This window comes from Ptiloglossa arizonensis, chromosome 3, assembly GCF_051014685.1.
Source record: "Ptiloglossa arizonensis isolate GNS036 chromosome 3, iyPtiAriz1_principal, whole genome shotgun sequence".
NCBI classification, from domain to species: Eukaryota; Metazoa; Arthropoda; class Insecta; order Hymenoptera; family Colletidae; genus Ptiloglossa; species Ptiloglossa arizonensis.
In genome coordinates, this window is record NC_135050.1 from 27,216,204 (window position 1) to 27,288,292 (window position 72,089).

At 48.1% G+C, this 72,089-nt stretch overlaps 1 protein-coding gene across 3 annotated transcripts; it reads right to left on the minus strand.

Annotated features, from left to right (window-relative positions):
• Positions 1 to 2,296: 2,296 nt before the first annotated feature.
• On the minus strand, positions 2,297 to 42,942 carry Antp (homeotic protein antennapedia). 3 transcript variants are annotated; one of them, XM_076305922.1, is made up of 5 exons: positions 41,424 to 42,942; positions 21,642 to 23,737; positions 11,312 to 11,599; positions 10,993 to 11,239; positions 2,297 to 3,025 (listed from the first exon to the last, which is right to left on the minus strand). In XM_076305922.1, exons 1-2 carry the CDS (start codon positions 42,226 to 42,228, stop codon positions 23,484 to 23,486), a joined length of 1,059 nt encoding a protein of 352 aa, XP_076162037.1. In that variant the 5' UTR covers positions 42,229 to 42,942; the 3' UTR covers positions 2,297 to 3,025; positions 10,993 to 11,239; positions 11,312 to 11,599; positions 21,642 to 23,483. The 3 variants fall into 3 exon arrangements, with proteins under 3 accessions (XP_076162037.1, XP_076162038.1, XP_076162039.1); XM_076305923.1 differs by lacking the exon at positions 11,312 to 11,599; XM_076305924.1 differs by lacking the exons at positions 10,993 to 11,239; positions 11,312 to 11,599.
• Positions 42,943 to 72,089: the final 29,147 nt, after the last annotated feature.

Sequence of the window (72,089 nt, forward strand, 5' to 3'; positions counted from 1 at the left end):
TATCGGGGAGGTTTCGAGCCGGCTCGACGTTCCACTTGCCGTTTAAAGCAACTTCGTCGTGGTGAAACGGTCGTTCGATGAATTTCTCGAATCGCAGCCGCGGAAACTCCACGCTCGTTCCCCTGTCGTCGCTCGGACGCGAATCGCTAACGTTCGAACACGCGAACGATCCGGTGTCTCCGGACACGAAGAGGACAACGACACAAAATTGCATGCGATGCAGATGGTATTTTACTCACCAATTTCTACGTGGAGCGGGGTCGTACAGGGCGGAAATTCCGGCCGCGTCACGGCACGCTGCTTCCTCGTCCGACGTGTAGACGTAAACTGACTCGCAGACCGCACGGAGACCCGTGTTCCTAAAGGTGCTCTGGAAAAAGTTTATTGCACGAACGCGATATGAACGTTCACGCGGCACGTCGGGACGACCGCCACCTTCGTGTCACTGTTTTAAATGGCGGAGGAACATCGAAACGATCGCACGGTTTCGCGCAGACAATTCGAAACGCCACGAAAAACCAAGCTCTAGAGGATTTCATCATTTTTTTTCATTCTCAATGATCATCGCGGAATCTGGATGATTCTTTTATCAGATAATTCTTCGTCTTCTATCCGTTTTATCTCGAGGCTAGGTTAGAGATTACTCGCGATTCTTTATTGTACAGTCGATGGAATTCGAGACACTTTGGTCCAAAAACTGAGTACAGTTTAGCTCTCGAGGACTTTGTAAATTTGATCGAGTTTCAATTGTCGATGAAGATTCTGGACATCTCTCCATTGTTAGATACGAAAGTACACCGAGTAAGCAGAAGCTGTTTTGTAGAATAATCCTAAACTCGGAGTCAGATTTTCTATGCTTGCGCAGATCAGAGTATTGGGATTTTAGAGACATTCTGAACGTTTGAGACACTTAGGTATACACTGGATCGAAGACGTTCTTTAGTAAATTTCAACTAACAACGCGATTAGTTCGACACTGGATATACCGATCGCAGTGATTTCAACGATCATCTTGCTAGAATCTTTTTAGAAACTAGTTATCCAAACTTCCAATCGCTAATTTTACATCCGTGAATATAAGAACGATCGAGAACATCCTTGAAAACTTCTCTGAACTCTATCAAGGATTTCTAGACCTTACGAAACACACTTCTCCCCGTTAAAAGATTACCCTAGACCAACCTAAAGTTACCCAAACCTGTAGAGTACCTATGTCGTATAAAAACTGAAACTTAAAAACGCATTGCAACGTCCACTCGGCGTGACCGGTTCCAGGACACCTGTTCAATCGAGAACCAAGCTCACGCTGCTCCTGCGTGCTCCAAAAAACTTACCAAAATCCTGCCACTTTTTCAAGGGGGCACATAGCAGCAATCGTCCTCGAGTCGGTTCAACGGTACCCTTTTCATCCGCTCGAACTCGGTGTTGTCCTCTTCCCGATTCGACAACTAGGAAATCCACTCTCGCGTCGAGTAGCCCCCGAGAAAAGAAACGGGGGGCCCCTAGTCCCTGGAAATGGTCTCGACGATACCGCGGGAAATGTTTCCAGGTAACGTTCCGCGAAAAAAGGTAAAAAACGTGTAAAAAAGGAGAAGATCGATCGGGCGCGTTCGCGGTTCGGCCGCGAAGGTGGCAGCACCTCGCCGCGCGATTTCGCGCCGGGGCGGGGGTAACCGTCGATGGCCGCATTTTTGTTCCTTTTTTTTTTCTACCCGCGTCCGTGTGCGTGTGTTTTTCCCGTCCCTCTATTCCTCTCGTAGTTGGCAGATTAGGCTAATGCGATGGACCAGATGAGATATGGGCCAGCGAATCGGAGTACGGTGCCGGCACGGCAGGGGCGTGACTGTACCCTGGAAACGGCCGTGCCCCGGGCCACAGTCACGACGTGAACTAAGTGCTGGGTGGAGCCCCGTCTAGGCACTACCTACTCGATGGAACCATCATCCTCTCCCTCGAATGTCACGGGGGCAACCGAATGGCTGCCAGCCACCTCGAAAACCGCGCCAATTTCGAAAGGAGACCCGCGACTTGCATCGAGGCTCCCACCGCCTCGCTTCGAGTACCGTTTACCTAAGGCCACGTGCTTCGATAACTCGCAGCAGACGAGAACACGCACTCCGAAACAGTATACGTATATATACGTATATATAACGAAAATATACGTCGCGATCGTTTGTTCACCAGTAATAACATTTCAGACAAAGTCGAAGTAAACGTCGAATGGAGCAAGTGGTCGTCGAAGAACGCGAGGTGATCCTTGGAGTTGCGTTGAAGTTTTGAATGGTACGGATAAAAATAGAATTGTGACGATTTAATAATTGTAGAATAAATTTACATCCCTGTAGATATGGTTCTATAAATAATAATTCGTAAAGGGAACCGGAGTTTACCAAAAGGAGCAGTCGTGACGTATTGCACACTTCTTAACGAAATTGGAACGTATCGCACAATTTAGTCTTCCGGAAGCTTTTCGAATGTAAATAGAATCCACACCAAGTGGATTTTAGTTTCGAAGCTTCCGGGAGAATCTTGAAATCGAAAGAAAAAAAATTGTGTTAGCGCTTCAAAACACGTAGCATCCGGTGGAGATGGAATCGAAACATAATGGGGCAGGTTAAGGGTCTTTAGGGGCACTCGAAGATGGCAGCGATGTTAAAGTCTGTAACAGAAGTGTGTCCATGTGTCACGCGTGTTGCCCTTCGTGATCCGTTTAAGATTGAACGAGACTCGTCGCTTTCGAGATACTCGTCGTACGGTCCGTTTAAAGTACTGTACTGTTATTTCCATGGGTTCGTTTTCCAATGTTTATCAACTTTGGTATTGTCCTTGTTCGAGTTAAGGAACTCAGCTTCAGAATTCTTCGACTGGACGAATTCATTTCGAATGATTCGATACTCGTGTCCAGGTTTCGATCGATCTTCGTCAACTTCGGGAACGATGCTTCAGTGTCCAATCGGATTAAATCCAAAATGCACGTTTAATTTAACTCCAGTTTCTTATCGTATCGGCATCAGGGCTCCGTCACCTGAAACAAGCGAGATGTTTATTATTAATTATCCGTGAGCTCTACGATACTCTATCGCGAAAATAATTTCAACCTTCGTCGACCCTACTAATTTTCACTTTCGAATTCTCCTAAGTCCGTCGGTGGACGTACTCGTAATCTCACCTTCAGGGTTCATCCTTAACCTGTTCAACCTTTGAGTATTCCGCAGTTCGCGCGAACTGTGGTATTGAATTGATAATTTTTTAAATTTTACTTCCATGTTCGCAAGGTGGAAATAATATTGAAGTTGTAACCGTAATATTTTCCGATAGATATAAATAGAAACGAGCTAAAATTGTCCGAAATCGACGGCTATGTACCTGATGAGAATCAAACAACTAAGTAAAAATTTTTTGCAATGTTTTACTTCGATGTTCACAAGAAGAGAGTTACAATTGTAATATTTCCTGATATATATATAAATAGAAACAACGACCTAAAGATGTCCGAGATCAACAACTGCGAGTTTTATAATAACTAAACAACCTAAAAAAAATTGTTGGTAATGTTTTACTTCGATGTTCACAAGCTGAGAGTTGCAATTCTACTTCCCGATACACATAAATAGAAACAACGACCTAAAGTTGTCCGAGACCAACAACTACGAGTCTGGTAGGAATCAAATAACTTAAAAAAAATGTTTGGCAATGTTTTATTTCCATATTCACAAGCTGAGAGTTGCAATTCTAATATTTCCCGATACACATAAATAGAAACAACAACCCAAAGTTGTCCGAGATCAACAACTACGAGTCTGATAGTAACCAAACAACTTAAAAAAAAATGTTTGGCAATGTTTTACTTCGATGTTCACAAGCTGAGAGTTGCAATTCTACTTCCCGATACACATAAATAGAAACAACGACCTAAAATTGTCCGAGATCGACAACTACCCGTAGCAAAGCGTTCCGGTCCTTGTCGAGCACCAACAAGTTCGACTCGTAGTTCAAACCGAATGGGTTAACGCGAACTACAGTGCCCCACATAATCCAATGGTAGGGAGGGGGGGTGGGGGGCAACGGAATAGGGCGCGTTGCAATTGTCCCGTTCCGCGAGTCGCGAAAAAATTTATCGCCAGATCAAGAGATTACAGCCCCGAAAACTCGGTAAGTTAAATAAATTCATCCTCGAGGAAGGACGTCCCTGTCCAGTTTCCGATCGAGCTTCGTCAAACACGAAAAAAATCCGGTAGTCGCCCGGTCCCGCGACAACCCCCCGATCGCTCACCCCCTCGGTAAACGAAAAATCAACAAAGCGCTGCGCGTTTCGGACCGTGTGTTCCAGACGTAATTCATACCCAATAACTTCTCCCTTAAAACGGAGAACGACTGAAACGAAAACAAACCCGGCCGGTCGTCGGTCCTCTCCGACCCTGTGGAAACAGGAGAAAGAAAACGCGTTGTCGGTGCCCCCCTCCGTAATGCGAGCACTTTTCAGTCGATCGGGCTTCGGCCGGGTATTTTTTTTTCCCCCGTCCGTTTGTCCGTTTCGATCCAGCCCCACCCCACCCCTCGTCCATCTGCCTACCGATATTCGTCCGGGGGCATATCTCCCGGCCACTTTTCAATTTCGTCCGACGAATTTCCATTCCCCACCCGCGCGACCATCCCCGTGGTACGCGCGACGCGACGCCCAATCTACACGTCCAATTCTCCGGAACATAAATCCGACCAGTTTTTATTATTTAACGTTTTTTCTCGGGATCCTTGCACCGACGCCTCGCCGAGCCTCCAGGATATCCCGTCGAACGTCCGATGGGTCAAGGAGAAAGGGGTGGAGAGGCCGTGGTTCGAGTCTCCCCGTTGCCTTCCCACCACCCCCAAGGGGATGGGGTGGACACTACGGTGTCATCGGGATATACGGCTAATTGTAAGGATGTTTTGTTGGGCTGTCGGAACTCGAGACCATCTCCCCTTACAAGGTTTTGCATTTAGCCCTACCGTATCGACGACACGTACAGCAGGAAACTCCGCGGGACCGAGACGAAGTTTCCCACCCTCGACCAGCTCCGCCTGGACAACTTCGGAGCGCGTTAACGGACGACACTCTGTGTACCACCGAGAAGGTTGCTTTTCCAGCCGAGTTTCGGGTGACGGGGCGAACAGGCGCTGGTTAGGGAGATCGCTATCGCGTCCGGAGAGAAGAGTCTCGGACGATGTGCAACGGTGTTCTCCAAAGAGGTTTAACGCGAGACGGGTGGCTGAGGGGCCGTGGGGGAGAGAAAATTTCTCGCGAGGGGAAAACCTGGACGAATGGAACACCTCTTTCCACGAAGAGAACGAAAGAATCTCTTTATTCTTCGGAGGGAGGGTTGTTCGGAGCGGGTGCCAATTGGTGGCAATCTGACCATTTCTTTAATGTTGATGTAATTCACTGTAAGGTGTTGGGTACGAAGGAGGATAGATTTTGTCGATTTACCAGTACCAATGGTGTTTTATAATCTATTCTGTGTAGCTTTGGGGTAGTCGAGTCTCCCCTCCAGAGAGAAGGTTATTCGGAGTGAGTGCCAATTGGTGGCAATCTGACCATTTCTTTAATGTTGATGTAATTCACTGTAAGGTGTTGGATACGAAGGAAGGTAAATTTTGTCGATTTTACAGTACCGATGGTGTTTTGTAATCTATTCTGTGTAGCTTTGGGGTAGTCGAGTTTCCCCTCCAGAGAGAAGGTTATTCGAAGTGGGTGCCAATTGATGTTGTAATTTACCGTAAAGTGTTGGATACGAAGGAAAATAAATTTTGTCGATTTTACAGTACCAATGGTGTTTTATAATCTATTCTATGTAACTTTGGGGTAGTGGGGTTTCCCTTTTCCTTCCTTGACTTCGAGATTAGATTCTCCGAGGTAATATTTTTCTTTTCTTTCTTTGTCAAATGTTTGCTTTTCTAGTTAGTTTCTGTTCTGTGATCTTTGTGCCTCTGGACACTATACACATTCTATAGATACAAGTAGGATAATTCAAAGATATATCGTACTATAGGTGTCTAGCTATTTTCGACAAAATAACTTATTAAAATTCCATCGTTATTCAAGGGAGAAGTATGAGGAGGTTGTAAGAAAACTGTAACCAATTTTCGACTAAACGCGGAACAACTAAATCGTTGCGAGTTACATGTTTCGTGTGTACAGTGTACGTTCAACGTGTCCCTCTTTCAATCGCGATACACAGTCCCGTATATTTCATCGACAAAAGTTACACTCGTTCCAAGAATATTTAGAGAGAGAGAAGAAATGTTACGTTTCTTCTTCTCCGGAAAGAAATGTTACATTTCGACATTTTCACGTTGAAAATGTAAACATTTTTAAGTAAATTACACTTCTCTTACCCACCCCAACGATCGACCCTCTCGACCCGTTAAACACAGACACACAATCTCGAAACAGGGCCAGAAATCCATCGAATTTGAATCCAACGAACCGATCGGTCTTCAATATCGTCTCTCGACTGAAAAACGAACGAGTCGCAAATCCTCGATCCCTTTTTTGTCGCTCCCGATGAGTATTGCGCACCCCGAAAGCGCAGCAACATCCATCATCGGTTCTTCCTATCGGTTTCTTGTCCCTTTCGACGATTACCCGTTCCGAAACGGTTAATAGTAACCGCTAATTCGATCGCGTTAATTACCAAAGTAGTCGGTATCGATGTTCTAGCCCTAACGCGAACCCAAAGACTGCATCGTTCCCCGGATTCGAGTTCCAGATCCGGTGTACCCGTAACGAGGCTCCATAAAACAACCCGGAGCGTATAAAACGAGCATAAACGCGTCACCTAACCCCCGGACCTGAGCCAGACGTTTCATAGGCGTCGCGAGCGAAGCTATCCGATAATTTTGATGCATCGGACACGCTTCGAGCGCGATCTTATCGGCGACCGATCGTCGAATAATTCCGCGCCGCGTAACGCGGCGTTCTCGCGGTACCGGTGCGCCGATTGATTTGTTAATTAAGTCGTGGAAATACTTTTGCACGCACGCGACAGGACGTATTAATCGGCGAACGCCGGAGGTCATATATTGTTTGTGACGCTTTAGACGCGAACATTGATTACGAGAGAGACGCCGGCGTCGGTCGGTGGTTTGCGGAGGAGAGACGGTGTGCTCGGGGCGAACGGGGGAGGGAACCGGGGGCGGTATGGGGGTGTCGCGGGGGTAGGAAGGGTAGGAGAGGGGGCGGCGATATTATTGATTTATGTCCCGTTCTACGTTATGTATTCTAGCTCCTCCACAACGGTGCCGAATGATCCCACCGAAGTGCAACGTTCTCCTCGGTTTAAGCTTCGACTCTGAATATTTCGACGTCCGCCACCCCCGATTTCCTCGCCTCGCATGCGAACTTCGTCGCGAGGACGCGACGACGAGACACCTGCTAGCACGACCGCGTTATTTATTTACGTAGCCAGAAATTGAACGGGTGCCCTGCATCACCTGATCGCGTCCCACACGTTCAACGCGCTGCTTGCGGGATTATTCGAGAAACGTCACCGCGAGGGAAGGAAACATTTTCTCGCGCACGGGGAGAACGAATTTTCATCGTTTCTTTTCGATTTTTAATCGTTTCGGAGATCTCGGAACGAAACGAAACATTTCCGAGACCTTTGCGCTAATTAGGAAATTATACGTACACTGTGGACAGATTTGTGCAATTGTAGCTAAATTTGTTACCAATGTCCTCCCACGGTGGTTAAAAGACAATCGTTGTATTGGTACGAAGAAAAGCGTATTGGTTCGTGCGAGTCATGTGCGTCCGCGTTAAAAATTTTCAATCGCTCCTTTTGGTACGCGGAGCATATCTACTTTCGAAAATTCTGCACGAATCCTACCTAGCTCAGACACGGTACTTTTAAGGCTTATTAAGTTGTTCGATAAATTTTTTACTTTTTTCCATTGTGAAAATATACTACTTCAAGTTTGAACAACTGTAAATATACGAACGAGTCGACAGATCTACCCGAAACTTTACACATGTTCAACGAACAGTTCGTGCCGTCTTTAGAAAAATAAAACGGCGAACCTAATAGTACCATTTCTTATAGAGCAACCTATTAATTCCAAATTCTCCACCGATCAACGATTTCGTTAACCTGCGAACAAAGATACAGAGTACCGCCCTTTTGGCTCTTCAATTTTTCCCCGCTGAACCTCTCCAGCCAACGAACCATTGTGTGTTGTATTCTCTTCGATGCACCGTGCAACAACGAAAAATCGCAGGTGATTCGATTTTTCATCGAACTTTCTAAGAACGAGGTTCCACGCGAATCGACCGAACGCTAACTAATTCGTGATTCCGCGTCGCGTGAACACGCATCGGAGCGAAACGGGCGCAGGTTTGGCACGAAACAACCGCGAATCCGCGACAATTGTCTCGATTACGGCTCGGGGGCCGTTCGTGCGCGGCAAATCGAAACCGATCATCGCCGGACAGGCGTCACGGAAGCCGCGCCGATCATCGAGCTCCCTCCCACGGCCTCGTCCCGCTCCCGCGAGAGGGAAGCCGCGATATCAATTATCTTCGATACGAATTACGGTTACACGAAGCTCTGTTCACCGACGGTGGGGCTTGCTGGAAGTTGTGCGTGCCGGAAGTTAGGCCAGGGATGAGCACGGGTGGGTGGGATCGGACCGCGAAAATAGGAGTAGCAAGAGTAAGAGAGAGCGAGGGAGTGTGTGTTTGTGTGAGAGAGAGAACGAGCGAGTGTGTGTGTATGAGAGAGAGAGAGAGGGGGGGAGAGAACGAGCGAGTGTGTGTGTGTGTGAGAGATAGAGAGAGAGAGGGGGAGAAAATGAGAGAGCGAGAGAGAACAAGTGAGTGTGTAAGAGAGAGAGAGAGGGGTAGAAAATGAGAGAGCGAGAGAGAACGAGCGAGTGTGTGAGAGAGAGAGTGGGAGAAAATTAGAGAGCGAGAGAGAACGAGCGAGTGTGTATGTGATAGAGAGAGAGAGAGAGAGAGAGAGAGAGAGAGAGAGAGAGAGAGAACGAGCGAGTGTGTATATGATAGAGAGAGAGAGAGAGAGAGAGAGAGAGAGAGAGAGAGAGAGAGAGAGAGGGAACAAATGAGAGAGCGAGAGAGAACGAGAGAGAGAGAGAGAGAGAGAGAGAGAGAGAGAGAGAGAGAGAGAGAGAGAGAGAGAGATGCAAGCGGGAAGCGCCGAAAATTGATGTATTCCCTATGCAAAACAGCAGAAGCACGGCGCTAGTAGTAGCTGGACAGCACGCAACCGGGAATCCTCTATGGCCACCGACTCTCTCTCGCGCTCTCTCTTCGTCTCGCCTTCTACCACCATCAGCGGCTCCGTCACCTGAACAGAATCGAGAGCGGTATAGGAGCAATTAACACTCTATTAACACTAACGACGCTCATACATAACAACGGTGCCGCGGGGATTGAATTTATGGTCTGTTAATGGGGGTTACTTTATGCGTTATGCAGTCGTACGCGTCACGACGTCGGCCAGCGTCGCGTAAATTTTGCGAGAGCCCCGCGCGGATTCTTCGTACGCGAGAGGAAGAGGACGAGACGAGAAGGAGGAGACGCGTGGAATTCGCGATTCAACGACGAACGTTTCGGTCACGGGGTTAGACCGTGTAGGTCCTGGTGAAGGAGCACGATCTCTCGCAGGTGTCTTTCCCGCTGCTTCGCAAGCTGACTTAAAGGTGACTGAGACCAACGTGGATGATAGACGATCGATGCACTCGGTAGATTTTCTTAACGCCATTGCTCTAGTCGCTGGAGTTGGACTATGTGGATCTTGGTAGTGGTGCTAGGGACATTGAGACATTTTAAGAATCCAAAAACTGAAATGGATAGACGATGGATGCACTCGGTAGATTTGCTTAACACCATTGCTCTAGTCGCTGTAGTTGGACTATCTGGATCTTGGTAGTGGTGCTAGGGACATTGAGACATTTTAAGAATCCAAAAACTGAAATGGATAGACGAACGATGCACTCGATAGATTTGCTTAACACCTCTACTCTATTCGTTCAAGTTGGAGTATCTAGATCTTGGTAGTGGTGCTAGAGACATCGAGACATTTTAAGAATCCAAAAATTAAAATGGATACCTGATCGATGCACTGAATATATTTGCTTAACGCCATTGCTCTATTTGCTGTAGTTGGACTATGTAGATCTTGGTAATGGTTCTAGGGACATCGAGACATTTTAAGAATCCAAAAACTGAAGTGGAATGCTCAGTGCACCCCATAGATTCGTTTAACGCTACACTGTTCGTGCGAGTGCTCCTGGCAATGCTCTTAAAAATACCGAGACATTGTCGAAAGATTTTATCCGTTCGCTAATGCTTCCTAAAGTAACACCGAGTCGAGTCCAAAAACAGAAATGGAACGGTCGGTGCATCCCGTAGATTCGTTCGACGCTACTCTGTTCGTGGGAGTGCTTCTGGTGGTGGTCTCAAAGACACCGAGACATCGTTGGAAGATTTTATCCGTTCGTGATGCTTCGTACAGTAACGCATAGTCGAGTCCAAAAGCAAGAATGGAACAGTCGATCGATGAACCCGTTAGATTTCTTCGACTTTACTCCGTTCGTGCGAGATAGACCAGGTAGATGCTAGTTGCGCGAGAACACCGGTACATTGTTGTGGTATTTCGTTCTCACGATCGTTTGCACGTGTCTCTCGGCTCTGGCGATCCCCGGTAACGCGTTAACGATACCAAAAGCAGCGACCGATAGCCGATCGACGATAGACATTTCCACCTAGCTCGTTGGCAGAGTTGTTCGATGCACGGGCCACGGCGTTACGCGTTATTTTACACGGTGTTGACGACTCTGTTCGACTCGGCGGCCTAATTCGACCTAATTCCCGTTCCCAGGCCAGGGCGTCTCGTTCAGCGTCGAAAGCCCGGGAAAAACGAGAAAGAGGAAACAGGTGTACGCGTAATCTCTCTCCGGCGAAACGCGAGTAAACAAGAAAGTTAGGGGGCTCACCGTTCGTCGAGTGCAACGGAGTCGAGTGCCAAAGTTCATCGTGAGATCCTGCCCTCCTCACGGAGACGCGGCAAGGCCGGTAAAGTGATAAAGCGGCCATAAATTCTGACCGCCATCCTCCCGCCGAGCCCCTCTATCTTCCCGGCTCTTCGCTCCCGCCCGCCTCTTCCTTCCCTTCCTCGTGCTCCCTCCTTCCTTTCCCGTTTACCGTCTTCCTCTGACGGCCGCCTTCGCAACCTGGATGCACCTGCAACAACGGAATTGGCAAAGGTCAGCGCACGTTTCGTTGCTTTAAATCGTGGCTGCTCTTGATACTCACTCGATGACGTATCTACTCGGCGATCGAGACCCTGGACGAGATAATCGTTTCCTCGAACGACCGTTCGAGGGAACAAGGTCTCGGTAAAGGTTACCCCCCGAACTTCGTCCGTATCGTCCAACGAAGAAGGTGTACCTCCCAGTTTCGAGAATACCGTGGAACGAAACGTACACCGATCCAGCTAATCCCCTTTTCCACTCTCGACCCTACTTACCTGTTCGAAATTCGACCGGACGACGACGACGCGATCGATCGAATCGATCACGAACGATCCAACGACGATAAGAGCTAAAACGAGAACATTCTCCGGTTTAGTCGCGCAGCTGTCCCCCTGATCGTCAGTTAAAATCAATTCAGCCGACGGAACGTCCTTGGCCGTGAATGACCTCCAGAGGGAGACGTCAATTGAACCAACAGACGTCCCGGTTCGATGCATAAAATTGATCTTCACCCAGTTCGCGACCGCGTTTCGTAGCTCCGTGGATCTCGCTACTGGTGTACATTCAACCGGCATAATGGGAACGAACACTCCTCGAGCACCCGATACTTTGCAAATTGTCGCGTGGACATCGCTCTGGAAAATCCTGGGACCCCGAAAGATCTCAGTGGACGACTTTAGCTCCTAAGAAAGCTACTTTCTTCGAACCTGCGACTCGAAAGTCTACCATTCAAGGGCTCGAGAGTTCTTGGACTCGAGCCAAAGAATCCAAGGCTGGTCGATCTTTGGATCCCAGGACCCGCTGTCTTTTCCCAAGGAAACGACTCGGAGGCCCTGTACGCGAGACGGAGGTCCCTCGAGGAGGAATCTCGGCCCTCGAATTCCCAGCGCGGAAAGCGGCACGGTAAAACGGTTCGAGGGCTCGTTCGGTTTCTAACAAAGAGACGAGTAGACGAGTAGGCGAAACGTAACGGAAATTAGGCCGGCGTGTGACGCGTGGAATTCCACGTGGACACGGTGAATGGAGACGTCTCGGACGCGAAGAAACCGTTGGCAGCTGCAGTTTGCCGAAACGTCGAAATCCAATAACGCCGGTGTTCCAGGCATACCGGCCGCCTAGAAGCTAGGCACACGGTATGCTCGTTGCAGCGCAGGGGCGAACAGACAGAAATCCCAATAAATCATCCCGTCACGAGCCGTGAGCCAAGGCGGAGCCTCTTGCCTCGTATTAGCCAATAATAATCCTCTCCGAGGTGGAGGCCATCTTGGATTATACAATGGTTCCTTCCGCCACAATTCGTATAAATGCAACCTTCGGGTTACCGGGCAACCTTTTCGAAGGGTCCCAGTGGCGTACTCCCGCCGATATTTTCGTTCGAGCGTGAAAGACATCGTTGATCGCCACGGATCGATCCCGTTCTCGCAACACGTAACCGAACGAACATCGCGCGCAGCAAATTGGAGCAACGTACACGATCGACCATAAGTTGAAGAACGGTGCGCGACGAGAGGGGAGAATTTTTTTTTTTTTTTTTCTTTTTTTTTCGCAAATTCGATTACTCGGAAAGGAACATTTTTTCGGGTTTCTTCGGTACGGAACCAAGCGATCGAGTTTTCGAAGCGGGCGAATCTCTCGGATTACATTTTTTCCTCGATCTTCGGTTTTTCGAAAGTTCAAAGTGTCTCCCGCTGAGACGATATTTTATAAGAAGCTTGCAATCGCGTTCACCGCCCGAGAACTATAATTAATGGGTTTAACGTCCATTTGCTTTGGCCCAAGTAGTCCCAAACTTATGGCCCATGGTGCATCGTTAACGTCGAAATCACCGAACGAGTCCTCGCGAATTACCAATTAATTAATCGATCGAAGGAGAGGAAGCAACACGGTAGAGGCTCGATCGATCTCGCGAATCGAGGTCGAACGAACCCGACCGGTCCACGTGACCGGTTTCAGCCGCGTATCCCCGGTGTATTCGCGTTGTACACGAATCGATAAAGTTTCGGGCCGACGCCGCGAGAGACGCGAATCGAAGGAGAAGCGTGACATCCGGTTACAGCCCGGTACCCCGCGGCACGTTGTGACAACCTGGTTCTGATTTTCATATTCAACCACAATTTATTTCTCGTTTTCAAACACAGCTATTATAATTAATATAATTATTATTAATATGGACAGACTCTTATATAATATAATACAATACGGTTTAGACTTGTCGACATGATAGCGTATAATACTATTATCGTTTCTCATCGTCATCGTCGTCGTCGTTACTCATAATACATAGCTCATCCGCGTGCATATCGTTCGTCATTGCAATCGTATCGTTATTATCGTATTCGTCATCACCATCACCCGCCATCATCATCGTCATCGTCCGCGTCATCATCAACATCGTATCGCTGACATACTTCTTTTTTTTTTTTGTTCTTTTTGTTTCCATGTGTACATTTAGTTTACATAATGCGGGACACTACAAAATAATTATATACGTTTATCATAATTCGTAATACTATTATATTTGTATTTATATTTATATTTATATTCATATTTATATTTAAATATATATAATTTATATATTTATATATATATATATATAGATTTATTTATTTATATCATCTTTTCCTCTTATATTTCGGTAAAGTGGTGCGGCCCACAATATTTTTCGGCCTGTAGGCACACACCCCTAACTAATGTTTCATTTTTTTTCATTTTGTTTCGTTTCTTCCGCATCGCGTAACCGTTTCGAACGAATGCGTTGTACCCGGTCCTCTCGTGTGGCAGGGCATGTATTGCTGCGCGCGCGCCTGCGCCCGTGCGCGGCTGTGTACGTGTACGTGTACGTGTACGTGTGAATGTTCCATGTGTATAATATAACGTGTACATAGATGTTCCACCGGTTCGCTCGGGGCAATGTGTCCATGTAACGCCGGACGACTCGAGTGTGCGGCCGATATTGGAAAAAGAAATTAATCCCTCGACTTTTCCGGCTTCACCGGCTCCTACGTTTGATAAATCGAGAAAAACACTGCCCTTTCGAGATTACGCGCGTCGATGTACCGAAAAACTTTACGATCGTTTAGGTAGCTTGTAACCGGCTACGAAACACGGGTAACCGTACACATAAATTCCCGCAAACGTGTACATACGTGGCTGCGAACACTTGTGGGCACTTACGTTTCAACGGATGTTACGTTACGCGAGGACCAAATAAATAAAAGAAACTCGGGAACCTTTCGACCCGATCGAATGAGAATCACTGCTCGACGACATAGCGTTCAAGATGTCCGACGGAGAATAAATTTCGCTCATTTAAATTCGTATCTTTCGAATTTCACTCGAAACGTAAAATTAGGGTTTTTTTTCTTTTTGTTTTATTTTTTTCTTTCCACGAGTTCGTAAAGAACGGTGCACACTGGAGCGATCGCGTGTACATCGGGGGACGTAAACGTGGCGGCTCTTAATAATATTGTCATCCTTTTACTCTATTTTCCCTCGTCACGGTTACAAACCAAGGGACCGTGGAAATCGGTCGAATCGTCCGTAATCCACGACGGTGTTCGTATATCGTTACAGTACCGTATCAATAAATAGTAATTAATTAGTCCTCTGCTACCGTTACTTTGTAATTCTTTTAGTCTATTAAACAGGTACCTACTTTACCTACGCGGTATCGTATACAGTGGTCGCGGCTCGCGATTCGATGCCGCGACGTCAGACGTCGCCCTTCACATTGCCCCGCCGATAAAAAAAAAGAAGAAACGGAGGAAAAAATCGAAAAAGAAAAGGAAAAAAAAGGAAGAAGAATAGAAAAGAAAAACGTATCGTCGATGCGCCCGCTTGTTTCGGGATTATTTACAGTGTCTCTCCTGTTAATAGTGTTAAGTCTGTGGCACGTGACCTTCGCGCCACGTGTCGAAGTAAATCGGAACACTCGCGATAAGTAAGTACTTGTTGTTCGTTCACGATTCGTGACTTCTATAAAGTAAAAAGTTTTACGGCCGGAATCACCGATTCTCTAAACGACGTTCTCGCGAACTACGAATACTTTTTCTCATTATTTTTTTTTTTTTCTTCGTTTTATTTCTCTTTAACCGTTTACCGTGTATACGCTGTATTCCGTCACGTGTTACCGGGGGGTTGTCTATCAGTCTTCACGGTGCGGAACCTCTATCGACGAGACCGCGCGCGTTCTAGGAAACATTCGTCGAATTGGCTAGAATCTCTCTGTAACAATAACGACGTCCGTTTTGACCCACGGTCGAGAAAAGCAATTTTACGCGCTACTATGTGTTTTCGGTTACTTGTATTATTTACAAATGCATCGGATGGTACAGCGACCGAATCGTCGATCGGACGACTCAACAACGTTCGGGGACGCTTACGATTCAGATAAGCGTCTCGGATATTTAGTTCCTTCTTTTTTTCTTTTTTTCTTTTTTATTTCTTTAGGCGATACGACGCTACGCGAAAGCCGTTCGTCGAAAAATAAAGCCAATAGAGAACGCTGAACGCGATCGCGTTGTCTTTCCTTTCGTTCGTTCGTTTTTTTTTTTTTTTGACGAGAAATTTGGGGAATATTTACGGCACGTGTGATATATATATTTTTTTCTTTTTTCATCGAGTGAAGCGAATTTTCTCTCCATTTTACCGATATGAAATCGCAGATCGTTCGATCGACGCGTGTTCTCGTTTTCTTACAGGTTTTCGGCTCGCATCGTAAAAAAGACAGTCGAGTTGTTCGGTGGATGATGAATGCGTTCGAGTTAACGGCACTCGGAGCGATGGTTTTCGCGTTGCCCGAAGTGCAGAGGCGATGGACTCTACCGTTCCCTTTATCTTTTTACGTATTTAGATAGATATACAGTTACCTAGAAAGGTATACGAAACTAGCGACACCTGTCTGGAGTGTGACAGGCGGTCAGGAACTCTTCGGCGCATGGGCGTGCGAGGACGTGGCTTTCGTTGCCTGCCGATCGCGAAACGAAAACATCTCTCGGAACGATGACTCGATTCGTTCGTAGAGATCGACTCGATGCTCCTTAAGGACACTGTAGCACTAGTTAGTAGAAAACGTAAAGAGGCCTTCACACGATACGATGCCGCGTGCGTGACAGTTTCGAACGCGACGCATTCGATATCGATATCGGACAAGGCAACGATAACGTTCGAACAGTGGTAAGAAAGATTCACCGTGTACAGGCCATCTTTGAAAATTAGTACCGAATCCGCTGCAATTTTATGCAATCACGCTGGAAGGTTGTTTCTGGTGTGCAGATAAACATCTCCGACCACACGGTTCACGTTGTAAAAAATATTTATTGGACAATTAATGAAAACAGAAGGAAAAAGTTTCGCCGTGGTGCGCGCAACATGGCGTCAATAAATATTACGCGGAACTACATTAATATAAGGGGGCCGAAAGCTGCTTATTCTTGTCAAGCAATTTTTTTTTTTTTTGTTAATCCTCTTCCGTTCTCTGCTCTATATCTCGTAGGTGGCGTCTGCGAGCTCCCCGAATAGACGCATCGATTTATGTACACGATCGCAAACCCCACGAATTGCCTAATCGGTTAATTGCGCATTTGCCCATGGTACACAGAATCGGCGATCGAACGAAAAAAAAAAAAAAATGTTTCTTTTCCCTTTGTTTCTCACTCGATCCGACGTTTGTTTCCTTGCATCCATGACCACCGCCCCCGCTCGCTGCAACCGACATGCCCGTTTCCTTAATTCTATTTAATTATCATCTTAAGACTTAGGCTTTAGACGTTGTTAACCTTACCGATTAAGCGCTAGCTTAGTGACTCACTTCGTACGTACACACACTGTTGTTACCATTATCCCCGTTTCCTTTCTCTTTTCGCAACTTTTTTTCCCCACCCAATCCGCTCTGCCTCTTCGCTTCAAACTCTACGCACAATCAATCACGGCACTCGCTTCGCTTCTCCCATTTCTTTTTCTTTTTTCTTTTTCTCTCTCTCTCTCTCATTCTTCTTCGTCTTCTTACTCCCTCGTTTAAATTACGTATATCGGTAATTTTACGCGACTATATAAGAGTAAAGATAAAATATATAATTTGCATTTTACACGTTCCGGTTAACGCTAGGAATTCTATGTCTGTGTGTACGTGTTGTCGCGTGTGTTTACGCGTGTGTGTCTGCTCGTGTATTCATTTTTCCCCCCGTTTCTTCGCGCCGCACTTTTATATATATATATATTTACTCTATATATAAGTAGTAGTTCGCTATCCAATGGATACAAAAATGTTCACTTTAAGCTAAAACTGGGGTTCGCGACGATCGCTCGCCGATGATGATCCCTTCCGCGGCTCGTCGACTCGCGAACGTTTGCCTCCCGATTCCAAAAATTGCAATTCCGTGTCAGGGACGCGCGATCGACTAAACCGAGTTATCGAGTTGGAACGCGAGGTTTGTCGCGAGCAACGCCGCGCGAGCGCGCGCGATTATTGCACAATTCAGTTTTTCCACGTGTCACGAACGATTGCCGGCGAGAGAAATACCGGCGATAAATTCACCAATAAAGACCCGAACGATCTTTCCATTCCCGTAGATAAAGAACCCTTAAAAGAGTATTTCCAATCGTCGATTTCACCCGTGCACTTACGAATTGAGACACAACGACGCGGCGTACCTTCGGCCAATCGGCTAAAACATTCGACGAGGATTAATGTTGCCAACCTAGCGGCCGCGAGAAGTCACAGAAAACGGTTTGTCAGGCAGGCATTTATGCGTGAAATTTTGCCTGCACTGTTGACCACTGTGTCGTAACAGTTGATACCGTGACGCAAGGGCAATAAATACTTCCTTTGTCTCGAAAGCCGCACCCTACGCTTCAATGCCGGCCATTACCTGGCCTACATAGATGGTATCGCTGATTAATGTACCCAGAATTAACGCGTGTCTCACTTACCTACCGCGAAATGCGCAAAAATGGGGCCCGAATCGTGTGAGGTTAATCGATTTATCGCGAGGGTTATAAATCGTAATCGATACACCGTCCCGTGGTCCCGCGAGTTCTCGGCCAAACGGGAGAAAATTTGCTAATCGACGTGATATACGATCGAAAACACGTTTACGCTTTGTCGTCCGATCTGGCGAAGGATCGAGCGAAAGAGCAACGACCAATGGGACGTCGATTCTCGCGTTGACGGACAGAGCCGCTGACGGGAGGACAGCGAAGCGAAACGTGTCCCTCGCTCTCGGAGAATATTCCGAAAGAAATTCAACTCGGAACGGGATCAACGAAATAGATCGTTCGTTGCAACTTTCCTCGTCGAGGTCTACGAGACAACGAAAGTTGCGCGATGCGTCGCTCGAAATATCCTCCGGTGGCAATCGGGACGTAAACATAACCTATATCGTACGCGCAAACGTCGTAGCTATCCGAGCGGTATCATCGCGGAAGTAATTTAGTAGGAAAACTGTGAACGTACATCGTTTATCGCCTGTGTTTCTCTTTCCTTGAAACTTTTACGAAAACCCATATACACCGACGACGATACGCGAAGCTCCTCGATGGGCTATCGAGTTTAATTGGCGCCAATTTGCCCGAGCAATTTAGGATCGCGACCCCTGACCGTAAACGTACATTTCGACGTCCCCTCGTCCCCCCGGTTTCCCCTCCCCCTTGAAAAAAAAAGCGAGCCGCTCGCAGGAGACAGCGAGCGATCGTCGAAGATCTTCCGTTTTTCACAGTTCGTTGCTCCTCAAGGACAAAAAGTTATACATAAATAAATCTCTCGAGAAAGAAAGGCCGGCCGGTGCTCAATCGATGCGCGTGCGCGAGCTGGACCATGTATTACGTATATCAGTTCCATGTATCTACCTTTTCCCCACGATCGCTTTTCCTCTTTTTCCTTTCCCTCGTTAACGCGAGAAACGGGACGAAAGTTCGCGGGAGGACACCCGTTGCGTCCCTCGACGTTACTCGCCAGCCATGATCCAAGCGCGTAACAACATATCCGCGTAGATCGCCGAGTTTTTTTCCTTCGAATATTTTTCCACAATTTCTTCCGCCCGGTTTTTTTTCTTTTTTCTTTTTTTTCAACTCTTTTCTTTCCTTTTAAATACCGTCGTTCTTTTCGTCGTCATCGTCGTCTATACATATTACGTATTCGTTAATTATCGTTTATTACGTGTATCGTAAATTACGTGTATACAAGGTATAAACTAAATTATGTCGATCTAAGTTTACAACACAGCACAAGAATTCGCCGCGGCGGAGTTCTCCGACGTGTCGGCCCGCGTGACGCCGCGACGCCGCGATCGTACGCGGCGTCCACGGCGTCGTCGATCGCGAGTTTCGGTGACCGGGCCGACAGATGGTGTTTGGTACTGCTTGGCACGCTTAACGCGTTCGACGGCCGCTCGCGTCCGAACAGAATGTTTTTTACGGGCAGCGAGCAAACGGGGAAACAAAACGGATCGCGGTCGATACCGAATCAAGTCGGGGACTGGTCGTCGAATGTTTCCCTATTCCAATATTTTCTGCACCGATCGAGTAGCACGATATTCGTAATATGTATTCGAACAGCACGATTCGACGAATAGTCCCAACTCCTGGTGCAAGTACACGAGTACTTTCCCGTTCGGACAACAACGTTCGAATACCCGTAAAATATTCGTCTGTTGAATTATTCGAACAGTCCCAGCCCTACACCGAACATGTGACTAGCGATTGAAATGGAGGGAGCAGTTAGTTGCACCCTATCGGTCCGTTCGAGTTCCTCGAGTAATTTTCGTTCTTGTTTCGCGACCTCGTCCTTCGATTAACCCCTTCGATGCTATCTCGGTCGCTTGGTGAAATTAATTATGAAATACTAGAGTTAAATCGAAATCAATTGGTTGCTCGAGGTCGCGTCTCGGACTGTGAATTTAACCTGAAACGACTCCAATTTTCACGCGGCGTTAACTCGCGTCTCCCCGCTCGAAAGAAAGTACGCGGCGGTGTGGTGGGGATGGCTCCTCGGCGACCTTGAGCGACCAGTTCATTTTACTTCGACCGTTTCCCCATATAAAGGTACGCGACGAGATCACCGACGATATTCGCGACTCGATTCAAGAAGTTAAACTTTCTTCTCGCAATGATATCAACCGAACGAAAAAGACTATTTTCTTTGCAACGACGAGATAAATATTTCGACCAATTTCTCCGCAACGAGTCAAACATCTTTACGCGTAGAAAAGTTACAAATTTATTTTCGGAAGCGTATCGTTGCGTTTACACGATAAACGATCGTGGTTTCGAGCCAATCGAAACTACGAAACTCGAACGAGACGACAGGGTTGGCGATTCGGGGTGGCCAATGCAACGTATCCGATTCAATTACGGTTTCTTTTGCAGGGACGATCCAATGGTTACGAGAAACGAACATTTTCGAAAGGTTAACGATCATTCTTTTTTTGTTTTTCTTTCACGGTGAATTCTAACGCCAGTTTCTCCAAGCGGGCGAACAGCTACTCTGAATCGTTTCACGGCGGACGACGAAATAGAGTTTTCTGTCGGCGGCTTTGCTCTCTAGAGTCGCTATTAAGGTGCCAAGCGGTTTCATGCCGAAAGCATCCTATTCCGAAAATACGCTACGAATTACATCACTTGGTAACTTGGCCTCGTGTCGCGCGGAGCAGCGGTAAATTTTCAGCGGAGCGCTCGCTCGCGAGGACCTCTCGAGTTTTGGTCGTATCGAGGATCCCTCTCGTCGAGGTCGCGCATCCTTTTTCCTTCGGTCATTGTTTTCGAATATTTACAAAGAGAAAACGAAAACGCAATACGGTTGCGCGAGTACTCGAAAGCAACGTTTCGAAGTACATCGCGGCGCGACCTGCGTCGAAAAATGGCGTCCGCAACGAAACCCGACCCGGAAGACGCGACGGTTGCACGAGCTGTGAACAAGTGGAGAAACGTACCTCGAATCGCGAAAAAAAAAAAGAAAAGAAAATTAAGCGCACCGAGAGCGATCGTACGGAGAACGTTTTCGTCGAATATTTGAACGTTTCGATCCCGTCGAGTACTTTTTGAAAAGAACGAAAGTGTTGTACTCGACAACGTTGGAAACACCTTTTTTCGAGCAGGGACCGATACTTTCGGCCAGCAACGCAATAGCTATATTCGCGCGATCGTAATTACAGTACGCGGCTACGTGTTACCCGTAATTTTCGAATTGTACGCTCGACGAGAATAAATTAACGATTCGGATCTCTTAATTAAGGTCCCTTTTCGACGTGTTCTTCGAGCGGTATGCCGATCGGGTGAGAAATTAAGAAAACGGTTGCCGGTGGCGGGATAATTTCGCGAAAGAAAATTAAAGGTGCGGTGCATCGGGCATACGCGCGTCGAAGAACAGGTGAATATCAATTTTTTTTGGAACTGACCTTGCGACGACACCGATGGAGAAATGTCAAGTCGGTTCGATTCTGCTCCGCCGGAGGCCCCCTCCGCTCACCTCAACACTGTTTTCGTTCTTTCAGCACTAAACGGGAACATTCCCCGCGTCGCGTAACGCGATCGGGCCAAAAATACTGGCGTCGACGGATCCGATCGATCGATCACCAAAAAATCACTAGAATTTAACCAATTACAGCACACAGACGGACACTGATCTTCACTGGTTTCACGATTCTTCTTCCTCGTTCCCCTCCTTTTAGCTCCTCCGCTGCCGTTCTTCCGTTCTCCTCTAAATAGGTGTGCAGACGTTTTCTTTTCCTTCTAATTTCCTTTATTCTTTTTTTTGTTTTTTCTTCGTTTCGCCTCTTTTCTCTCGTTTGTTTTCCACGTCGAATCCTCCCGGCACTGGAGAAACACATTCGAAGATCACACTTGGCACGTTCGCGATTCCTTAAATACCCTCGCTGAGCCACCGCGGTATTGTAGAGAAAAACCTATCTAAACGATCCTCTAAGAACACTAAACCGTTCATCTACTCGCTAAACAGAGACACGACGGACGACCGTCCTCTTTTTCCGCTATTTTAACTAACCGCTCTACGACACTACGCGTGTACGACGTAAGAGAATAAATAATAAAACGCTTTCCTAAGGTATATTCGCGCGGTATTTTTCCACAACAGACTCTCTCATCGCTCGTTCCGCGACGCACACATTCGTTTCTGAACCTTTCTCACGTCGTGGTGGCGCGTCATCATTCGTCGTTTCTCTTCGTATTTCAAATATACGTATACACCAACGCGTACAGACGTACACACATTATATGCATGTATGTATACACGTATATACTTATATACATATATTTGTATGTATATCACTTTACACGCTTCCACGGGCACATTCATACTCTACTTACAATTACATAGATCCGAGCATTCGCGCGCGCAATTCCCCACGACTCTCTCTCTTTCTCTCTCTCTCTCTCTCTCTCTCTTTCTCTCTATCTATCTCTGTCTCTCTTTCTTTCTCTCTCTCCCTTTCTCTCAATCTTTCTTTCTCGCGACATTAAAGTACGTATATTTCGTTTCTCTCCGTTATCCCTATCATTATTATAATTATCATAGACTTTAGTACAATTACATTCGGTTAAATGTAATAGAGGTTAACGCGGTTCTGATTAGCATGTGATCCAGTTTTTCTTCCGATCCGATCATCCCTCTTCTTCGGTTTCCTCGACGTTCCGCTACATTGTTATTAGAAGATCGCGCGTCCCTATAAATCTTCATCCGACTCGTTCGTGTGTCCCGTTCCGTTTCCTCTCTCCTTTCTGTATTCCCTCGTGTCTCTCGTCCTACCACTCGGCTTATCTCGCATTCCCTTCCCGTTCTGTCTCCCTCTCGCTCCGTCTCGTTCACCGTTTCTCGTTCCCTCTTCCGTCTCTTTGTCATCGTCCCGTTCACGTCTTCACTTCCATATCTCCGCACTGTCTGTCGGCCACGTTCGTTTCTCGTTCTACGGTTCGTCCCCTATATCCGTTATCCCTTCTCTCATCTCCTTTTTTTTGGTACGAGCAACTTGATTAACACGACAAAATAAGCGTCATTGCTGTTTTTTGGGGGAGGTTGGTTGGGTGGGTGGGGTTTTTACGGTTGGGGTTGGGGTTACGCAGGAGTTTGGGGTGTACGTATTTGGAGGTCATCGGGTATTCGCAGGGCTGGCGGGCTGGTGGCGCGGGGCTGTGGGTGGGGGAGGAGGTAGTGCTGGAAACAAGGTATCAACGACCCTGAGAGAGATGAGACCTCTTTGGAAGTTCCACTCCTCGGGGCTCTCTCAACCCTGTGGCGACGTCTGAGGCGAGATCTCGGTGTCGCCATCGCCCGAGCCTGGCTCGCCCTTCGTCTTGTTCTCCTTCTTCCACTTCATCCGTCTGTTTTGGAACCAGATTTTGATTTGCCGTTCCGTCAGGCAGAGCGCGTGCGCGATCTCGATGCGCCGCCGCCTGGTCAGGTATCGGTTGAAGTGGAACTCCTTCTCCAGCTCCAGGGTTTGGTATCGGGTGTACGTTTGCCGTCCTCGTTTCCTCTCTGCAACACGGAAATAACGTACCTCGTTAGCGTTTCCAGGACATTTTCGCGCGGGTTAACGGGTGAACGCGCCGCGAATCGGGGTTACGGCTTCCTCTCGACGCGGCCGCGAGCTCGACGGAAAATTCGCGACGCGCTGGAATCTCGATGGAGCCTAACGTCGCCCCGTGACCTTGATCGTGGTCGACCTCCGCTGGAATAAATGCGCGCGCCATTTGCGGGACCGAGTCTCGTGGCCTCTTTCGTCGGAACGTGGACGAGGATTTTATCGATATTATGATTATTATCGTTATTACACGGGTAAAGCCGCATCGGTGATACCGCGTGGTCCCAGCGTTCGGTAAACGAGGAGAAATCTCCCGGTGTCTCGAAAGGTTCCAACGTTTCGGGACGAACGATGTGGGTATTAGAAACTTCGAACGCGAAAGTCGTGTCGGCTGACAGTGTTCTGGGTGAGGGAGCATCGAAGCACGATGTAATATTTTCACAGTCCACGGATGATTTCGTTGCAACGGGATTCTTCCATCTCGAGGGAAAGTAATCCCGGGATCGCGCACACCGAAACGTTCGTTGATACCATAAGGGCGCAACGACGAAACCCTCCTCCCGTGTATCCAATTTCGATTCGAGAATTAAATAGAACAAGTAGGTAGGTAGACGCAGAGGTAAGTAAACATAGTTACGGTGTAGAATCGAGGGCCAGCCATGCGCGCGGTTATTAACCTAACCTAGAATTCGAGTAGGTGGCTAAAAGCAGCTAAAGATATATAACTCTAGGAGACATCTATTCCAGTTTCAACGTTGGGATTACGGACCTACATCGCGCAGAATTCGAGGACCCGCGACGCGAACGGGAGAAGCGTCTCGATATTCTCGAAAAGTCAGTCCTCTCGTTGGAAGACAATTCACGGCTGTGGAAATAAATCGGCGAGTCCGAGGAAGGATTAGCCGCAGTTGCCGCGGTGTCTCCGGGCGTGCAACAACGTCCCGAGAATCCTAAGATATTCCTACGGTGTCCCCGGTGGTTACAAAGGGGATCGCTATTTTTCCACTTCGATCGTTTCGAAAATCTTTTCGAATCGCCGGGATTCTTATTCGTCAACGTATTCCCCGATCCGGTGAAAGAGCCGAGCGGCGAGCGGAGCCTCCTCGAGCGCTTCGTTAGCCATCGTACGCCTCCTCGAGGAACGCATGGCCCGCTATCCGGGATATTTAATGAACGCCGGGCAACCTGCCCCGGCACGCGGGAAAGTTTTTACCCGCGGTCCCGTCGAAACAAAAAATACCTTGTCCGGGCGAAGAAAAAGCTACGGGGCCGGCGAGTTCGTAGGCGCAGTTCCGCGTATGATAGATACCGTACAGATATCCGTGACATGATCTGCGCTCGGTGTGGCGGTACACGAATCCCGTACAAGAATATTAATTGTGCTTGCCCAGGGAGCAAGGGAAAGGGAGAAGCGCCGCGGACGAACAGAGAGAACCAGCTGGTCCCTGGTCTCGCGCGTCCGTGTGCCCCCCACACGCAAACGCGATCCGGGCATAATCTCAAAGGGTTAGGTTAGCCGCTCGCCACACGAGCGCAGGAGGGCAAAACGAGGATATTTCAGAGTGGTACGAGGGAGGGAAAAAAGAAGAGGGGGCGCGCAGGGATGCGCGCGGCAAGAGAAGGAGTTCGAGGAGGAGGTCGGAGAAGACGGAGAAGACGAAGAAGAAGAAGAAGAAGAAGAAGAAGAAGAGGAGGAAGAAGAAGAAGAAGAAGAAGAAAACTCCTTGGTGAGCATTCGAGGCAAACGCCGCCCGTCGCGCTGTCGGCCGATGAAGACGGATGGCGACTCTCCTCCGGAGCGAGAGAGGGAGAATTCTTGGAGGGCTCTGCGTCGCTCGGTCTGGACGGAGATAGAGGCCCGACGGAGAGGGAGAAACTCTGGGAAGATGCCCTCTTGTTCCCTCCCTCGGGCTACGCTCTCAAATTAACAACATACCGATCTCTTTGCTTATAACTTTTAACGATTTCGCTACCTTCCACCACGTATCCGCCTCCACGGGAACAGTTGTACTCTAAACGGGGACCCTCTGAATACTCACCGCGCGTATTAGACGGATCGATCGATTTCGATTTCACGTGGACAATGTTCCAAAAATCGGACAACGTTTACCTCCAGTCGTCGAAGGGTTAAGTGTGGGTTAGATTATATATAATGTACGAGTAGCTTGAGTAGCTTGAGCGGGTATTAGATTCGATGGACGAGTAAATTTTCCTTTTTCGGGGACAATATTCCGACGACGTTAGCCTAGAGATTTCAAACGTTTCAACGAATTGTTTTCCTAGGGCATTGTTCGTCGTTTGACCCTCCGTTTCAAGGTCTACGTTCGCGCAAATTTCGTTATCGGGTGCTCGGCCAAGATCGTACCGCCCTCTTCGACGTGAAAAATGGAACTTTCGTTCAAGATCGCGAGACGTTCGCCGCGAATTTGTTATAATTTCGAAATAAATAGTCGTCCGACTCGCGAACGCGTCAAAGCCTTCCAACGATATTGATCGCCCAACGAGTGTCCAATTTTCCCCGTTTGAAACGACGACGGACGAAAAATCGAGACCGAAATACGACGACGACGACGATGTTTGTCGCAAAGTTGGAGTCCTAGTCGGCCAATCAAAGGATACCCGAGATAAACATAGATCCCGCGTTTCATCAAAGCGAACGAGCGACTCTCTCGTGCGCGTGCGTGCATGCATGCGCGCTTCCACTCGGCTGGCCAGCTTATTAATGTTCATTCGTCGTACGGTTAATGAAGGTGGCTCTCGTAGACCAGCTACGATTCTGACCCAGAAGATCGTCAAAGCGTTCACGAATAATGAAACGGCTCGGCGTCGCGCTCGAGCTACCGTGCACCGATTAGTTTATGCCTCTTTATCGATAACAGTCTTATTACCTAAATTGTAAACGATTCGCGAACGAAGGATTTACGTGTACCACCGCCGGTACCAAAGCTGCCCGCGGCTTTGAATACGGCGAGCGGACCGATCAAAGAGATTCCTAATAACGATGGCGCCTCAAAAGCGGTCGTTGACTGATTCCCGGTACTGGTGCGTGCAACTGCTTCCTATTAAAGTTCGTTTGTCGTACGGAGAATAAAGATGGGATCTCGGTACGCGAATTTCGCGGATAGAAACTCCACGGAGACCTTCCCCGAACGAACCGGTCGGATCGTTCCGAATTCGCGATTCTCCAAACTCTCGACTCTCGAGATTCGCGATTCTCCGGATTCCCGATTCTCCGGACTCTCTATTCTCTAGATTCTCGATCCTTCGAACCCCCGACTCTCCAGATTCACAATTTTTTAGACTCTCGTTTCTCTGGATACTCGATTCTCTGGATTCTCAATTTTTTAGACTCTCTTTTCTCTGGATACTCGATTCTCTAGATTCTCAATTTTTTAGACTCTCGTTTCTCTGGATACTCGATTCTCTAGATTCTCAATTTTTTAGACTCTCGTTTCTCTGGATACTCGATTCTCTAGATTCTCAATTCTTTAAACTCTCGATCGTTTAGATTCTCAATTCTCGAGATTCTCGATCATTTAGATTTGGCGTTCCGAATTATCTGAATCGTTCGTAGCTGAACATTTGGAAAAGTATCGGAGATTTTCCCAGCGTCGAATCGTCGATAAAGGTGGTTCGTGCAGACACCTCTGGCGTCAGAAATGGTTCCTCCGTGTTGACTCCGCCCTCGGTAACCATTACCCTAATAACAAGGTGGCCAAAGGATATTAGCAATATCCTCCCGGGTTTAAATATGCGACGTTCTCATTCGAAGCCGATCGATTCCATCGGCGAGGACTCGAATCTCGATTAGCCTGGTCTGCTCGCTGAATTAGACATCGGACGGTCCGGTTTTTCTCGGTGACCGAGCATGCGGGCTTAATTAAAGAGGCGTTCTCTGCTCGACAACGCGCTCGTAACAGTAATGCGTGCGGAAAACGGCCGCGTGTATGATTATGCAGACGCGGAGGACGCGGACCGGAATAGGGAGGGAGCGAAATCGATCGAAAAATAGAGAACCGTCGCGTTGCCCTCGTTCTCATCGAAAATAAGTGAAATCGGTGTTGCGGCTATTAGCGAAACGAAAATTAAATCCAATCCACGCCCGAGAGATCGTAGAGACGCGTTGTGGAAGTGCGCGCTCGTTCCGAACACGTGACCGAGTTAAGGTTACGCACGCCCGAGCGGTTCGAGTAATTCGAAATTTTCCATCCGGCCCGCCATTGATATTTCCTTCGTTCGATGATACACTCGCGTTCGAACGTGGCGCGTATCGATGTACTTTCGTAGAAAATTTTCTCCAAAGATATTCACGGAACGTAGAATTTCCTATCCGATGAACCATCGACTTTCGAATGTGCACCGAGGTACCTGCGAATAAAATTCTGTCCCAAAGTATCGAGAAACGTGGAATATTCCCTCCAATAAACTGCCGATTTTCAAATACATCCGCATCGATGTATCTTCGCGAAAATATTTCGGTAAGAAATATTTAAAAACGTAGAAAGTGCCACCAAGAGGACGTCGTTGAATTTCTTCGAAGTGTACACGTAACCCCTGAAGAACATTAATCCTCTCGACGATCGAAGTAGATTCGTAGCCTCGACATTTAAAACCGACAAAGATGACAACTCCCACGACTCGAAATGTCTCGGGAATACACGCCCACGCGCGATTCGCGGCAGACAGGGTTCGACGCGACGCAAACTAACGATTTCCCGAATTTTTCCACCGCGAGGAAAGGCGCCACGACGCTAGAGAATCGAGGGAACGATATTTAGATCCTAGGCGCTCTCGAGAGTCCTTGAGACGGTGCGAAAGCGTTATCCGCGCGCGTGATCTCCGGCGAATTAATCACCGCCGTGCAGCCTGGAAGGCTGGAAAGAATTTAATGGTGTGTTTTCATCGTGCGAACACGTCGTGGGAAACACGGCCGCGACGAACCCACGAGCTGCACACAAGGAATGAATTTTCGTTCTCGCCGATTGACCAGGAACCCGAAGACGCGTAGTCACCAGGGCAGTCGCGACAACCTCGAAATCGCACGGAACCTCGCGACCAATGGGACAACAGTGGGTCCCGGAAAAAGTGCTCTCGTCGACGATGCTCCAGAGACCTAGGGAGAATTTTTTTTCTCCACAAAGGATGGGACCTTCGCGAGAAAGAGAGAGAGAGATAGAAAGAGAGAAGGAGAACACGAGGCGCAGGGCGTGTTAAAGAGGTCGATAACAAGAAAACCTGGCCGGTACCCTCGGTTTATGCTGAACCGGCGTTCCGATGCCGGCGTTGCTCTCGCGGACGGAGGTGACTTTAAACGCGGGGCAATAAATTAACGGCGTTGGGTTACGCAAGGATCAAATGTCCCCTGGAGTATGCCCGAGAGATTTATGGGTCTGCCTTCACTGGCGCAGCATGAAGGAACGGAACGGAACAGAACAGAACGTACACAACCGCGCGGGCTTATTATAGGCTAGTTGCTCCGCTTCTCCGCTTCTCCTCCAGCCGAGACTGGTCTCTTTCAGACCCGCCGCAGGATACACGCAGGACTTTTCAGACGAGCCGAGCTAGCCGGATGTTGTAACCCGCTAATAAGGCGCGGCCACCACTCGCTGCCCAATTAAGCTAAGCTTTACGTGGGCACCTTAAGGCCAGGCCTTGAAACGCTCTTCGATTAGATACCCTAGATATCCCATTAATTTTATCGTACGCCCTCTCCCTCGAACGCCCTAGTCCCTATCTCTTTCCGGACCGTGCAAGCCCCGTCGGATTATATGACCGGTCGACGTCGCTGACAGAGGTTCAGATTAATCGCGAGGAATCCGGTGAACCGCCTTGGAGAACGCTCGCGATGGATATTTCGGGGATTCGGGTGTTCCCCGACCGAGTGGAAAGATGAGGAGCGAGGGAGGGGGATTCTCCCACCCAGGTTGGCGCGAATATCGCGGGACGATCGTTTCGACGGCGGTTCAGGTGACGATCACCGCCCCGCGCGGCGAATCCTTTCCGATGGTATAACGGTGAACCTCGAAACGTTGGCATCCCTTTAATCCCGTACACGTGATCGAACTTCCTACGGGTATACACCCGTTGCGGTCCGTATCCGTCCGTGCCCGCCATATATTTTAAGCGGGGCTATCCGTCTTGCTTTTTGTATTTCCGTTCTAGGCTGCTTTATGTCACGTTGTTTTCGTTCGAACTTTCTTCGAACGGGGGACAGGGGCAACCAGGGGGACCCTCCTCCGGGTTTTTTGCCACACGGAGACACCGTAGGCCCCTCCGCGTAGGGGTCGCGCGACGCCGACAAGATAACCTTCGTTCAGGAATTTCGCCGGTTGTTTATGCGCGGCACCGTAAGGAGGGTCGCATTCCCGAGGACTTGGCGAACTTCCTGAATCCACGATCGGAAAAAAATTATAAACGTTCCGGCTATCATCGGGACACGGAACGCACGGGAACGCGCTCGCTCAAAGGGGTAGGGGGGACGAACCCCGTCCCCGTCGACGGAAAACTCGTCTCGCGACGCGATCGAAACAACGCGCGGGAACGTCTTCCGTTTGTTTCTCCGTAATTGAGCAGCTGGTCGCGATTACTCTCCGCTGCGGGGCCCAGCCCGCTACGCCGAACTGGATGCGTCTCTCGAACACGGGGCAGCCACCTGGACCAAAGTGTAGACGACGACGAAGACGACGACGACGATGAGAACGACGACGACGACGACGGAGGAAAAGGAATTCGACAGAAGTCGCCGACGCCGTGGTAAGAAGAACGTCGAGTCGACCGACACTCATAGAGGGGACTTAGAAGACCCCGAGGAGGGCACATCGTATCCGATAGGAGGGCCTTCTTTCCCTCCTCCTCCTCCTCCTCCTCCTCCTCCTCCTCCTCCTCCGCCGCGTCTTCGAGTTCCTTTTTTTGTCTCGCGGCGAGCAGACGAGCAGACAACCGGACAAGGAGACGGAGTCCGAAAGCCCGGAGGAGCTGCTGGAAGGTCGAGATAATGAGCAGCGGGAACGGGCCGGCACGACGTACGCATTTGTACGGTGGGTATCGCTCGGCTTATCCGATGTCCTACTTTGTCCAACGATCGTCCCTTTTCATTTACACCTGCTTGTCTCGCCGCGGATCGTAGGTGGATCCTTGTGAGAAACGAGCGCCCGCAATTGTTAACGAGACGCCACGTTACCCGGATCGGCTCTGCCGTTTCAATTTAGCACCGTTGGGCACTCCCACGAACACGGGATACCCGGGACAGGTGTTCTTCTCCTGCGATCGAACGAATTTACAAACTCCTCCTACGCGGCGAGTTCTGTAACTATTTCGGTTGGTACCTTCCTCCCTGTTTTTCTCTTTTTCGGAACCGAGCTCTCTTCTCTCCTTGGAGAAGAAGACTCTAGTAGCGTTCGTCTTGCAGTCGATGTAACAAAATTTCAAACGACCGATTATTGCTTCGGACTACTTTACTGTATTTTCCATGGTACTGAAATTCTATCTTGTAATTGTACAAAGAAATAATATTCTACCGTGTCTTTGTACGTTTACGTTGGATCCGGAGTTTGTGTCTTCGAGTTTCTCGCTGTTGTATCGTTCTTTTTCCTTTAATTCGGTACTCGGTGTTCGAAATAAAGAAAGTCAGAACGTTAGGACAATCCCTCTTTAACGAAACATTCCATCCCTGGGAAACGTTCGTTCCCCGACGTCCCTCGTTCCTGGAACTTTTTCCAGACTTCTTCCAGTAGCGTCAGCTCCCCTCTGGCCCGCTTGGACTATAGTTTCCCTCGATTTTTAGGTTTAATTTATACATGCAGGTCCATCAGAGGACCCATATCCCTCCGCCCGTATCGTCCATGGTTGTCTCGGGAGTTCATGGCGGCGGCCCAAAAAGCAAACGGACATAGGATTTCCGTGGACCCATCCATCATCGTCATCCGTCCCTACGCCCTCCTCCGACCGAGTTTCCCCCCTTTCTCGCCCTCCGCCCTCCTTCGCGCGCTTTCCGTTCGTCTCGTTCGCTCTCGCGTCGTTTCCTCGACGCTCCTCCTCTCTCCCGGCCCTCCGAGGCTCCATCCTCTTTTTGAATATCTCACGAAGCCGCCATCGTTACGGACACCAATCTCGCGTCTGGCAACGCAGACTAGAACGAAACGCATTTCGAGATGAGAATCTCGATCCCCGCGACCCCTGCCAGCTCGCCCACCAGGTTAAAACCGTACGCCCGCCACATGCCACCTAGGGACTTTTTCTCCGTGGAGAAAAAGAAGGTCGCAGGTATTAACCGTTTGCGTTTCGAGACCATCTCCGAAGACCTTTCGACGAATTCGGTGGTACCGCGATACCGCGAGGACGCCTAGTTACCGAGACGGTTAAAATTCGTATCACGGAAAATAAATCTCGAACGAGGAACAAAAGGTGAACAGCTTTTTTAAACACGAAATTTGTAATACGAAATTCTGTCTACGTTCTAGAAACACCGAGATCGAACAAACGTTGTGCGTTGTTCGAAACGAGGTAGTCTTTTTTGTCCATCTTTGGTTCATCGTGTACGTGGAAGTTGGTATATCGTGGAATTGTGGTATATTTATTTGCGTCTCGAACCGGTACCGAGTGAAAATAAATTAACAAAAGTGGTGGTACTTTTTATCGTTTAAATTTAATAGCTACGTACTTTGCTTCGTTACCCCTTCAAATTGCCTACCCACGCGATCTAGATACGGGCGTACCGCAACGCGGTCTCTAACGTAAGATCCGATCCTCTGTTCGCGAATAGATAAGTCGATATTACCTGCGTTACAATTTTCTATCGCATTCAATTGAAAAACGGATCTACCGAGTGGTAAGAGCATACGTTTAGCTACGCGTTGACCGGGCTGCCAACGTGAACCGTGTACAAGGGTCCGTTACGAAGATAAATGACAGCAATCGTATTTAACGCGAGATCAAATCCTCCGGTCATGAATCACTGAATCGGTAACATTGTGGCGCGAAAATTTCGCATCGTGTTTAATTCGAAACTAAATGTATCGGGCATCGGGAACACGTGTTTTGGTTACGCGTTGATTATGCTGCCAACGCAACCCGCGGAAAAGGTTCCGTTACGAAGATAAATGACAGCGCGATCGTCTTTAGCTCGCAGATCTAATCCTCTGGTCGCGAGCCGGTAACATTGTAGCGCGAAAATTTCGCATCGCGCGCGCGAATTGACTCCAAGACGAATGTTTCTATCGAGTATTAAGAGCACGTCGTTCGTCCACTCGACTGCCAACTTGACCCACGAAAATACCCAGCGCCAAAGGATCCGTTACAAAAGACGTACGATTGGCAATCGTCTGACGCCGGATCGAATACTTCGATCGCGAATCGCTGAATCGTTGACACCGTGGCGCTAAAATTTCGCACCGTACGAACGAATTGATTCGAAGACGAACGTTTGTATCGAGTATTAAGAACACGTGTTTCGTTTCCCGCGTTTACCCGACTGCCAACATAACCTACGAATACACGGCGCGTAAAAGGGTCTGCTACGAAGATGGATGACAGTAATCATTTCTCGGAATCCCGGCAACAGACGTAAAACACAGACGAGTTACGTTGCAACGTTGTTGGAGTTACACATTGGCAACGGTTCCCCGTTATAATTTATAGCCGGAGAATTTTCAAAGCGGAACTGCTCTACGAAAAACCGCGAACTTTCGAAACGGCCGCGAATACGTACACCACCGTGTGCACCGGATACTTCCGCGCGTCGATTAAAATATTTATTCGTCGCGGGCTCGACCCTCGTTGAACTCCCTATAAATCGTGCGGCTTTCTAGCGAGCCAGAAACGACTTACGCGAGACACAGCTGCCAAAGTCACCGATCAAAACCTGGCGATTCGTCGCGTCTCGATGCCTCCCGCGACAAATTCACGGAAATTCGAATAAACGATATCGAGTGTTCCTTTGCCAAATGAACACGCCCACGTGGCGCGCCAAAGCGGTCACGTGAACCTCGTACTCGTGCACGGAGGATCGTTGGTGCGTACTTCGGTTTCGATTGATCGGTAGAGACGAAGAAAACCGAAAGATACGTAGAGAAGAACGAAGAGACCGGTAACGGAGGAGCACTTTAATTTCTTATTACGCGGCACGGGTTATTGGCCGTTTACGTGGATATTCGCGCGATTAATTCGGCGGTAATGCACTCGTTGCGCGCGCGTGTACCTTGATACGACACGAGGAAAGATTCGTGTCGGTCGCTCGGATTACATAAGAAACGCGGCGCGCTGGTACACGTAGGTACACTCACGTGTACGCGCAATAACGGAAGCCTCGCACCTATGTAACTGCACCGCTGCACGCTTATTTGCCGGTAAGGTGGGGGTCGGGATGGAGGAACTCGATATCATAAATCTTTTCGCGCAAGGGGATCGCAATTATCTCGCGCATTAAATGCATCGCCGGTGTCGATGGCTTCCCCCCCTCCCTCTGCCATCTCGGTCGAGATCGCGTTCGTTCGACGTTGCACCGACGATTACGCGCGTACACCGATCGATGGAATTTTTATTCTCGATCCGTAGGAACGAAGGTTCCCCTCTCGTTTCAAATTTCGTTCGAATTCCATGGAGAATCTGGTGTTGTTCCAGCTAACTCGCGTCACGCCGTTGAGAGCCCCTGAATTATAACACTATCGCGCGTTACTCTCCACGGTGTTGCGATGACGTTTCATGCGTCTCGGTTACGAGAAATATGGCCAGCTTCTTTCGTACGATAATGGGTTTCGGGAGCCATACGTCGACGCGAGATAACGCGCGGACCCGAGACGCCTCTCCACTCCCGGCCCGGTGAATTGTAATTGCTTCGACGGCTCGGAGAAGCAAACGTGGCCGTGTTCGCGCGCGGAGATAATTTCGAGGTTGTTTCTCGTATTAAGCTAATTGGCTCGATCACGGCCCGGAAGACTCCGGCAGACCCGCCGGTGCCCGGAACGCTTCTCCCGAGATTCATACGAGCGTTATCCGCTCGGCCGATCGAGTCAAGGAAAAAGAAAAAAACAAAAGAAGAAGTAGAAAGAAATGCTAATACCGCGCGGTTTGCACGTGCACGAGTGCGCGCAGATTCGAGTGACAAGGAACGTTTACATTTGGAAAGAGCGTTGCGAATACGGGCGGAATTATTTTCCACGGGGACGTGACTCCTGACCGGAAACATTAATCAGTCGGTAGGCGTTAAAATTGATTCTAGTTAGTTCGGTGTAAAAACGTATTTGTAGAACTTCACGGTGTAAACGAGATACCCTTGTTACGAATTTTCCGGGAATTTTTAATACGATTGCATTAAGATCTCTTCGCGAGATCCACGGTTCCGCACAGCTGGCACGGTTCTTTGCGAGGGTTCGCCTCGCGGGATGCAACAATTTTGCGCAAATAGCGCGCAGAGATGAGAACTCGACTGGCGTTGTTACGTACGTTTCGTTCCTATTGCTTTATTCCCTTTGTGGAGTAAAATACGTGTACCGTAACTTTGCGATCGAAAGGTCTCCGAGCATCGAACTTACGAGGATCTTTGCACGATGGTTCTGCGTGTGTAGTGTGCCGAGACGAGAAGATGACCGGCGGTGTTACATACTTCCGTGTTAGGGTTTCTTTCGGAAATAAAAGTACGCGAATCCTGTTTAGAATTGTGCCAAAGGTCTCTGAACACCAATCACACACCCCGAGTCGTCTTCCATTTCTGCACAATACAATACTATGCCAGGTTTAATCTTTGTAACCATTGTTACGTCCAAGGAGACGAAATCTATCAAAATGTCCAGAACTGCCTGGTCTATCTGCACCAGGAAAAAGGAGACTATAAAGCGTAATAAAATTGTCACCTCTTTAACATCCTATCCATATACTAAGTTGTTCAATAAGTTTTGTCATTTTTTTCATTATAAAAAAAATACTATGACACTTCGACTTTGGACAACTGTAAATATACGAACGAGTGGAGAGATCTGTGCGAAACTTCGCACGTATTCATCGTACAGTAGTACCATCTTTAGAACGACGAAACTTATCCAGCAACCGATTATAAATAACGATTCCGCAATTAACAACGCTAACAGGTAGGTTAAATACTCGACGTGGGAAAGAAATTCCAACAAACTTAATACTTCCATTTCTCATCGAATAACGAAACTTTAGTATCGATCAAAACGAGACCCGTGCCGAGTGAAATAACAAAGATCAAAACGCAAGGGTTCTATAGAATCTCGATCGAAAATCTCCTCGTTTCTCGTCTCTGAATATTTTCATCGAGTAAGATGGTAGACGAGGTTACGTTTTCTTTCCCCGAAGCGTCTATCGAAGTGAACTCGGCGGAGAAGCGGTCAAAGTATCGTTACGGGTAACCCCCTAAAATTCCGATACGCCATTAACCGTGAGACGACTCGACAGGCGATCGAGGCGCGCGCAACGATCCTCGTCGAAGTCGCTAATGGCGGATCAAAGAAACGGCGGAAGAGTCCACGAGGTTGGAAGAAGGCAAGCTGTTTCGCGATCGTCTCGCGAAACGTTCCTCGTCTCGCGAGAGAACCCGATGCGCGCGCGTCTCTCGAGTGCCGAGGTTTCCACGGGGTAGCCAACTACGCCGGAATTTCCTAACCTATGTAACGCGAGTGTCCCGCAAAAGGTGGCGGGGAATCTCGGCGGTTTCACCGGGCAAATGCCCGGAGAGCACCTGCATCTATAAAATTGAACCATGCATTATTCATGGAGTCCTGCTTATAGCGCGCTTAGCTCAGCTGGGTGTTTTGCAACGTGGAAAGAAACGGGCAGCCACGGCCTGGAATGGATAGGCAGATAAATTGATATGAAGTTTATCATGATTGGTAGCCCTGTAAGGGTAATAGGATCGAGCGGGAACTAATAGACACTGTTAAAAGAGGCTCGCGCGGGAAACCGAGTGAACGTCGGACCAGCGACCGAAGGAAATCGAGGATCGGGTGATTATCGAAGGCAGCTTCGATGGATGGTCGCCGCGGAATCGTTCGATTTCGATGTGGAACACGATCGAGTACGTCTCGAGTGCACGGTACACGCGCGTTCTGCGAGCCCCGATGGATTTAATTGGCCCGTTATAAACGACCGAATTCGACGCGCGAATATGATTTCGTAATACCGAGCGCTATCGACGTTTCTGTTGCGTTTCAGCTCCGATCGCTATGTAAATCGATGTTTACCCCTGAACGGGATACTTGGGATTATAAATGCGATCGTTCGACGCGAGTACACGATATTCGACTTGCCACCTCGTTGGTATCGATCGTTGACAAATTCAACGCGACAGACTCTGTACTGCGCTCGATAGAATACGTATCTTTGTACAGTTTCACAAGGTTGACTCTTTAACGAACCCCGCACGAGAATGTAGCAATTCCTAACCTCGGATTTCGCGGTTACGAATCGATGTGGAAACTGCTAGCATTGCGGAAATTTAATTATTGGTAACGTAACGACGGAGAAACGAACGCGTTCAACGAAACATTGGATATGCCTTCGGTAATGGGTTTTTAATTACTCCGCACCGAGACGAACGAGAGTTGGAACAACCGAGAATGTAGCAATATTCCTAACCTCACGTTCGATGGTTGTCGGTCGGTGTACGAACGAACTGGTACAACGTTCCAGGAATTGAACTTTTAGCAGCGACGAAGAAACGTTCGAGTGCACCTCCGCGGTACGAATTGGTTGGATTTATGGTTCCGAGGCAGGACGAGCGTCGAGAAAATGGCAATTCCTAACCTTAGATTCCGTGGTTGCGTACAAGAGGTACGAACGAACCGATAGCCTTCCAACTACTTCTAATTCGCTAAGTAACGACGTGGAAACTAACGCGACTGTTTACAATTCGTGTAGGTATCTTTGATAAGAATTGGTTCGGTTTTCAATGGTTCTTAATCCGAAACAACGGTTAGAATACGAGTCTGATTCGACGAAGAGGGGCTTGACCGATACGGGAAAAATGTACCTGAAATGATCGGCCTCGAACGACCAAAGATTTTCCATTAAGTCCGCCGCGACGATCATAGGTGCGAAAGACGGTGGAAATCGTTTTTCGCGTTCAACGTCCTCGCATGGCGAGGCACGAAGCAGACAGTGAAAGATCGATACGGTTTGCCGGAGCCATGGGAAATATATGTTGCTCGATGATGCGAGAAAAGACTTAAACGTGCCGACATCTGTGAGCAGAATCGGGCACTCGATCCTCTTTCTTCCTTTGACTGGCAGCACACCACGGACCAGTATCGTCATCGTGAACTGGACTTTTTATCGGCGAATCGGGCTGCTCGGTACCAGCTTCCGAGCCTAACCGAGAGATGGTCCCGCACTGGTGCATTGTTTAAACAATACTCAAAGCGAACACCACCGACCGATTCGTTGGTCGACTATTCGATATCGTGGTTTCGAAAATTTAATTTACAAAAATCCTGAAAACGAAAACGCGTCGATGTATCCGACTGTACGCCCGAGATCTTTCTTAATAAACGTCCCCAGTGTACAAAACTCGTGTTTTCGACTTTGTAACGCAATGAGAATATCAATGATTCCTGTACGGTGAGAACGATGGGAAAACAAAGAGATTGGAAAAGAATAGAATCAAAGAATAATATAATCTGGAGGACCCGATTGACCGAAGACCTCGGAGAACTTACCAGGGTTGAACTCCACGGAAAGAAGACATCGTGAACGATGATGCGGACTTACGCGAAGATCGAGAAAACGTCGAAAAATTGTCACGTTTCTAGCAGAGATACGAAGAGACGACTCGTACTCGCGATGTTCACCGATCGACTGAGCAAGGGTAGCGAAGAAGGTAAACACGGATCGGGGTAAACGATCGCGAGACGACCTTGGAAGCTCGGTGGTGTTCCTCGGTGTTTGGTGAACGGTGACCCAAGGAGTAACGAAAGGAAATAAGAGCAAAAGCAACGGGGGGTTGGCGAAACCTGTGCTCTTACCTAACCCCGGGACAGATACCTCCGAGTTAGAAGGGGGAACACGGCCATTATCACTTCGTTATTGCCGTCATAAATTTCCAACTCGTTACACCGGAATTACCCCCGCGATTCTTTACAGTCACGGACGACTCGAGGAAATTTCGGTAAACCTTTCCCGCGTTGCAACCCCCGTCGTATATCAGCGAGCAGGTGGCCCCCCGGCTCGCGTTCTATGGTGTTCGAGTTGACAACGAAATGGAACGGTGTCTCGTCGAGTCGAGCAGGTTACCCTCTGTCAGTTACGAACGAACGACGGTTCTTCGATCCCCTGAAAAACGTTGTTTTTCACTCGTGCGTAGAATTGTAGGTGAACAACGCGCGCCGAAGGTGAAAACGAGGAAACTGGTTCGTCGTGGCCGAGGTCCGCGCGGAAACAAGCGACCACGAGTTATCATGGGAATAAAAGTGGACGAGAGCAGAGGACTCTGCCAAGCTGCGGAGCCAACGCGAACGCAGCCAGCAAGATAACTTTTATGGGGGGAGGGGGTTGGGTGGGGGGGATAGAGCAGCACGGTGTACGGTGTGGTGAAACTACCGGGCTAAAAGGTCAGGGCAATAAATAACTCGGGACGTCGGTATACCTAGAAACTGGAGACATTATGCCAATCTTGGCTTGCGAACCGTACGAATGTGGTCTAGTTTTACCTACTGTGTTGCATAAATCTGAAAGCGGCCGGCTACCTGGCGTCCTCTCTAGAAACCTTGCTTTCTACGGAACCTTCTGGTTCGCTCACGGGAACGAGCCTTGAGCCTATTTTCGAGAACCACGTCACGTGTCCCGATTACGTTTCTGTGCTTGCGAATACATAATTACACCGTTTTTATTTTCTCTCTCTCTCTCTCTCTCTCTCTCTCTCTTTCCTCCGCTGTCCCTCTCCCGATTCGCTTCGTTTTCTTCTCTCATCGGATACAAGGATTCCATTTTTAAGAGCGAATTGATGTCTTCCGCGTCGGCTGGCCGGTGGTCGGCACCGTGGATGGTAGAGAGAAGAGAAGAGACGCGAACGGAATAACTTGGGCGCGAATTCGAAACCGTGGCCGATGTACCGGCTACCGGCTTTCTATTTCCACCGAATTTATGCAAAATAGACGATTCCGATAACTCGTCCAACATCGTGGAATAAATCGTCGATAATATTATTTGGCCGGGAGCGGTGATAAATCCCCGCAGCTTCTTACGGAATTTAATTATTCTCCACCCCGTGGGAAGCGAGAACCGGTTGCGGATGATTATAGTCTCGTGCAAATGCCTCTAAAAAGTTTCGCCCGATAATGATTTCCACGCGGTATTTCGGCTACCGTGTTCTCTAACCAGCCCTCGAAGACCACGCTCCACGTTGAATCTCGTTCGCGTCTAAACGGACTTTTTTTTTCGGGGCGCCGCAATTTCGCGGCTACCATCCGATCTAATCGAGCTGGGTAATCAAATACGTGGCACTAACCAGGGTGGTTCGTTTCCTGGTAAACCCACCGACCACATATCCGTGCTCTACACGGAACGATGAAATCGAGAACCAAAGTCGTTTCTCGACGTAAAGTTTCAAAGTAGGTGCAGTCGAATGCATTCGTTCGATACGATTACGAGAGGATCGCGGAGTTTGGGCATTTTTGCGGGAGATGTCCATTTGTGCTGAACGAAACGTTGATATCGGATGTATGAAAATTCTGCGCACTTTCCTCGCGTGTGTTTACGCGTTAGATCGTAAATGCGCAACGTTTGCGGTCTACTCGGGAATCAACACGGAACGAAAGTGTGAAAACTTACGTTGGGCTAGAAGAAACGATTAATTCGAACGAATAACGAATGAATCGTCTATCGGTGATACAATGAAACTTGGGATCTTTCTTCTCGCGCGAGTTTAAAAACTTTGCTCTTATCAGGTCGGAACGTTCGCGAAGAGATACGCTTATTAGACCTACGTATTTGATTACTTTCCTCTCGAACATGGTAATGCATACTACGTCCACACACGAGCGAACCTGCACACCACAGGGTGTGCAAGCGTTTATCTATCGTTGAGGCAAGTTAGCGGAAAAAGTGCTAACTAGACTGCAAGATCAAGTGGTCACCGAATTGCCTATCGTTAAGATAAGTGAACGCGAAAAAGATACAAGTGGATGCTTAAAGATCTCGTGTTTAACGAGTCGTCTATTGTTACGGCGAGTCAACGCAAAAAAGATGTAAGTAGGAGCTAAACGATCACGAGCTCATCGAATTACCTAGGGTTAAGCTAAGTCAACGCAAAAAAAGTATAAGTAGATGTTAAAATATCTTGAGTTCACCGAGTTGCCTATTGTTACGACGAGTCAACGCAAAAGAAATACAAGTAGAATTTAAAATATCTCGAGCTCACCGAATTACCTACAGATAAGTCAATGCAAAAGATACGGATCCAAACTAAGAGATATCGAGCTCACCGAGTTGCCTATCGTTACGACGAGTCAACGCAAAAGAGATGCAAGTGGAATTTAAAATATCTCGAGCTCACCGAATTACCTACGGTCGAGTAAACGCAAAAGATACGAACTGAGAGACGTCGAGCTCACCGAGTGGACTCTGTCTATCGTTGGGCCGAGCGAACGCGAGTAAAAGTACAACTCGAATGTAAAAGTAACCGAAGCTCACCGAATTGACTTCTCATCCACGGGTAGAGCGGACTCGGTAGGTTGGCGCTCGCCGCGCCTTGAGGAGCACCCTGTTGTTGCTGACTAAGCGGCGACGCGACCACCCCTTGGTGTTGCTGAGCTTGCTGCTGTTGCTGCGGATGCATGCCGGGTTGCGACTGTTGCGCCGCCGGCTGCGTCTGCTGTTGCTGTTGATACATCATGTGCTGCTGCTGCGCTTGGAGATGTTGATGGGGCTGCTGTTGCTGCTGATGCTGAGGTTGCTGCGGCTGCATGTGAGGATGCTGGGAGTGCATCTGATGGTGCATCGGGGGCTCGACGAGAGGCGGGCTGTCCGGTCCATCGAGCACGCTACCCTGATGATCGACCGCGGCCGCTTGAAGCTTGCAACTCGCATAGACAATAGGAGTGGACGGATGTCCGTTCGGGGTAGGCGTGTGTCCCATGTGGCCCATACCGGGGCTGGGGGACGTCGACCTGTAACCACCCATGCCGTCGATGTTCCCGTGCTCCTGCTGATGCTGATAATAGGTCGCGTTCCGCATGTCCATCCGATTGTACGGCGGAAACCTCGGATAAGGCATATCTTGCTGGCTGCCCGCGGCCCCATAATGGTGACCGGGCACTCCCTGACGTAGGAGAGTCGGGTCGCAAGGATCCCCGGTTTGCTGAGACTGCTGCTGAACCGACTGCGTTTGCTGGGGCACCTGGACGGCGGCACCGTAGTGCTGCTGATGCTGATGCGGGTGTTCCACCCCGCCATTACGCAGGTCCGGGATGTACGAATTCGCAAAGTACGAACTCATGCTACTGTCCCACCTGTCCCACCTGCTAATGCCACCTCGGTGTTTTTGCGTGCTCTCACTACTCTCCGTCCTTTGGATCGGATTTATCCACCTACTTCTCTCGCGCCTCTCCTTCCCACTGTCCCGAGAAAATCACCTTTAATCGTTCCGACACCCTTTCGCACCTTCGCGCGTATCTCTCCGTGTCCCTTTCTTCCGTTTCGTTTCTCTTATCTTTGTACTCTCTGCCGTACGGACACACACTCGTCACTCGTCCTTACACATGTAATAGAATATGTATACACCTATACGCTATTTATACATACAATATCACCTCCTCCGTCGCCGCGATTATTACTCCTATCTCGGTCCACCTCGACCGCGCGCACTCTCGGACGACACGCGCGGCACACTTCCTTTCTCTTTTATCGTTACTTCTCTTTTCTTCTTCTTCTTCTTCTTCTTCTTCTTCTTCTTCTGCTTCTTCTTCTTCTTCTTTCTTTCCTCTATCACACCACCATCACCGCGCGAAATCACTCGCGTATCATCGGGATCGATTTCCCTTTTCCTCCCGTTATCGCACTTCCCGGGCGGGGGGTGGGTGGGGGGTTGGGGGAAGCCGGAAGCGGGCTCGCACCCGCAAACGGTGAAAGAAAAAACCAGAAACTGGAGCACTACAGAACCGTGAGTTATCGAGCTTGCGTGAGCTTGATCTTTAAGTTAAGGGGGGTGTTCGGGGGGTCGGGGGGGTCTAGGGGTTCGGGGGTCTGGGGTCTGGGGGGGGAGGTTTAAACTTGTACACGAGGGGGGGAGGGGAAGATGGTAATCAGAGTTCTTCGTCCTCTTCGGTGTGGTATCTTCGTTCAAAGCACCAAGCCGCACCAGACACGTTCCGTTCCTCTGTCCACCCTGCTAACGAAGTTGTGCCGCACCTGCAACATCCAAGCGAGAATCGCTCGTTTAAATTATCCACCGTGCGCGGATTTTCGTAAGCAAAGCGCGAAATCAGGGTCAACGACGTACACGAGCCACCTACGCGGGGGTCGTGGGGTAGAGAGAGAGAGGGAGAACGGTTTCGAGTTCGAAGGTTGAGTCCCGTGTACGAGTTGAACGTGGACGATATCTCGGACACGTACGCGAAAGCTCCTCCGTCCTTTTGCCGATATCTTGGTCCCGACGACACTGTACCAAACCGAGCGGAGTTTCACTCCGAGTGACAGAAGCCGAGTTACACACGTGCTCGTCACGGTGACGGCCATCGCCCAGACCCCGAACCTTTTGCCCAGTGCCTTCTGTGTGGGCGGGCGTAAACGATCGTTAAATTTGGAAAAATTCCCGTCCATTAAGCAGCATGGCTACTGAACGCTTCGCCGGGATTCCCCCCGGCCCCCTCCTCCTCAAGCCCCCGACCTACTAATTTTTTTTTTGCGTACCCGACGCCGGGGTTCGCGAGCGTCTCCTCGTTAGTACGTAACCAGAAGCAACTCGCTCCACCGCTTCGGTATTTTCGACTCGATGCGAGTTCCGAGTAAACGAGCCACGTTGGAAAAGTACGCCGAGAGAACCGAATGGCAAATTGCCACGACGATTCGACAATTTACCAACGGAGAGACGAAAAACTCGTCTCGAAAGACGCGCGAGCAGTTTCGAAAAGCGCGCGAATTTTTCACCAGAGGTTAGGTGCCCTAAGGTCGCGTCGGTCCCTTATCGGCGGCATCTCGAACGAACCTTCCCAACCGATCTCCCGATCCCCGGTGGAGACCTTCCATACCGACGGTGCGTCATACCAGGGATTAAAGTTAACCGTCCGACTCGCGTTGTCCGTTCAGCGAGGAGCCAAGAGGTCTGTGTACCGATTGTTTCCTACCGCTCGGTGGAACGGAAGAAACTTGGAGGAGATAGTGCTCGGTAAATTGATCGTGAAACCGTCTACTTCTCCCTTCTCTTCCTACTCGTTCCCACCCCCACCCCTTCACTCGAGTTTACGGCCAGTGCCGGCCTCGACGCGATTCGAATCAGTTCGGTCGACAACCGAAGTTTCGAGTCGCTTCGAATATTGCGCGAAACTTTTCCAGAGTTCCGCAACTTTCGAGGAGTCTTAATTTTCTTGGACGCGTCTTTCCGAAGATTCTTACGGGGCAAACGCGCCTTAACCTCTACGGTGAACAATGGCGGCGGAATAGATTCGATTTCGCGGGACCATTATCGTGTAAGCTACTTTTTAAGGAGAACAATTTCGGAAGGTGTTTTAAATCTTTTTTTAACGGGCAGAGTTACACGCGTCGTTGAAAATATTCTTATCGGAGTAAAGATACTATTGTAATTGAGATTTTTGTAATTTTTCTAGGCAGGTTTTAATAAATATGTTCAATCGTGAACTCGATAAGCGTGTTGCACGTTTTCAGGAAAAAGAGAAGTAAATATTTAGGCAGAGTGGACCGTATTGCGAAACGAACAAGCAATTTTCCCGTCGCGTGTTAGTCGTTAAGATTTTTTTGTTCCACCGAAAAATCAATCGACTATATATCTCGCAATTTCGGTGCCGGCATTATCGCCCGGCTCCGTTCTCTCGATATTCGCAATCTCTCGTTGTACACCTCTTTTTCGACGTTTATTTAATTTCGTTTTTAATATTCGCAGCTATTTCGTATCACCGAAGATGATAAAAAAAAGCAGCGACGGGTAGAATTTTATTCGAATATACGATAAAATAAAATCCCCCGCACAACGGTCCGTTCGTAACGTTTATTCGATCGAACGGTTATTCGGATAAGCTCTTATCCGTTCAACGTGAAACATAATTCGATGCAGATTGTAATTTTTACCCAACGAACGATCAAAATAAACGCACGAGACGGTTTCGAACCCACGATCACTACCCAAGAAACTATCCAACTCTCGGGTCTTTCCGGACCCGTCTCCATGATACAAATTCTCCTCAGTACAGTTCCAACACGTACAATATTCAACCTGAAATCTACCTAAATTCCAAATATTCCCTCCCTACCCTTAAATTACACTTATCTACAAAATTTCACATCCCTAGTATTATCCAATCTTAATTCCAAAATTTCGTCCGTGTAATGTCAGCGGTGTAGGTGTTTCGTTTGGTCGATGGTGATCTTTCCGCAAAAACGTGCGCTAGAGGGAAACGCGGCACGGATTCGTCGGTATCGACAGCGATAAAAGGAAAAAAGGTGGCTTCGAAACGAGGGAATAGAATGTACGGGCGCGACGCTATTGTGGGCAGCCCGGTGGTCGTGTTGGTGATGGTCGAGAGCGAGAGAAAGAGAGAAAGAGAGACAGAGAGCGTGGGTAGGGTCGCGGGGGCGGATGTACAAGGGATCGAACGGTAGGAGAGGGAGACGCGGGCGGGTGTTGGTTAGGGTAGGGGGGGGGGGTGCGGAGAGACGGGGGTTAGCGGCAGGTTGAAGGGTTCGGGCGGAGAGGTGGGGCCCTTGGGAGTTCGGTGTACACGAGAATGGGTCGGACGCGGGACGATCGCGATTAACATTCCGGCCGCTAGCTCGCTGTTCGCGCGGCGCTTTCATTAATTCCAGCGTATTGATTCCCCGGATTGATGAATGGCCGCCGATAGCGATTCCATGCGCTCCGTACTCCCCCCTCTCCCACCGGTTCCCCGCTATCCCGGATCGCGTATAAATTCTACCTCTCGCAGGATTTTAACTCAATTCCCGCTTTACGGGGCTCGCCTTCACCGTATTCTTTCCCCCTCTTGCACCGAAACAGCCCCGGTTCCCCCGGAACGTATGTTTCTCCTTATTTATTCAGTTCCTTCCTGCACCGATGAAGATAGAGAGGCTTATGCCTCGTTTCCATCGGAACGACGCGTAACCCTTCTTCCACCGTCTCCTCTCTCTCTCTCTCTCTCTCTCGTGAGTCTATTTTTCCTTCTTATTCTTCTTCTTCTTCTTCTTTTTCTTTTTTTTCTTTCGTTACTCGTTCGGACCTTCCACCGGGAGAGCCTCGACCGCGATTATAAACGCGATCGCTGTTACGCGAGCCGTGTAATAAACAGTTCGGAATGGAAAACGTCACGCCTCGGTATTATCGGGTACGTCCGTGTTTCATTGTTTTCCCGTGAAAACGTACCGTGTTTCTTTGCTCTTTTTCCCTTCCCCCCCGCCCTCCGTGGAGCATTTAATTACATGGCGGGCAACTCTTAACGGAAAGCTATTTCCTGGCGATGAAAGGGCTCGAAAAAGAAAACTAAACGACCGCGATACCGGGTGGGTCGATCGCGATCGAGTTCGCGCGTGGACGCGTTGGGTTTTCAAGGTCGCGGGACAACGGGGTCGTCGGGCTTCGTTCGGTGGTGACACCGACCGGAAAAGGCATAAACTAGCAGGCCGTTTAAAAGGTCTAAGGAGTTCGTGTTATTGCCGACAGATGGCGACGCCGATAGCGGAAAGAAGTGGAAAAAACGGGGTGGAGCGTGTCTGACAGCTGGGTGGGTTCGGGGCCAAGGTGATTGAAAACAGGGTGGAGCGTCACGTGACGCCATAGTTGGATATGGAAGTGACGTCAGGGCAGCTATGATGGCCTCTAGTTAACAAAATGGCTCCTGCCCGGGGAATTTCTTTGTCCCTCGTAGCGGCCGTTATCGCGGCCCCCGGGCACGTTGTTGCTCCGTTTCCGTAAACAACGCACGGGGAAGAGTACGTTGGGTCGGACTCGTCGATCCAATTGCCCTCGAACTCTGTCAAAGTTTCGCGACAATTGCAGATGGAGGACGACTCGATTCGAAGACCAACGGGCCAACAAACGGAGTAATTTAAAAACACTCGGATCTTCCTCGAACTGTACGAAACGATCCAAACTCGTAGAGTCCCGATCGGAGTATAAATAATACTTCGATTCGACGACGAACACAGAAGAATCCGTGTTACGTAAACTAACGAGTTGTTTCACATTTCACTCGACAATTTTACACCGAATGTGATTCGTCTGGAGAACCAATTTGGTTCCTATTTATTCGAAATAAATATTCCATTCTCGTCCCGGTAGGAAACGGTACACCAATTTGGAGCAATCGCTGCACCAACGATATTTTCATCTAAAGTTCTACAACGCGTGCTCCGAAATGCGTTACGGTATTAATAGTAACCGTTCTGTTAAGAATTTCGTCGATAAGAACGAAGGAAGGACGCTAGGTGGGGTCTAGCGAACGCGAGTGTGTTTGTCCCAACGCGAATATCCGGCGCGATGAAGCAACCGGGCACCAATACCAATCGTGTAACAAAGTTGTCGCGCGTTAGGTAATCGAAGACTCGAAAGCACGGACGATCGTCGAACACCGCGGACGAAACGGGACGATTAAATAAACGAGGAGATATCGCGCGTACGGTTGGTCCATTAAAGATTGTCGGCGCGCGAACAGTGGCTGGATTTGACAGTTATGGGGCCCGTAGCTCGTGCCAGCCGTTCGCACGCCGTAAAACAGTCGTAAAACCGAAGGAGCTCGTAAAACGGGGACCCTCGAGAACGGGCCACCTACGGTAGCGAGATTCCACGAGCCGGGCAGAAAATTGCGACCTTGAACGCATTCCTCTTCAGGCGGCGTCCTTCCTGTTCCATCTTCTTCGAAACTATTCGGAGAGCGCCAACTTCCACGGGACGTCCGTTCCGATATCGTAGAACTGCCGCGAGATCGGTACGCCGAGTAGAATTCGGATCGTTTGAACGACAATGCTACGACCTTGGAAATCTTACGACCGTGTCACCGGCTACTTGGAGCATTTTTCAAACTATTTCGAAAGTACTGACTCAAGCGAGACGTTTATTGGAACGTTACGGACAACGTAGAACAGCTTTATCGAGTTTCTCCACGGTAGAATTTTGATCGTTTGGACCACGAGTTCGAAGCGTTGGAAAGTTTCTTACGATTTCGATTATCGGGGCACGTGAATGGTTCTTCGAAATTATTTACAAAGTACTAACTTGCGCGAGACATTGCATTATCCACATAGGGTAGAGAAGGTTTACAGAGTATCTCTACGGTAGAATTTTGATCGTTTGGGTGAGGAGCCTAAAGCGTTGGAAAGTTTCTTACGATCTCGATTATTAGGACACGTGAATGGTTCTCCGAAATTATTTACAAAGTACTAACTTGCGCGAGACGTGTATCAGAATATCCACACAGGATAGAAAAGGTTTATAGAGTTTCTCTACGGTAGAATTTTGATCGTTTGGACGACGAGCTCGAAGTGTTGGAAAGTTTCTTACGATCTCGATTATTAGGACACGTGAATTATTAGTCGATTATTAGTTCTCCGAAAGTATTTACAAAGTACTAACTTGCGCGAGACGTGTATCAGAATATCTACACAGGGTAGAAAAGGTTTATCAAAGTGTCTCTATGGTAGAATTTTGATCGTTTGGACGACGAGCTCGAAGTGTTGGAAAGTTTCTTACGATCTCGATTATTAGGACACGTGAATTATTAGTCGATTATTAGTTCTCCGAAAGTATTTACAAAGTACTAACTTGCGCGAGACGTGTATCAGAATATCTACACAGGGTAGAAAAGGTTTATCAAAGTGTCTCTATGGTAGAATTTTGATCGTTTGGACGACGAGCTCGAAGCGTTGGAAAGTTTCTTACGATCTCGATTATCAGGACACGTGAATGGTTCTTTCAAATTATTTACAAAGTACTAACTTGCGCGAGACGTGTATCAGAATATCTACACAAGATAGTAAAGGTTTATAGAGTCTCTCTACGGTAGAATTTCGATCGTTCGGATGACGATCCTAAAGCTTCGAAAATTCTCTCGACTCTCGATTATTGAGATACGCGTTCGGCTAGTTATAACATCTTCGAAACTATTTACGAAGTACTAACTTGCGCGAGACATTTATCAGAATGTTATCCACACAGGGTAGAGAAGGTTTATCGAGTTTCTCTACGGTAGAATTTTGATCGTTCCGGGGACGAGGCTAAGCGTTGGAAACTCTCTCGTAACTCTCGATTATTAGAACACGTGACTAGTTGTTCCTTTGAAATTATTTACAAAGTACCAACTCGCGCGAGACATTTCTCGGAACGTTACGGATAACGTAGGATAGCTTCAACGAGTTTCTCTACGGTAGAATTTTGATCGCTCGGACGATAATCCTAGAACGTTGAAGATCTCGTAATTCTCCATTAATAGGATGCACGGTCGGTCGGTTCTAGCATCTTCGAAGCTATTTACAAAGTGCTAACTTCTATGGGACATTTGTCAGAATGTTACCTACACGGTGTAGAAAAGGTCTATCGAGTTTGTCCACGGTAGAATTTTGATCGTTCCGGACGACGATCCTAAAACGTTGGAAATTATTTACGTAGTACTAATTTCCGAGGAACATTTATCGCAATGTTATAGACACGGTGTACGATCGGTTTACGGGAGTTTATCTACGGTAGAATCTTGATCGTTCGGACGTGAGACTCTCACGATTTTGAATTATCGGAGCATACGAGCATTAACTTCCGAGAGACATTCGTTACAATATTACAGACGTAATACGAAAGCGAAAAGACCAGTTCACGAAGTTTATCCTCGGTAGAATTTCGATCGTTCGGACGACAGGCCTACGACGTAAGAAATCCTCTTACGATTCTTGATTATTAGGTCACGTGACCGTACACCACACCTATACTGGATCGAGCTGTTCTACCAGTGAAGTTTATCCACGTTTCAACTTCGCTCGTTCTGAAAAGTGTTACAAGACCGTAGTAAATACGATTAGAAATTCTTATCATCGAAGTCGAGAATAACAACAGAATCTGTATCTCCGAGTCTCAAGGCCGGTGAACTACTTGCAGGACTTTTCTTAACTTCTATTCGCTTCCTTCGCGCTGTCCGAGTTCTCGCTGCTTTCCATCTTGTTTAAATATCTTTACAATTCCAGGTGCGAGTCGCACGGACGTCGAGGTTGACCTCGAAGTTTCCATCCCTGACGTCCAGAGACGATACCCTCTATCGTTCAACGTCAACGTTGTCCACCTTTCGGTAAATATTTACACGATTCTATCGTAAACAACGATCTCTCTCTTTCTCTCGTTTGTTTTCCAAGCTCGAAGGACAATACAACCGTTTCTATACTCGTACACGCGTAGGGGACCCCGGTCGTGATAATTTACACGATCGCGAGAGTCCCCATTTCGCGAGATAATTAATCCCAGATAATCGATATAAATAACGTAAGACAATTTCCTCGAGTCCGCTTATCGTTCGATCGAGATCGGAAGACGTCGGAGTGGCAGGTAGTGTTAAACTACCGCGTAACATGAAAGCGTCGCGGTTGATGAATATTTATACCAACTCCTCGCGACAACACCGATATCGTGTTAATCTAATTAGAAGTTAATCGCTGCTTGTATTCGAGCCAATTAATTGTGCGCCGTTAATTGAAAATCCGCGTTATAATAACCGGCCAACGTTCCAGCGAGACCGGTTCAGCGAAGTGACTCGTAACGACCGGAGAATTCTCTCGGCGGCGTTTCGAACCGCGACCCAATTCGCTCGGTCAATTCGAATAGAATAGCCATCCGACTTTTTCCCTCTTCTTAATAACCGGCTTTATTTGTCGCGAATTAGCTCCACGGCCGCGACGACTATCTCGGTATGAAATCAGACTCGCCTCCGCCATCCTCTTCGACGCGTTCGACGAACGCCGGACGACGGAGACGAAGACGGAGACGGAGACAGGGTCGACGAGAATTGTTCGTTCAGAAAGAAAAAATAAATGAAAACGGAAAACCGCGTCGCGAGTTTCCCACGCGAGCGTCCAAGTCGCGACAACCGGAAAGAAGCATTTTAATTCAACGACCTGTTCCTCCCTGGCTCTTCGGCATCGTTTATTTTTAACCCTTCGAGTGCCTTGAGTTTGCTTCAATTCGAAATCTAGTTTTCAAATATTTTCGTCGTTTTTGATAGTGGAATTTTTGGAAGATTGCGCGAGTCCAGTGGGTACATTTGGACCTTAATGGTTTTTATTGTCATGAATAGTGATACGGATAATAATAATCGTCGGTGAGAATAGAAAACGGAGTAAGTGTATCTAATTTTGTCTTGGTGAAACTTTGCGATTGTAATATGTTGCTCAATAAGTTTTGTCGTTCGATAAGAAACGGAGCTGTTAGGTTCGTCGTTTTATTTTTCTAAAGATGGTACCACTACTACGGAAAAATGTAGAATCTTCGAACAATAATTTTCTAAAGACGATGAATTTTTCCATGACAACGACTGACGTTTTTCTCTTGGAACTTACTCCGAATCGATAAATGCATCTTCTAAGAACCGCTTGATGGATACTTTGTAATTTTATTTTACATCTAGAGCCTGTCAATCCTCGCAATACCACGGGAGAGACCACGCCTGGGTCCAAACGGACCCGTAACCCGACACAAACATTTCGAACGAACATTCTATTAATAAATTCTCCGATAAGTTTTATCGAAAAACGAAACTTATCGAGCAAGCTAGTATTTTCTCCTCCTTTCTTCGATTTCTGTGGAAAGTTCTCTGGGTCCGAGAAGACCCACCGATGACACGACAAGGGTTCGAAGCAACGATCTCGACGAGCGTCAAGCGCGATCGTCGATAAACCTCGAATTCCGAATAATCGGAAGAACAATTGAATCGAGGATCAGAATCGAGGTCTCGACGGTTCGTGGTAAACGGGATCAGAAATAGGCTCGCGAATTGCCGTGAATTCGGATGAAATGGAACGAGATAACTGCGAGTCGCTTGCGGTCTTATCGGTTGCATCCCTTCATTGCCGCAATGTCTCGCCACCTCGATGGAGCCCATAAATCCGCAAAACCGCGCTACACGCAGGAAGACACAAACAGAATGGAATGCTGAACGATGTTATCGGCGAGAGTGTTTCGCACATCGTAAACGCGGACATAATCTTTCTCGGAACGCGACCTCGAATCGAATTAACCCTGGTCCGGGTTAGATTCGTGTTACCGCGATGCGCCATTGCGCCAGGGGTCGTTAACTGACGTCAACCTCTTCTCCGACAGGCCTGTCGAGTTTTATACTTATTTTCGCATCGGAGTCTCTTTTCAAGGACCGTGCGGTGACACCGAGGAACGAAAGTACACCGATGCCTCGGCTATCGATCACGTTCGTTTCTGGGATTCACCGACGGTGTTATTCCACGCCGGTGTACTCTTCGATCGAGACAAAAATATTCCCCAGTCGTGCTTCGCGTATCGATAGCGGCCTCGATTTTCGAACATTACGCGAGATACCACTCGAGACACCGCTCGAGCAGTCGGTGGACGGACAGGTGGTGCAAGAATCGCGAACTCGAAGATCTCTGAAGTAAGAGAGAACTTTTTTTTTTTTTATCTTGACCGTGACTTATAAATTCGACTCGATCTCGTCCTCTGTTTACTAATCGTTCAATCGCGAACTATTCGAGTACTCCAGCCTAGAGAAAAATCAAGATTCAAATACGTACAATTGTAACGTTATCGAAGGACAGTGTTTTCCGGGCAGAATCAGAACGAAACGAGGGTTTAATTTCACGAAAACCCCGTTACCACGAAACTACGAACAATCGTGCAATTAATCTTCGGTTCGTGCTCCCAAAGTTCCACGGTATAGAATTCGGAAAACACGGTGGCGTTATCGGACTGCGTCGGAGCCATTCCTTTTGATATTCCACGTTCGCGATTAATCGTAGGATAATTTTAAACCGTAGAATTTTTTTCCGTCTAGCGTGTTTCGAGGGATGGTATCTAGGTTAGCGAGTATCCAACGGGACCGGAGATATCGAAGCTGGTGACGCGGGAACCTGTCCTCGGGAGCGCGCAATTGTCGAAACCGCGTGGAATCTCCGAGGTAATCAGAACGCTCAAACTACCCGAGCCGAAGGAGCCGTCGACGAGAAAAGAAAAGAAGAAAGAGAGAGATATAGAGAGAGAGAAAAAGGAAGAGGATCCGAGGAGTAACGGAGAAGAGCGCGGGAGCTGCAGCGACGAGGGAAATCAACGAGGGATACCGTTACGCACGGTGGAAGGTGTCCAGCTGGCGGAAGGTCGAGTCGGCATTAAAGGGTGACCGCGATCAAGGTTCCGAGCGGACTGCTCCATCGAAAAGGATCGCGCTCCACGCAATATATCCTGTCCATCCTGGTGGTCGTGGTGGCGCACACGAGGTCGTTGGTTGTGCACGTGCACGTACGGCTACGCACGCAGAGACCGGTGAACGGAGAACCGACACGCCAGCGGATCAGCCAAATGCTAACATGCATATGCGATTAGCATAATCGAGTCGGGCTGCAGGAAACCAGTTTGCAAGGCCGCTCAAAAGCCGGCCGCCCAATAGCTTATGCCGCTCTCCGCGGACCGGCACGCACGCCGCATCCGTAATTCCATTTTCCCCCACCCGTAAGCGTCGCGAGCGTCGCCGAGCGTCAGCTGACCGCGAGAAGACAGGACCCGTGGGCACCGAGCGTCCCGCGCCTCTCGCGGCCGATTGCGAAATCACGCGGACCGACGTGCTCCGCTAGGAATCTCGCGATACTCGTTGCGCTACGTTCCTTCGATCGATTCTTTCGGTGTTCGGGCGGGGAGGGCTGTCGTCGATGATCGATCTCGGATGGATCGGTTGCTTCAAATTGTCGATGGAACAAAATACGGTGGCGCGTATTTACGGTTGAGGCGAACGAATCGGCAGGATCGACCATTGGGCCCGTTCGATGCAACCATTGACTGTTTTGTACAGTGTACAGTGACTAGAAATTACACTTTCGGGTATTGCCGATGGATATATACAGTAACTCGAAATTACACTTTCGAGTATTACCGATTAAAATGTATAGTGAATAAAAACTGTACTTTTGATTATTACCAATAGAAATGTACAGTAACTAGAAATTACACTTTCGGGTATTGCCAATGGAAATATACAGTAACTAGAAATTGCACTTTTGATTAGTACTGATAGAAATGCACAGTAACTAGAAACTACACCTTCGAGTATTACTGCTAAAAAATATATAGTAAATAATAACTACACTTTTGATTATTATCGATAGAAATGCACAGTAATTAAAAATTGCACTTTCGATTATTACCGACAGAAGTGTGTAGCAACTAAAAATTTTATCATTCGGCTGTACTGTAATCGACTCTTGGAGCTGACGATAGATCTCTCGAAATCGGTATCGGAATAAAGTCCGATATCGCGCAGTGATAGTCGAAAGATGACTTTCGAAACTCGACCATTAGGCCCATTTGTTCCAACCGTCGCATTTCCGCTCATTATCGATAGGGATCTCGCGTTACTCGTTGCATCGTGCCGCGACGGACTCTTTCGGCTCTGACGCATCTAGGGGTGGTCGGTGATCGATCGATGGTTTCTTAAAATTACGAGCGGAACAAAACCCGATGTCACGCGTGTGTAGTCGAATCGTACGAACCCTAGACCTCGATCATTGGACTGGTTTGCTTCGACCGTTGCGTTTCCAATGATTAAAAAATTTCTTCGTTACGTCGAGTGTCCGATATGCACCTACCAAGAATCTCGCGTCACACGTTTCATCATACTGTGATTGACTCTTGACGCTGACGCATCCAGAGATCGTCGATAATTAATCATCGTTTGATCAGGTTCTGGAAATTACTACCAGAGGAGAGTCTGATGTCATTGTAATGCTAGTCGAATCGAAAGAGTTTCGAGGATCGACCATTAGTCACGAGGGTTGCATTTCCAATCGTTAAGTTTGGAAGATTTATCGTCTTCGTTGATCGCCGCGACATTTAACCATGTGTAAAATTGAATTCCGCGCGAAAGAATGAAAATTAAATACTTTCCCGAGTGCGTGTAGTGCGAGACTCGCTCGCTGTTGCTCCGTCTCTCTCGCTCTCGCGTATTCCCGCTACTTCGGGGCCCCCTTTTATCGCTCGAAAGCGGGACTCGTTCGAAACTTTCGCGCCTTTTCGACCATCTCCCGAAGAATCTCGAGACTTACGAGCGCGTTGATTGTTTCACCGTGGAAAACTCGTTGCCACGTTCGAAACGGCGTATTTAATAAACACAGATTCCGCAACGCGTACGGACCTCTGGGAACGAACCGTTCCTGGTTAAAGGGAGCCACAGCCTGGGGGGATGAAGAGGGTCGAAACGGTGGGCCATGAACGTCGCAGATAAATCCCACCAACGTTCTGCTATCCGACGATATGTATTACACCCTCCCCCTGGTATTTCCCTTTTTTTTTTTTTACCCTCTACGCGCGTTTTTTCCTGTTCGTTTTCAACTTACTTCGGCCACGGCGTCAGTTACCACCTCTGTCGTTCGTATTTACTTTTTCGCTTTTCGTCGTCTCTCAATTCTGTATACGAGATTATCAACGGTCGTATTTTTCAACGGGGCTTCACAGCGTTGCTGGTTGTTCTTTTTTTTACCCTACCCCCCTCCCTTCGTCCCTCCCGTTTTCTTGTTTCCACGCTGCACACGAATCGAAGGCTCTCGCGCGCCCCGATAGCACGTTTTGTTCTCGTGGATATAGTCGTTTCATTGAAACCTTTATCGGCCGCGCGTGGTCGACCTTTTTCAACGTTTTCCGAATCCGTTAAGGGACATTCTTCTCCCCGCTATTGAAACGTCGGTTCTCGACTTTTATCGGGCTCGTGGAATATTTCGCGTATTTATACGGTGTCTCGACATCGACGTTCGGGCTTTAGCAACGGGTAAATATAGATTATTGCGCGTCTCGATTTCTCGCGACGGATAATGTATGACGCTGCGAGGGCAGACACAGAACGCGCTGAAATCTTTTGATATTTCGTTCGATGCGCGAAAACGATCGGGAGCGTCGATCAGGCTCGATGCAACGAGTTACGCTTCTTCCGCGATCAATCGCGTTAATTTATTCATACGGGACGAACGACGCTTTGGACAGCCGGATGAATATACTGGATTTTCGCGCACAATTTATGGAAATCACCGCGACGAGACACGTCGAAGCAGAAGACGACTAATCGCGTTTCATTCCAATCGGATAACAAAATACTTCATTATGTCGCGAACTGCTTCGACCGACGTGGTGGCAAAAAATTACGGCGCAGTGTACAATGTAACACAGTCTCAGTAATTATTCAATAATTCTTGAATAATTCCCCTCTTGCGCAAGAGGGACAACTAGGTTATCCTTCGATGAATATTCTTTTCCTTTAAATCGTTTATTAACGATTACTCCAAGATCGAAGTGAGAACAGAACGATCGAAAAATATTAATTTCGTTTCAATTCGAATCCCATCGAGAGTCTCGGATAATTTACAAAACGTCTACCCTTCGACGTTAAGAAAATTTCATTTTTCGACGCGTAAAATGATCCCCTTTAACGCGAAATTCCAAACAAACTGCTCCGTTGTATCGTTAAAATTTAAGGTCAATACGATCGTTTATCTACTAGTCGTCGATCTCTTACGGCCGACTTTCGCCCGAAACGGAAGACTTCCGGTTCCAATTTCACTTGTTGCCAAGTGACCATTCCGCTTGTCAACACAGCGCAACAGACGTTCGCGTGCAACTATCGAGGAATACCTATCGAGGTTCCACTGCATTACCAAAATCGATACACGTGGCCGTCGCGGTAGTCGCGTGCCAAAAGTCGACGTTAAACGTCAAAGCAAATTCGGAGCGGGATCGATGTCGGTGTGTCGGGGCCGCGGCCAACCAGGGAACGGAAACCATAAACAGAGCGAAGAGAAACCGAACGAAGAGAAAAGAACACGGTACGGACGAGGATTCGCTCGTAGACCCGAACGAGCTGCTCGAATTTTGCGCGTCTCCCTCTCAGCGGGGTGTCCAACGTCTAACGCACCTAACACCCGGACAACCCCGATGCTCGTCCACTTTCACCGGTAGCATCCGCTGAAAAGCCTCGTAGGATCGCAGCACGACGCGTCCGTAGCCTAACTTTCACATTTTTTCGAGAAAACTTTTTTGTACAGGACCTGGTCCGCGTTGAAATTTAGGGCGGTCAGCTTTCTCTTTTCGTCATGGTCTTCTTTCGACGAAGGCCGACTAATCCTGCGAACAACCACTACCGGACACGGTTCCTCGAAAAACTGACCTCGATACAGTTTACACGGATTTTCTGCGCGTACGAATCGTTGTTCTCGGGCCAAGTCGATCCGTGTGTAGGAATTTCGTGGAGATTAACGAGTGGTAGTCGTATTTGTGTCGGTGATTTTTGAAGTAGTCGTGAAAAATTCGGAGACGGTCGTTGGTCATTTTTATAGCGGTGTTTTTGTAAGTAAGGATCGTGAAAAATTCGGGGACGGTTGGTGGTCACTTTTATAGCGGTGTTTTTGTAAATAAGAATCGCGAAATATTTGGGGACGGTTGGTGGTCATTTTTATAGCGATTTTTCCAAAGTAAGAATCGTGAAAAATTCGGGGACGATCGGTGGTCATTTTTATAGCGGTGTTTTCCAAAGTAAGCGTGAAAAATTTGGGGACGATCGGTGGTCATTTTTATAGCGGTGTTTTCCAAAGTAAGAAGCGTGAAAAATTTGGGGACGATCGGTGGTCATTTTTATAGCGGTGTTTGACAAAGTAGGGGTCGCAAAAGTGTTCAACGTAGAAAAATTTGGATCATCGAAACAGTTTCCATCGACACATCGGTTACAAAAGTGTAACAGCTGTAGGAAGATACTTCTAAACCCACACTTATCGTTTACCTAGAATTTGCCACGCGTACGAATTTTCATCTTCGAATCGAGTCGAAGGAATCTTTACGCGAGAAGTGGAAAAATGAAAATTCGTTCCGGGATGATTTTATCGATACTTTTGAAGAAGAGACGACGAACGGTCGGTAGTCGTCCTCGCGATCAAATATTTTTCGCGCGGACAAATTCGAATAACCGAAACTTTTCCATCAACCTCCTCGATCGTGAAAGTTTAACAACCGCGCGGGTATATTTAAACCCCGTTAACGCTTATCTTGGCCGCGAGTTACGAACTAACGTTGAATTATTCCCGAGATAACCGAGAATTAAAATTCCACCCGTTGCCGATTGCGTCGGTCCTATCGCCCCCCCTTTAAAGGCGCGAAGATTTCGTACCCGTCGTCGTTCCGTTGAAAAAGAAAAAAAGTCTCGAGAGCTCTCGAAAGAAAGCACACGGTGCTCGTAGCGTATCCTACGCGTAAAAGTTCTAACGAAGGCACGCGGATGCGCAACAAAGCTAGACCAGATACGATCTCGAGCGGGGCGAGTATTGCCTACGTACCGGTGAATATAAAGCACGGCCGGGTCGTTCCCTGAGAACGTCGAGTTTCACTCGAGCAACGAGGTTAAAAGTCGTAGACCCGGGTTTCACGAAATCTAGATACCGCTTCGTTAATAACCGTCCAGGGAGAACCGTCTTATCTCGCGGTCCATCGAGACGGCAATGAAACTTTTCAAAAGGTAGTTTAAAAGTCGCGCGAACACGGAGAAATTAACGCGACACCGCTTGCCCACGGAAATTGAGCAACAACGGTGGACGAGGGATTCGTTTCGCGACGAAACGAGAATCAACCTCTTAACCAAGAATCGTTGCGCGTTATTGTAATTGTACGGGGTCCTTCACTCGCAATGGGAAAGAGAAATTACAGGGGAACCGATCGTAAATCGATAACGTAGCGCAGAAAAAGAAAGATGAAAACCAGCACGGTCGTATCGGTTTGCGGTAACAGGACCTTGACGCCCGTATCTCGCGATTTAAAGCGGGTAATTAGAATTCATGATGCAAGGTAGAGTTGCTTTCCGGAGGGACAAGCCGAAAGGGTTAGGGTGGCGGGATAATTCATAATTTATGGATGTGTGGTTGACCGATGAGACGGGACCTATACGCGCACCTAAAGCACCAGGGTACCCTTCGTTACGCGCAAGGTTCATTCGTCGCGACTGCTAACAACCCACCAGGCCTTCGTTAGAAAACGCCCTTGTTTAGACGCGGTTCGCCGTGTTTGCGATTTCCTTATTGCGAGAACAACCCACCTATCCGTATACGGTATTCATTTCTATCAACTCTGCCCTTTTCGCGTTCTTACCAACCCTACGCAACATACATCACAATCTTCCTATCGGTAATTTTGCTCGTTCCTTGACGCATCTTTGTACCGTTCGAGGTGCAACTTGCATCGCATTACTCGCGCCAACTCTGCATCGTACTATCGAACAATTCAAGTACTCGACGTAACGTTATCAAAAACGCACCGGGAGAAAATTAAGCACATCCGAGTAACGTCGGACAGAGTCGAGCCAAGTAATTTCGGATACCTTCCGTCGTTCCAGCTCCACCTCTGAACAATTCTAAACGAATTATCTTCACGCGCGACAAATTGTTCCACGAGTATCGTATCAATCGCCGGTGATCCAAAATACTCTCGACTCGGAATCACCGGTACACCGTGCAACCCCACCTTGGAAATTTGTCCCGTAAGTTTACGCTATCGGGTAGCCTCGTGCGTAACCGATCGAGCCGAACGGGTCCGGAGGTGGCTGCTGAACGCGTGTTCGCGCGTAACGTCGACGGCGGACCTAAAATTACGGAAGGTGAGCCTTTATTTCGTCGCGAGGCGGGGTTTGCCTATAAGACCGGCGAGACACACCGGAGAGTGGAAAGTTTTGACGCCACCCTATAAATCAAGCTCCGGGCTCGCTCGGCCGGAACGTTGTACGGGCTCACCCCCGAGCTCGAGAGTTTCGCTCACCGTATGTCTCCTTCGCTCTCGGCACAGACAGCTTGTACAAGGTGAGTCAAAAATTCCAACAGTTCCCGCTGCCTCCGCACCACCACCGCCGCCACCACCACCACCACCCCTTTCCACGCTCCGCCTGGCCGCCTCGACTTTGAAATAATTACCCCGGGAGTTAATTTATGTCGCGACTGCGGCCCGTCGTCCTCCCAGAGGGAAGAGGAGGAGGGGAGAACCGGCGACGCGCTTTTTCCGAATTAACGCGCGACACCCTCGTGAAAAAATTCTACTCGGCTGATAACCGCCGACGGTGGATTCTGCGAGATGGGGCGGACCGAATCGAGAGGGTGAAACTCGACGGGGAGGACACGCGGAAGTTGATTCGCGAGGCTGCGGGAGGATTCGCTGATCGTGTCGCGCGTCGGATGTGTAATTTTCGAATTTGTTTATTCATCGATGCACGAATAATGAAACCATTGATTCGCAGAGAGGAATAAACATGGCGAGTAAGTCGAAGAAGAATGGTTACGAACGATTACAAAGTTTTACCAACGACGAAATTTAGCGAAAGGTAGATCGAGAGAGTCGAAAGATACAGAGTATTTATTAGTCGATGTGCAAATTTATTTATCGATTTACGAGCAACGAACCTATTGATTTATAAAGAAGAATAAACGTACTGTGTAAATTAAAGAAGAAAGATTACGAAATTTATTTACTGATTTACGAGCAACGAACCTATTGATTTATAAAGAAGAATGAACATAATGCGTAAATTAAAGAAAAAAGATTACAAAGTTTAACTGACAATGAAATTTAGCGAAAGACAGATTGAAGAGTCGAAAGATACAGAGTATTTATTAGTCAAAGTGTAAATTTATTTATCGATTTACGAGCAACGAACCTATTTATTTATAAAGAAGAATGAACATAGTGTGTAAATTGAAGAAGAAAGATTACGAAAGATTACAAAATTTAACTGACAATGAAATTTAGCAAAAGATAGATTGAAAGAGTCGAAAGATAGAGTATTTATTACCTGGAGTATTCAATCTTAAATCGAATTTTTTTTTCCACTTACTAAATCGAATTTTTTCAAAGTTCGTTGCTTTTTAATGTTTTTCGACTCTTCCAGACTGAACTCTAACGAAGCACGTTAAATTTCCAGGAATATTAGCCAGATTTTTTTACTTTCGGACCGCTGTTCGATTTACACGGGTTCGTTTCGACGATCGAAAACGCACGCGAGGAAAAGAATGTTCGTTTCGAGCGGACAAATACCACGAGAATTGTTCCTTTTCTCCAGCTTGTTTTAAACGAGTTATCAAGGTCAATGCTATTACCGTATCGTCGTGGCTGGCGAAGAAATTGGTTCAACCGTGCACGATAAATAATCAATTAGTCGCGATAGTTGGAGGAAAATAGAGAGCTCTTACTTGCGTGCGAATTTAATCTAAAAGGTAGTCGAATATATCAACGACATCGGGGCGACGCTGACCGACTGGCACGGAAAAAATCGAGTCGATCGATAGTACTTATACTAATCGAGAACTGAACGCGAAAACAAGACGAAGTATAATTTTATTAAAATTTGGCAGCCGGAATATCCGATCTTGATTTCCCGTTCGACGAATTCATTATCCGTCGATTTGTTTTTCCGTGCTACAGCCAGACCAGAAATTCAATCGGGATCGCGTTGATTCGTCGAGTGAAACCGAATCGCTAAAACTGAATTCCCGTTGAAGCTATACTAATTGGTTCCAGAGTAGCCGACGCAACTCGAGAAAGACGCGCGTCGAGGTAAACACGATGCACGTACATATGTATATATGTACATGCGGTATATATTAACACTTTATTACAGCGAGAGGTAGATATTCCATTAATTAGTAAAAGTGACTGGAGCGGTAAAGTTTAACGTATACATTTATGTTTATAATTTTCAATAAACTCTCCATCTCGGCGATAAATCTACATTGTGTTGCAAATAATGTTTCAATTTAACGTTCGTCTTTTTTCTCTTTTAAATTCGCTCTTTGTATCAATCGACGGTTACTTTTGCAAGATATTTACGCTTCTACCGATTTCAAAAATTGTTTCTCGCGTAGAAAGAAAGTTTTTTACAAATTAATACTCCTTTTTCTTTCGCCCGATCGTTCGAATCGATCGAACTGTCAATTTTCAATCGAAGTACAGTTATCGAGGTTGAACTCACACCGTCGTAATTTCCAGGGAAACTACACGTACGGGAATCCGATCGAACAAATATACCTACCGCGTTGCTAATAGAGATTACGCAAGTGCGAAACGACCGTTCGGGGAACCACCGTAACCAAAACCCGTGGAAAATATTTACGTTCGGAACATCGAGCAAAAAGTATCAACATTTTGCCAACGACGAGCAAATAAAAATCGAACGGTAGATAAATCGTTGCCCACCGCGTTGCTTTTATTCCCGGTCTTTTGTTCGTATTATTTATTCCATCGATAAAATTTCGCCCGGTCGGTAACTGTACCGTGTCGTATCGAGGAAATCTATTTTCAAGGTCACACGAGGTCACCGAACCCTCGCGGAACTCGCGATCCCCTTTTGAATCGCGTCGAATCGCGTTTCCTTCTACCGCGGTGGTTCAAAATGGTGGAAACGGAAGAATTATCGTTCGAAACGCCGGAGCGAAAAAACAGGGTACCAGCGAACGTGGCGATTGCGAAACAAGGCCGGTGTGCAAAATGTCTCGGTCTCGCGCGAAACGCGCGCTACCGGCAAAAGACTCGGGGGCTTTCGTGGGCGAGTCGTTGATATCGCTACGCGATAATCGCGGAAATGTCCGGTACGAGGGGAACGTTTAGCTTATACATATGTCGCGCAACGTGAGTGCGTGCGCGTGCTCGCGTGTGACCACCGTACGCGCTCGCGCGCTACAGATATTATACAATTAGCAGATATAATTAGTAAATGGGAAGTTGATTATCTTGGATCGCGGTCGAACGCGTCGCCCACTTTAATGCTAATATCGTTTATCGAGAGGAAACACCGTTGCCCGCCCGCCTACCCGCCCGCACGCTCCCTCCCCGCCAACCCTCGCGGAATATTTCATCGCTCGGCGCGCGGTGCGTGAAGAATATGGCCGGGAATATTTTGAATAGATCGGATACCGATACCCTGCACAAAGGAGGAAACGGAACGTTTCGTGCACAGGTGACAGCCCACCGCTAGAAATTCCTTTCTCGCCAAGATATTTCTTTCTTTTTTTTTCTTCTTAACCCCGGATCGCTCCTGCGCTGGGAGTTCCTCGATAAATAAACACGCGACGGAAATGTGCACGGGGAAATTGCACTCGCGAGAATTCGACTTCGGACGCTCGACTTTCGTCCGGTTTCCGAGTAACTTACGGAATTATAGATATCGGTGTCTTTGACGGATAACCCTAACGTTTTTCTAGGGTCTTTTTCAACCCATTCTATGGTTCAAGTTATTGCAATAGATGTTAGTGAAGGCTTCTGTGTATCTTTAATCCTGTCGTTGCGTTACGTTAAAATCACGAGTCATCATTCTCGGCCCGAAGACCTTGAGTGTTCGAGAGAAGAGAAGAAGTCTTTAAGATGAAGTATATACTTTAAAAACCCTTTTATCATTGCTATTGACGACTATCGTTTCGGTCCAGGCGATTAGCTCGCACCGCGTTCCACTTGGCTGCCAAGATGGCCGCTGCACCGCGAGAGTACACACTGGAAAAACTTTTACTCGAAAATTAAATTACGGTCGGTACTGGTTGCAGTTGGAAAGCACATCGAGCACGAAAACAGTCGGTGGAAATACACTGTCCGAGAAGGGGTTGTACAAATACCGACATCCGGCAGACTAGATCCGAGAATCAAGTCGGAAGTAAAATATGCTAATACGTAAAAAAGTTACAACTATGAACGCGTAAATCAAGACTTCGAGTGTACGCAAAAACTTGTGTCGTGAATCCAAAAAAAAAGAGAGAAATAAAATTACACTTTCGCTTCTCGTTCAAGGTATGGTAAAAACACGCGCTTCCCGAGTGATTAACAATTTCAATTACTCGAGTACGACTTAAGGAGACTGGTAAAACTACCGATCGAAGAATACGCAATTCGAATCGGAGAATGGTGTCATACTCAATCAGAAATATACCCGATTACTCGCAGCGTGCGTCAAACCCTGTAATCTCGGTATCCTCGGACACGGTGGACCCTCTCGAGTCTCTCAGAAGGGACGCGATGTCCCCTTCGCCGACTAGCAACGAGGTATCCCGGTGGACCGAACGATAATCGAAGTAAGATCAAACCGAGAGGTTATCCCCTCCTGGTTACCCGGGTCTCGTCTCTCCCGTAGGAAATACGTTTCCGGTAGTTGGCCGGCTGTCGGTGGTAGTCCCGTGACAGACAGAAAAGAGCGAGCTCGTGGAGAAAGGGGGTTCCGGTGTGCCCCCCTCTACCCTAGCCAGGTCGGAGGAGCGCACAGCCAAGGGAGAGAAAAGGAGGAAATTGGGTGGAGTAGTAGCCCGAGCGGCGGCAGGGTGAGAAACGAGGATTCGGCTAGCTAGCGGCGCGAAGCGGTTGGTTCGGGGTTGGTATTGGATGCTGCTGCCTCGGCGAAGCTCACGGTAGGGGTAGTTTGACAAGTTGACAAGAGCACAAAGGCCGCGGCGGAGCCGCAGGAGGCGCGGGGGGGCTTTCACCGTGAGAGTGGGCAGAAGAGCGAGACGAGAGGGAGAAAGAGACACCGAACGGAGAAACCATGGGGGGATAGAGAGTGGGTAGAGGAGGCGTCGCGACGCTCAGCGTCCGACGGAGGGTTACCGGAACGGGTGGTGGTAGGGGGATGAAAGCCCGGCAGATCCAACGCCGTGAACAAAGGCCCGGCTGGCTTCGACCCACCGCCTCTCTCGGACTTTGGAAACGGGATCACCCATACAACGTCCCGCGGAATACACGCCGGTGTTTCTCAACGTGTGAGGAAGCGCGCGAGCGCGTGTTTCCACGCGTGTGCACCAGCGAGGGAGTTCGAGTTTGCTCGCTCGACCCGATAGATACCGGCCCGGGCCTAATATCGAAAGTTCCCCGCTCTCGAGCAGAAACCGTGCTTAATTAAATCGGAAGACCGTGAGAGATAACCGGCGTCCCTCCCACCCCCTCGCGGCGGTGCTTCCCAACCGCTCGGGGAACGTCTGGAAAACACGGTCGCTCCTATACCGATACCATTCGCGCGACGACGCTCGAGAATTGGCTCCGGCCATGTCCGATCGCCTGGAATGCTCACCGTTTCGAACCTTATCTTCGCGTCTCGTTTCTTGCTTTCAACGCGAAAACCGACTAGTTTGACGAACGCTTCCATTGAAATTGGGTCGACCGATCGTGTCTCCCGTTCGAATGGTCCACCGTTGGAAAGAAAAGTGTACAATGCTCTCTTTGTCGATTTAGAATTTTACTAAGTAGAAACAAACCTTTCGTAGAAAAAATACCTTCGTTCCGGCGTTAAGAGACAATCGGTATCGTCCACGTCACGGAGCTCTCGAGTTTCATCGTCAATATACTCCGGAATACTTTCCAAGTATTCTTCGATTCGATCGTCGCGATTCCGAAAACTACCACCAACTCGCCGCGAAACTCGGTTACCGTGTTTACAACTTCGAAACGACGAACCCTACTCGCTACTGGATAAAATACTCGGGAAATGTTGGACGCGTCCCGATCTCGTCGCCATCGAGACGCTGCACAATTTACCGCTCGTTAAATGCCCCTTCCTACGGATCGACGAACGAATCCACCGGTCCAAACCGTGTCGAACCGAGGGAATCGATACACGATGCGCTCCGATCGACGATCCCTCGGTTCCGCGGTGTTCCGAGCGATGTTTCTAATGATCCTCGCGGCGTTCTCGATCGCGATAAATCATGCTAGCAGCTCGTAAACCGTAAGGGGGCCCCGGTATATGTATCAATGCGCACACGCGAACGGTGCCGGTGGTGGTGGAGGGGGGCGAGACACGCGGTAACGGTCGTGGTGGGGGAAAGGCGGAAAGAGTCGGTACATCGCCGCGAAGTAACGCGAGTGGTATGAATGGAACGCTTTTGCGGAGCACGCCTTATACACGGTGGTTAGCTGAAATATTTATTACCCTTCGAACGGGTATCGGCCGTCGGCGGTATGCCATTGTGGAAAATCGTTTCGAGTTTGTTCACGGCCACCGGCTCGCATTATTCCTTTCTTTCCTTTTGTCCTAACTGTCCATCCTCTTCGAGGGTGCCAACCGAGCTTTCGAGGTCGTTGTTTCTGGGACACGTTTCTCCGAACGGGGGTGTTTCTTTTTTTTTTTTTCTTTTTTTTCTTTCTTTCGATCGCGACGAAGAAACGCAACCATTCGTAGAGATTCTCGTTAACCCTGGATCCAGGAATACTACAGATCCGGCCTTGGATGGTGTCTCCGCCGTAGTTGGGACTCAAGTGTCACGGTCTACGAATGTTTACTTTAGCGATAACGCGGATGTCGAGTATCGAAACATTGCCTGGGTAGCGTACAACGCGTCGGGGGCCCCGAAAAGTACGCGTTTTTCACTCTCGGTTCTAGTTTACTAGCACGCGAGTACACGACGAGAGAACTGGTCGGGGAACGTTTGTAACAGTCACCGAATGGTTGATGATTTTTTATAAATTCTTTACTCGTACTGTAAATAAATTCTTTTCCTTTCGTTATGTATCTGTACGATTTGTTTACGTACTGTATTTAAAGATGGGTGAAATAGAAGAATCGAGGGTTTGAGAAAACTTTTGAACGATTTCTCGAATGCTATCTTCGGGAAAAATAATTGTAAACGACGTTAGGCGCGATGCTACTAATTTGGACAAACGTAACGGGTCGTGGATTTGTCGTCGGTGACGAAATCCGGGGCATCGAGCAATATTCAGAGCACGACCGGCATTTTGTAACGGGGGTAGACTCGCGGAGAAGGCTGAGCGTAGGAGTATCGATTCATAGGATAGCGCCGGTTGCGAAATCGCTATTAAAATTCCCGAAAGATGGTAGAGAATTGTACGCGGAACTCGCCGCGCTCGAATTAAGGAGCCCGAAGGTTGCTCGTTTGCTCGGGTACCCCAGAATTAAGAGAAACCCGCGAAATAACACGCTCCCAGCCTGAAATTAAATCAACCCTCGCGGTTTCACGATCGTTCCGAGAATCATCTCCGTCGGATCGCGGGTGTCGTTAAAATACGATCGACTACCTAATAACCGTTTTCGATGGAAGATGCGAGGTATCTAAATCTATCGGTGTACGTGTTTCGAAAAATTTCGAGATTGAACGCGACGAAAAAAAAGAACAAAAGTCAATCCGTGAAGAAAAAACGAGAGAAACGATAGAGAAATCATCGGTAAGAAAAATTCACCGCGTCGTGGATGTTGCTCGACTTCCGGTGTCGGTCGTTGGATCGACGCGTTTTTGTATTTACAGTTTCCGTGTATTCTCTCGTTTCTTTCGCGATTCGAGTTATTTTACATTATTCTCGCGCGATACGACAGCCTCCGGAAAAAAAACTTGTTTAGCCGAAGTCGAGGCGGGACGAAATATTTCAAGGAAAACCGGACCGCGAGCGCGAGACAATGCGGTGAAAATAAATAAACCGAGAAAAGAAACTACGCCGCGAAACGATCGGCGGGGAACCTTTCGCGAAAATCCATCGATTTCCACGGCGGAACGCTTTGAGTCCATGCTCCGGCGATCCCAACCTCCGGCAATTAAGATAATTAGATCACTGATCGCGCGAGAGATACTTCGTTTAAATACCGTGAACGCGTATTCAATATGGCCGCGTTAGATACGCGCGGATTTAATTTCCATTCTCGAACGGATGCGCAGAACCGAATAGTCCCGGATCACCGAACGTTACGAATATTTCTTTGCTTCTTGGTCTCGATTGTGAATAAATTTCCAAGAGTCAATTTTGCGACAACACTCGGTACTTTTCTTTCGGACGTTTCTCTTCCAATATTTCGCGAAGAATTACTTCTTCGTGCGTGCGTCGATCGTGTTTATCGGTTGTCCTCTTCAAGTTCTAGAACGTATCTTCGATGTTCGAACTCGAGTCGATCGAAAGCGTTCGACGAACGATCGGATTAATAATCTTTAAATTATCCAGACCTGCGAGACCTTCTCACATCCCCGTCGTTCCTCATCCCCGATGTAAGCTTCTCTAAGCTACCAGACACCCCAACACCGACCTCGTGACTACGAATCCACTAAATCAGAAGCGCAGCGAAGCGTCTTCACCCCGGAGTAGTCTCGGATCACCCTCGAATTCGGGTTTCGCTGTAGTTGCCACCTGAAGGTGAGGCAAAGTTCAAACTCTGGTCGACAGTGTCTACAAAGTGGTAACTCGCGAAAGGTCAACGTTGCAACGCCTCGTTCTACCGACCAAACAGGCTTTTTTCATCGTCGGGTATTTATCGTTAGATATTTTCGTTGAAGAAAAAATAAACTTTTTCAAATCCTCCTACTCGAGGAGGAGAAGTATTTCTGGGTATAAAAAACAATCGCGCGCGCAAAGATAGTTTCTAGATTGTCGACCCACGCTTTGATCGTTGATCAAAATAATTAAACACTCGAGCAAAATAATCGCAAAGTAACGATACCTCGTCGCTCGACTTATTTCACGACGAGAGCCGAAAGCTGTACCGAAGCGTTGAATAGTTAAAAGATTTATTTTAAAACCACTCGATGTACACGATTGTTGCAAAGCAAACACGAGGAACACACGCGGACGAGTCGTTTCAAGGGGTTCATGTTAACAAGATGCTTTCGTCGCTCGATTATTTCGATCAACGATCAAAAGGCAAAAAATAAAAAAAGAAAAAGAAATAAAAAGGAGAGAAAAAAGTTTCTCCCAGGGGCAATTTGTTTACCGAAAGCACTTCTCGTGGAAACCCTTGGACGATCAGGGCACTTCCCGTTAATTACCATTCCCGTTATGTTGTACACGGTGTTATTAACTACAACTGAAAGTTGAAAAGAAGCGTGCGCGTTATTAATGTTCGCGAAACCGTGACAAAGTTTGCGCTGCAAAACAGCTGTTGCAAACAATGCGTCCGGGAAATGTCAGTCGACCAATGACGTCGAAACACGCGCCAGAGGAGAGGAGAGGGAAGGGGAGGGATCGAGTGGCGAGGGAGAGGGGGGAATAACTTCGCTCGCGCGCGGACGATGCATCTACTTTAGATGGTAATGTTACATGCACGCGTGTGCAAAAGAGAAGTCGTGTCGGTCGATTAGTCGAGGACTGTTTGCACGTTGCAAACGACGCCCGATGGAATGGAATATTTGCGCGCGAGCCACGCGAAACGTGTTCCTTCCATGTTGCAGACCCGCATTCTTTCCCTCTTAACGAATCCACGATTAAACGCATCCACGTGCGACAAACGAAAAAGAAAAAAAAAAAAGAAAACAGGAAAAAAAAAACACACACACACCGCGGTTTCTCGTTTTGCCGAGGAAGCGCGTCGACTCATCGAAAATTCGCAATTTCTCGTTCCGTTCCAACCTGTTGCCGCGTCGTCGACGCTTTTTCCTCAGATTTATCGTAGATCCTCCCGCGAATAACAATCGCGCGACGATGGCCGCGCGTATACCCCCGGTTTCTCTCAATTTACGATACTTCTCCGAAATTTATCGTACGTCGGTCTCCCGATACTGTAGGGAACCGCGCGCGACGATTCTCTCGGTTCTCTCGAGCCTCGAGCAACATCCCTTCTCCACCAAATAAGAAACATTCACCGTGAAACAAAGGAATCGGTAACCGTGGCGTCCCTCCCGCGAAATTATCGTATTATCAAGTTTGGACACCTTCCGTTAAATTCCCCGCGATTCGCGGGACGCGAAATCGGTGATACAGGGTTAATCGCGCGTAAACGCGTTCTTCAACGCGCCATCCTTCCGATTATCCTCCGAGGAGGAGATTAATCCGCGCAACCCTCGTCAGATCGAAGGGTCGGAGCTTCATTAAATATTTATGGGTTCGCGATACCATATCGAAACGATTCCACCCTCCACCCCCCGAGGAGGACGGTTCCGGGTTCGAAACTCCCTTGGAGCTTTCCCCGTCCCCCCAGGACGTAACGCAAAGCCATCGTCTTCGTATATTTTTTTCCGCGATCGTTTTCCACGGTTTCGAGCAGCCAGCATTGGATACCTCACCGACGAGAGACGTCGCGTGCTCGTCGGGATTTAAAAATAGCCGAAGAAGGATGGCGGGTCCAGGTCGGACGATTACGCAAGACGAGTCTGTTATCTGTTCCAGGTAAAAAGGAGGCGAGCCGGTGCGTGTCCTTTCGCTACCGTGCGTTAATGAGCCCTCGGTGTGCCACGTGGCCGCCGAACGCCGGCGAACCGTTTGACCTGCATTTAAGATTTTAATCCGAGATAACGCGGGGGCGCCGCGCTTAGCGGGACATTTGTCTTCGCGTTACAGCGGGTTCGGGTAGATAACCGTTTCGTTGGAAACCGACGACGCCTCGCTCGACGAACGCGACCCGACCCGGTGTTGTGTCTTGGTACCCGAGGAACACGGTGCTCGAACGAGGCTGGACCCGCAAGACGAACGTTTTCGAAGTCACTCGGGTAACCTACTTCTTCCTACTTACCGACCGTCTTATCTCCGATTTGAGTGCTACTGAACTTCGGTAGCACGAATGACTCGAGTCTGTCTCGCAACTGCCGGGGACCAGACTCCGATTTACCACGGTCCTGCTTACTCCGAATGTATTATCCACGATGAAGTGGTTCCAAACTAGCGCAAACGACTCGAGACTCGAAACTATGAGGGTCCAGGGTCCTCTGCGATCCTGGTCGATGATTCGTACACGACCAGAGGACTGATTTCGAGGCAAATACCTCGGTAGTGGTGACTACCGGGGTGTAGATAATTTATTCGTACTCCCTTGATCAATGAAGGGATCGGCGCGAGTCTCCGGATCTAAAATGGTTACGGCGTAGAACTTTGCCCGGTCCTAGCTCACGATTTGTGTACCTCCAACATCGTAATGGACTTCTCGTTGGTAGCTCGTGCCTTATTGAAGTCCTTCGAGCCGATGATTCGTAGATTTGTAACTCCGGGATCGACTTTGCGTTTACGAAATGCACGGTGGGGAGAACGACTGTCTATACCGTTTCTAGGTCGACGTGTCCTCGGTGTTGCTAAGAACATCGATAATCGAGAAACAGGGGACAACGCAGTGTTTGAAAATCTACGCAGACTCGTACGAACGAACAACCCCTACCTTTCGTTGCACTCGTACGAATAAACAACCCCTATCTTTTGTCACGATCCTACCTACAAAGGACCCTCGAGCCTTCGTTATTAATCTCTTTGTAATACGGTGTTACCTTCCAGCGACGATTTATGTATTTGTACTTATTTCAAGATGAATACCAAGGTACCGTGTCTCGTCGACGATCATTTTTCGTTTCGTTTTGCGACGGGGAACGATTCCGCTAGGTTGTTCAATGAGTTTTGTCGTTTCTTCCATTGTAATAAATACTATGACACTTTGAACGACTGTAAATACACGAACGAGTCGATAAATCTACACGTAACTTCACGCGTGTTCATCAAACGGTAGTAACGTCTTTGGAAAAATAAAACGACGAACCTAATAGCTCCATTTCTTATCGAACGAGGAGCTTATCGAGCAACCAATTACGTGACGACCTCCCTACTCGAAAATTTGTATGGAGGAACAAACTGAGAAAAATTTATTCTGGTAAAGAATTAACAATACTTCTCGAACGATTCTCCAAACATCGTTTCTACATTCCTACCACTTGTAATAGACCCCTGAGCAGTTACCAATCTCTCGTAATCTGTCACCACCTTGGAGCAGTGATTTATAAGAACGTACCCTTTTCAAGAAGGAACGGGAATCGTTTATGCGAAAGAAACTGATAATGGTCGGCACTCGTGCACGATAATTTCAACTTCAATTGCGAGATCGATCACCGAACATTTAATAACGTTCGACTAAGGACGATTGTCAACTCTGAACTTCGAAACGGATACAATGCAGAGATTTAGAACGCAACCAATCGTATTTGTCGGCTCTCCAATGATACTCGGAACTATTAAAATTATACTCCCGCGTGAAAATTGAC

Excerpts from the sequence above, each read along its gene's own strand:
- Antp (XM_076305924.1), bottom strand. The coding sequence starts at position 42,228 with ATGAGTTCGTACTTTGCGAATTCGTACATCCCGGACCTGCGTAATGGC. Across the intron at positions 23,738-41,423 it reads GTGGATGAGAAGTCAATTCG|AGAGGAAACGAGGACGGCAA; the intron begins GTGAGCTTCGGT and ends TCCGTGTTGCAG.